Source organism: Oenanthe melanoleuca, chromosome 1, assembly GCF_029582105.1.
Source record: "Oenanthe melanoleuca isolate GR-GAL-2019-014 chromosome 1, OMel1.0, whole genome shotgun sequence".
Lineage (NCBI taxonomy): Eukaryota > Metazoa > Chordata > Aves > Passeriformes > Muscicapidae > Oenanthe > Oenanthe melanoleuca.
In genome coordinates, this window is record NC_079333.1 from 79,083,073 (window position 1) to 79,155,161 (window position 72,089).

The window sequence follows — 72,089 nt, forward strand, 5'->3', positions numbered from 1 at the left end:
TAATTCTAATCTTTATTACTTTGTGTAGAATCTCATCCTAAGTAGTCAATATGAAACTCAAGGTCCTAGCTCACCTCAGAACACAAATTTTATTTGCAAAATATACTAATGTTGAACTTCAAATAATTGGAAGAGTGAGTCTGCATCTCCAAATCTCTTCCAGGTTCAGGTTCAATTTACAAATCATCCATTTGTAGTTGAAAAAAATAAAAGTAAGCTGTGAATTCTCTGGAGTGTTCACAAGGTCATTTTCAGTAACAGCAATAAGTGGTTTGCAGTCGATTTCAGCTAATAAAATAGTAATAGCTAAGGCCTCCCACAACTAAGACATGAAGTCTTTTACAACCATGCCAAAGCCTCCTTTTCTATCTGAGCTTATTAACTCTCATTTCCTGTTAGCATCTACTATTCATAAACCACTGGTCTCTAGCTGTGACCACTCTCCTACAAGAAGATTGCACTGAAATCCCAAAATACTTCTTTGAAACACCTGTGGACAACATAGTTTTGGGCATATCATCCTCCCAGATTAATTCCTTCTACTTCTTAGACTTTTTATTAAGGTCAGGCAATGTCATTGTGTAGGAGCATTCTCTATTTATTTATTCAGGCAGCAGTATAAGGCACAATTGTTCTAATGTAATCCATCATTCCCAGAAATCTACTATTTCTTTGTCAACTGCAGTGGTTCACTGTTACCTATATGTCTCACCAAATAACCTTCTTTCTCAGGTGTGTTATTTATGTTACAGAAAATTTACATTTTGCTGGCATCACACTAACCCAGCTGCTTTGGTTCTGTTCCAGGATGCTCAGATCTTCCAGTTATTCTCTTCCAACATTTCAGTTTCTTTTAGTGTTTTTTCCACATTAAAATATCTTCTGTGGTGCCCCAATTTCTTCTGTGCTATCAAAACTTTTTATTTTTGTTATACAAATGGAATGCTGAGCACAACACAAATGGAAGTCTGAAGAAACTGGGTTTTCTCAACAAGACATGGAAAACTCATAAAACATGTGCTGTGTTTTTCCAAAGATTTTCCCTGGAATCCTGCTGATACATCCTGCATATGAAAAAAAATCTGGTGTTGGACAACCAAAAAATTATCCCCTAACAACTACTGTGACTTTTTTCTTTTATTCATATTTATTCAATTCTTCTGATCTATCCAGACAGAAAACATTCTGTCCCTATTTTTCTCTCTAGAGAAAATCTTTATTAGAGAATAAAGAGTGTACCCACAGCTCACTCTCCTATGAATTTTAGGATTGTTGGGGTAATAAACTCACATGTATCTTTTTTTTTTTCCTCTTCCTTCAGAGGAATGGAATTTGAATAGGAAGAGGGGCTGGAGGAAGTCTGACTCTCTCCTCTGATGTGTGTTCTGCTCAAATCCAGCTTGTTCCCTGGCTGGTGTCCTCTGATGCTTCCTCAGGTATACTGTCCTCCTGTCCTCTCTCATCAGCACATTGTCCTCACGAGAACAAAGATTAGACACATTATTTTTTCTATAATGAATGCTCTTCTCCATAGAGTTAATACAGACTGTATCTGTCCACTTTATTTACCCTCATGTTAACTTTAGTTGCTATTATCTTACCCCTGTAAACCTCCCCTGACTCTCCATTATCTGCTTCTTGTCAGGAGGATAACATTATTTCAATCAACACACCATCATGCGCACCAGTATCCAATTTAAAATGAATAAATGTCTTACTTGCTTTCAGGGTGATAGTCCATTCATCTTCTGATGAATTGCTGCTATGAAGAATCCCCCAGAGCAAACGGTGCTGTCATTGATCTCCTGCGTGCTGCTTCTCGCAGGCTGTTTCACAGTGATGTAATCTAGTGCATTCCTTCTTCCACTTTATGGCTTGTGCTCTTTTCCATGCAATCTGCAGGAACAGATGCTGCTCTTGTAGGACTCCAATTAGAGCTTCATCAAGCATCTTTCTTTGCTCTGTTTTGGATTCTCAATTATGTCCTCTCTTTTATTCTGAACTGGGCACCTGGTTAGTTTGACAAACTCTAAGTACTTTGTCAAGAGTTATTTCATGATTTTCCAATGATTTGTTCCAGATCCACTCACAGTCCCCTTTGTAATCAGGCTCTTGCTTCATTAGATTGTGAAATTTTCTCTTCAGTCACAGACTTTCACCCGTGAGTTTTACCTTCTTTTTTAATACAGCCTTCTTTAAAATAAAATTTAAAAAAAAAAAAATTAAATAAAAGGTATTTCAGAGTAAAATAGCCCTGACCACTTTCACGGTTAATTCTGACTGCCTAAGTAAGTGGAAACCAAAGGAACCTCTCAGAACTTCTATACAACCTATTGTATGACAGCTATTATCCCTTAACTGCCTTCCCTTTTGTAAGCAGATAGAGTGTGGGGCCATTCACATCTTCTGCTATCCCCCACCCATCCAAAGTTTTCTCAGCAGTAAAATTCTTCATTGCCTTATTATTCCACTTGAGATGCTTTCTCCCTTCATTTTTATTTTCAGCATCATCAGTTACCTCCTGGTGATTAATTTGTGTACAAGAAACCGACCTGGTATCTTTCCCGTTTCCCATTGCTGTTGACAGCTGCATCACTTCCAAGGTTCTCTAGCAGCCTGATTGTGAGGGACACGGAGCCTTTACACCCTGTGCCTTGCCAGTGCAGTGGTTCACAAGTGCCACACTGACAAGGCTGACACCTTGAAGGAGTTTCTAAGGCACAGAGGTTGCTTTCCTGCCTCGGGGGATTGCAGCGCCTGGAGCCATATTAACTGCTGAACAGATTTCTGCCTCAGATTACTAAGGTTTCTCACAGCCCCTGGATTTGTCTTCCGTCCAAACCTCACAGAATAAGTTTTCCAAACGGGGAAACATTCCTCCTTCTTGAAGGTCAGCTTTCCTGCAGTGAAAATTTCCCTTCTTCTTTCTAAACCCTCAGAAGAACTAGATCTAGGCAATTGCTCTCGTCATTTCCTAGGTGTGCAAGCCACATTGCACAAGTTTGGTAAATCTAACAGCTCATGGAAGGAGTGGATCTGTTACATGTGCAGGGTGCAGGTGGTCTGCACACATCCAGTAAACCTGCTGCTCTCAACATGCACAGGACTTACATCTGGTCCTAGATCAGTGGTGCAGTAATAAATAAGAAAGACAAATAAACTCACACCTTTGGTATAAAGAGAAGCAGGCAAACACCATAACAGATACCTCAAAGTGGGAAAATATCACTTCCCTCTGCTTGTCTTTGACTACATCTTTATCATACACTCCATGGAAATCCCAGGCTTGCTGCTTCTAAGACTTTCTCACCCTTGTTCAGGATGACAGATCTCTGAACACGATGAGCAAGGCTGAAACTGCATCTAGGTCCAAGCAGGTTGTCAAACATCTGAAAATCCATTATATATAAAAGCAGTCTTCAAATTCCATGTGGTTAGAATTGCCAAAAGACAGAAGGGCATCATCTGGAAAACTTAACACAATGTAGTTTTAAGCAGAGCCAGGAGAAAGGGGAAAAAAAAAAAGGAAAATCACTCAAAGTTACCTCTTATCTCACTTTTTATTTCTGAAAGAGTTTGAATATGTTGTACACCTCAGTGATATGCAGGTAAAAATGAAAGATCCATATAAACATCATACATAGGCTTATCTGCAGATTTATATAAGGTGTGAGGCTGCTACGAGAGCTGGCACAGTGAATAGAGCTACAAATTTTTGTCTTTTTGTCTCCCAATCACATAAATAAAGCTGTGTCAATATAATTACTGAGAAAGATGCATCTTCAGCCCATGAGCTCCTGCCAAGAGAGTTGTACTCAGATTTTGTTAAGGCACTTAACCAGCCAAAGCTGAATTTGAAGCTAGACAACAATAGCATCTCTATGAAAAGACCCAATGAATTCATGCCATCATAATCACTTTCTCCAGGTTCTCATGACACCTGATTATGACTAAAATTTTTATTATCAGCTAGAAACACACTCCAGGACAGTGCAATAATTTATACAAAAAATTTAATCATTCACAACTCAAATGCTTGATTAGTAGCTGCTACTACAGCTTTGTTCTCCCCACTGTAAATTCAGTAGGATTTATACATAAGGGCTAGTCTCTCATCTGCTAATGGAATATTCACTTCTTTCAGGGGAATAAACTATCTGACTTAGCCAAATTTTCTTTCTCCAAATTCCATGTTCTCATAATCCCTGCAGAGCTACAGATTCCAAGAGAAGTGCTGTTATTATGGACCAAAGTGACGCCATCCTTCACTCAGATTCAGGGCTCTGGAAGCACTTTTCTTAATCCAAAACAAGAAGTCAGATTAAATTTTTCCTCCCAACCCTGAGCAAATCTATCACTTTAAACCCTCACAGCTTAAAAGTATTAAAATTTTGAATTTGGCAATGCTCTCCTGAGCAAGTGAGAAAGCTGATTATTTCAAGTTGGAACTGCATACACTATTGTGTCCTTAAGAAAACCAAAATAGAATGTTTTTGCTGACATCATTCAAGGTACACTGTGGTTATGCTGGCTGAAGATATAGCCATATATTTAGACCATTTCCAGTCATAAAAACTTGCTCAATTTTTTTTTTTTTTTTTTTTTTTTTTTACTATGCTTGTAAAGTTTACTGGCTGGTCACACGTGCACAATTGCAAAATGACTGAATGAATCTTCCAAATGTCAGTATTGTTTCCAAAACATATTTGTCATTAAACTGAGATGGCATGTGATCATTTTTACTGCCAATGGACCATTTTAGAGACTGAGTAAAAATAGGATTACTATAGAGATTTTCTCATCTACTATGAGCAGTTTAAATACCAGGATAATTTGTATTCCTTCTTAATTATCAAAAAAACTCTACATAGTCTTCAGCCAAAGGTTAGAGACACCTAAAAGGAAGTTTAGAGCTTTATCAATTGCTTTCACTATGAAGTATTTCTCAGAGTTTGGCTTTAGAAGAAGTTTTTAAACTTTTAGACATCCTGTTACATGGTACAGAAACCCTGTATATACTCATGGGGAAAGGGAAGCACAGTCCTACCAATCCTACTATTACCATTCTAACTCCTAGCTCCAGAAGAGAATGACATTTTGGGAATTATCAAGGGAAAAAAAAAAATACTGATACGATCCTTCCTTTTCCATAATGCAATATCCTTAACAAAACAGTTTTGGGGTCCAATCTCAAAATGCATAGAAGTTGCAAATTATTCTGACTGTCAAAGCTGGTAATTGTAATATATAGGCAAGACTGATTAATTAAAAGCCCTGTGACCAACCTCATGCACAGAGATAACTGCCTGTGCAGCACAGGCCTTGGCTCATTCAACAATCCCCTCTGAGATGAACCTGGATTCATGGGGCTGCTTTTGATCAATTCCAAACTTTTTCTCTACCCTTCCTGGTGTTCTTACAGAAATCAAAATACCATGTCTCCCTATAGGTTTTATTCAAGAAAGGATTTAAAGGATTGAGAGCTCCTAAGAAATTTCTAATTAAATTCAATAGATTTAGAGGTCTATGACATTGAAACTTCGTTTGGCCATCCATCAACATTTCATAACCCTAAGCACTCTATCATGACCAGCAATGTGAAATGTGAATGAACTAGAACATGGGCAAGGCTGAGCCCCAAGAGATAGAGAAAAAACAAGAGCTTGCTGAAAGGAGATCTAAAAGAAGAAATAGAATTACACTTTCTAATGTTGGCAAATAAGATTAATGGACATCAGCATTGCAAGTTTTATTGTCTTTGATGTTTGAAAAGCAGAATTTCTACCAGGAGGGAAGAACTGTCTCTCTTGTTTTTAAATAATCATATGTTAAAATCCAAAATACATGACATAATAAGGGAAGTTAAATGGCCTTCCAGTAGTGAAACTATGCCTGAAAAATTACTTACATCTCTGTTCTACCCTTAAGGTAATTTTTCTGAACATCATGATCATAAGTGATGGCTCCAGGAAGTGAAGTTAGTTCTAATGAGTCTGAGGCCATAGGCCATGCCGTGTGTGCCAGAGATAGAGAATCATATGGCAAACCTGAGGAAAACAGGTGGATTTTTGCTACCATTGACTAAATTATCTCCTCTTAAGTCATGTCATATTCATACTCCAGTCAGTAGATAACTAAAATCCAGCTCTAAGGCAGGGTGCAAGGCAATGGGTTTTGTTATTAAATATGTGTGATGGTCTGCAGCTGGCAATCTGACCTGGAAAAAGAGACTTCAGTAGCTGATAGTCAAAAATTCTTCTTCAATCCATAAGTGCTTCAGAAATTTCCAGCTGAGCCTTGGTTTATTAAAAGTATACCCAGCTCAGTAGTCTTGCTAGATAATTCATGCAGTTTGCTCGCTCCCATTCCTTTATAAGTGAACAGGGAATGGTCTTCAGACAACAAGGTGGTTAAATAGAATTTTATTTTCTTTTTTTTTTTTTTCTATCATGGCAGTCTGCTCTCACTCACCTGCTTTCCTGGACTGCTCTGAAGCACATAAGGTTTTTCCTGAGTCATATATGAGTTTAGCAAAGTCTTAGCCAGCCCAACATTTCTGGGAAGCATCAGCTTAGGACCCCTATGTAGTAAATCCAATATTACAGCAGTGACAATTCCAGTGCTCCTATTGAGTGGATCCCATTATGATGGGAGACAGGATGCAGCCTGCAGTCTCCTCTGCCACTAGGAGAAGCTACTTGGCTCATCTGATCAGTGAAGTAAAGCAGTATTGGTTTAGGACATATGGAAAAAACTAAAGGCAGGAAAAGTATGATTTAATAAAAAGTGATTTCTGGAGTGCCCGCTACAGATGCACTCAGCTGTGCTGCATAAAATGTAAGGAAAGATTCCAGATTTTTATACTTTGTTTGGTTTTAGGTGTTTTCTCAGCCTGCTGGATTTCTCAGTTCAGGTTTCTGTTGCTTTAGAGATTCAAAATTGTGCTTCCATTTTTTTCCTTTCTTATATGAATTTCTACAAGTGCAAAAAAAATTTTTGTGTAACAGTTTTCCTTCTACAGCAAATATTTTGTTGTGTTCATCAGGAGTACAACAAACACTTCATTACTAGCCTCATCACCTTGAGGAGGTGGGATTTCCTCCATCAGAGGTTTACATCTACTAATATGTAAGATTTAAGACCTGTGTTCTACAGAAGCAAGCCTGGCATTTGTGTTATTTCCAGGAATCAAATAGCATTTCAACATATATGTTGATCTGTTGATCTTGAGGCTTTATTTACAAAACTCATCAGTTTGTTTATGACTGTCAGGCATATCCTTTTCCTCAGAGGAGGCTGATGTGAAGAGTATGATGATCAGCCAATGTTTTATACTGATAAAACCATCATGCCCATCTGCCAGTGCAACACAGGTTTCTGTAGCTGTGTCACCAACCACTCCCACAGTGAGCATACTGTGTTATCTCTGGTAAACACATCTTTTCATAACCCTAGCAATTGCCCTATAGTTCTTATACATTTCCATATTGCCTGGCAGCACATGCTTAGTGGCCTGAAGCAGGTTGAGCATTTCATGTGCTGTCTCAGAATGCACAGATTTTGTCTCAGTTACCCCACCTGCAATAGGTGTTATGTTTCCTACTGAGAAATATGGTTGCAATTATTTTTAAATGTTTGTGAAGTATTTTGAAGTTAGAAGGTTTGAAATAACAGGCTTTTGCTCAAGATTACCTTAAGCAAAATTGAAAGTGGGGAGAAGGTGTGTTTTAGCTCCAAGCAGCAAATAAGAATCACTATAGCAATTGTGAAGAGAGGCAAGTCATATAATGAAAAAACAGGTCCCTGAACACAGATTCAAGTAATAGCTGGAATTATATTTTCATTATATTTGGAACCACTTTAATGCGTTGAATGCAAATATTCATACTTTAAATAAGAGGGTTTTTTCAAAAACACTGACTAATATAAAAATCCAATTATAATCCATATTCACAAGATAAGCTTTCTGCACTGTTTATTAAAGTTTCTACATCTTTGATAAACATCAATTACAAAATTAGAAGGAATACCACTTAATGTCCTTGACTAATCCTCTATCATAAGTCATAGTCAATATGATCAAATTACAGGAATTAGTCATGGCACAGTGATTTTGGAGTGGAGACTTTGATGAAGATTCAGATGCCTAAACTTAGTGGTTACCAACATGGATGGCTACAAAATAATGAGGTGTCAATCTAGTCACTGGGGAGATCCATGGCAAAATAGCTGCCATTTCTGATGCTCTGGGGCATCCTGCAAGGTGCCAGATATCCTGCCAGAAGTTCCCTTGTATGTCTTACACCAAAACTCACTTGGAGGTCTCTACACCCTAAAACATCTCCCTCTGTGAGTCAGTCCCCAAGTGTTTGCTCTAGACTCTGTTGAGTGAATGAACAAGAGTGAGTGTAAGCCTAACACAGGAATACACACTGTCAGCACCTCCATGGACACCAGGCTGTATCCCACTCCAAGCTGTAACCAGTCTCTGGGGTTCAACTGTGTTATTGTTTACATAAACCAGCTTTCCCAAACTATGATTATTTGGCCTTTGTTGAAGAATTAATGGAATATTCATATTAGCACAGTTCCTGGGAAATTCAAACCATCCCATTTATTTAAAAAATTGGATGTTTTAAGCAATTCCTCTGAAGAATACTTTTGATATTGCTAGAGGAACTGTGTGAGGCTGGGAGAATACAGGGGACCCAGTAGGCAGTGCTGGGAACTGCTCTTCAGGATCTTCCTCTGGAAGAAATGGCTCTCCTCCAGAGTAAAAGGAGGTTCTGTTATTCCTGCCAATTTCAATGAGAAAGGGTCCTTTCTGTAATCACAGGAGAGGGAAAAAAAGAGCTTCCAGCTGTATAGCAAGAAAAGGAACCTCCTTCCTTTGAAACTTCCAACAGGGAGGCAGATCATAGCGTAGGTGGAGTTAAAAACCAGAATGAAAGCTTCTTGTGAGATGAGAGTCTCCTGACTGCTGTCACAGATACTGCTGGCACAAGGCAGAGAGAGTTAATTTTGTATCCTTTTGGAAAATCTTTATAAATTTCTCCTATAATAAAGTTTTAGGCAAGGGGAGGCCAGCTTTAGAGCTCTGAGTGACATGCACCTAACAAGTTCTTTAAGAGGTGTTGCTATCTTAGTGCTGTGTCACTGGCTCCAGGACAGCAGGACAAAGTTTTTAGAAAGAAAGCACAATAAACCTGCTCCTTGAGCACCCAGTCCCACCCAGCAGTGAACCATGACACCCATCTCCTGCATCAAGATACCTTATTTAGGACTAAGAATGTGCTTGTTAGATGCCTAGTGATACCTGAAAGTGACTGTAACTGATGAGCAGAACTTCCCCACCAGCAGAAAAGAGGAAGTGTCAGATCAGGAGTGAGAGAAATCAATGGAAAGTACTGATTTCTACCCAAACTTGTGCTCTCTGGACCCCAGTGGTCATACTATTCAGGCCAACAGGAAAACCTGGGGAAAAACTATCAGAAAGAAAGATCACAGACTCTCTGTGCAAGGAGTGTCCCTCAGATAACTTTTTCTAGATACACAAACACCCCAGAGCAAGTCACCAATGCACTCTTCTACCCACAATGAACCCCAAGTTGTATGTCCAGTGTGACACACTCCTCCCTCTAAAAGTCACAAATGCCATATTTTGCAGATGGGTCTCAGAGAATATCAAAAGATGTGAAAATACTTGTGCAGAGAGACAGTTCCTGAGTACCTGTCTGAAGAGACTCTAGAACGAGACCTGATCAAGGAAGTGTTATAAAAAAAAATTGTTAAATTTGCCTGATATGTCATAATATGATTAATTACAATAGCAAAGTAAGATCACCCTTGATTTCTACCTCATCTGTTTTGAGGGAGATGTTATGGCAAGCATCAGACCTAGGATAACTCTCAGCCTATCACACATTGTAGTAGGATGTCAGAAATCTCCAAGAGCAACAGCATTGCACAGGAGCTGCTGATAGCTCCTCAAATGCATAGATTATTCTATTTTTGATGATATGCGTGTGTCAATCTCAGAGCAAAATTGAGCCCTTAGGGCAAAATTCTTCTCTCAGATCTACACATCAATGGGAGTTCCCCTCATTCAGGAAGAACAGACTACAGGAGGTGAGAGCTGCTGTGTCGGTCAGGATAGAAAATTTTGTCTGTAGTGTTTATTTTTGAAATAGTAAATTTAAAATAGAAGTGTCATTTTCTGTAATAGGAAAACATTTGGAAAAAATCTGGATCTGACTTGCCAGCACCACAGAAAAACATACCACATCCACAAACAAACAAATATCTAGCTCAGGGGTTTGGAGTGAAAGAAAAGGTAAAATTATGTCTTTAGAAAAACTGAATATATCGAATTCTTCCTCTAAATGGTGAATTTCTTCAGAATGAAAACACTCTTTATTATAACAGACTCACTGGGGACAAGGTGCTTGAAGATCTCTGTAATCCTTCACAAGGTAAGAAATCACATTCCTGGTGCCTTCAGGCCTTTACAGGCTGTCTGGGCACACGTGTAAAGAGGAGCCTCATTCCACCACGCTCACCATGAAGCATGCCCAGCATATAAAATGGAATTCCTTTGTCTGGCAGTTGATGAAGAAGGAGGATCACTAATCTAGAATAGCCACTCAGGAGCTCTGTGCCACCTTCCCAGTCCTCCACAGGCCAACCATGTATGTAAATTTTAGGTTAAACATGCTAAAATATACATGTACAAAGAAAGCAGCCTGTCAAGGGTTTAGTTTTGGAATTGCTGCCAAAGTGTGTATCTGAGCCAGGTCTATGTTCACTTTGCACATGCCTATCTTTGCATGTTTCTTTAATGATAAAATTAATCCCTTCACAGTGAAATGGCACAGAATCTAAGCACCCTTTTAACTCCTAATTCTCTCTGATTTCTAATTGGAAAACTAACAGCTACTAAAATAATGTTTAAAAGAGTGAGTTGGGGCGTATATCCTATAGTGACTCCCTGAACTGGTGTGCATTTCACCTGAAAATTCCAGGCTGCTGGTGTCAGGTTTTAATGCTGGTGGTCTGATTTAGTCTTTCTCTCTCACTTCTGCTATTTCATCTCTTTCAACATTTTCCTGCTTGAAAACTTCACTACTCATTAGTCACTATTGAGATCATTAGCATGCAGCCTTGGCTCTCCACAACTACTATAAACAAAGATATAAAGTGCTTTCTCATGTTTCTTGCTGTGGTTTTGGGAGCAGTGTATATTGCAAGGGGGTAAAGGGACTTCAGCCAGATACAGTACAAGCAAAACAACAGCCAGGGACAACACCTAAGGCTTTGGAAAGATGTCACTATTTTGAATTATTAACAAGAAACTATAAATTAGAAACTCCACTAATGTGCCTGTAGGAACCACATACCCCTAACACAAATGTTTAATAAATACTAAATGTTAAATAAATGTTAAATAAATACTCAGCTGTAACCCGTTTCTGCCTGTGGACATGCAGCTAGAAATCTTTGTTATAGTGCTAGAGACACCATGGATATAAAATGGTAACAAGGACACCTATAAAAAGTTTGTATTCTATTTCCAGTTGAGAAATGTCAAACTTTATTTTTGTTAGTGTCTCTCTAGAAAATATTTTTCAGGCAGTTTTTTAACCATAACCTGAGAAGAATATTTAATTGCAGGAATAATCACTATTGAGTATCAAAATTAACTTAATACTCATTAGTTTAACTGTGGCAGTACTTCGTAACTTGACTTGTAAAATTTGTTCAATGAATTATTGAAAAGCCTTTATTGAAATAACCTCTTCTTTTCTAACATGGCTCCTTGTATTTCCCCATTGAAACACAGTATGCATCTGTTGCCATAGATACCATTATTTTCTGAAATAAACATTACTTTTTTCCTCATTCCTACATCCAAATACAAAAAGCTCAACCATGACACCTTTTCCAATCATATGTATTGTGGGGACAACAGTCCATGTAAATAATAATCTTATTAAGAATAAAAACCTATCTTACCTCAACATGCAGATGCTTAAGTGACATGAAAGATGATAATTCTCAAAGTTTATTAAACATGACACACCATGCACATGTACAATCTTTAAAGGAGTGACCTTTTGGGATTTTTGTCATTGTGTAAAATATGAGAAGAAGGAGTTTCACTAAAAAGATTTGGGGAGAAAGATTTACATGTAAAGCAAGTTTCCCACAGTGTGCTTCTTGTATCTCTTGTTCTCTAATCCTGTGGTCTCTGAACACTTGGAAAGGAACCTTCTATTCCATGGCTGGTTTGAATGTGGGGTAATTTCATTTGTTTAATTGGGCAGTCCTCTCTAGCCTTGCTCTCCTGCAGCACAGGGGGTTTGGGTAATTTTCAAAAGTCTCATGTACAACTTCCAAAAATAACACCCAGTTGAAGAAATTTAGAAAACTGTCCATAGGGACACGTCTTGTCATGTCTATGCTACTGTAGCCTCATGCACTAGTTCTGAAGAAAACATGCTGTTGCAAAGAAAATAGCTTGTACTTCTAGCAGTAGGGAGAAAACTAAATTTCTAGAGGTTGCTTCTCTGTCAACTATTATACATGCAAAGCAGGTGAAAAAACGACAAAATAAAACAACACCACAAAAAATAAAACACAAGTGTCCATACAAGAGTGTAGAAAAAGCATCATACAAGTTTCATCCTGGTCCACTCCTGACTATGGTCAGGTAGGTATGCAAAGATAACAAATGCCTATAACTAAGACCCAAAAAAATGACCTGGAATATAAAGGATATAAGTCAGCAGTTTTCCTGCATCTTTAGCAGAACCACACTGGAGTATGCAAGCAGCACTCAGTCTTTGTAGTGTTGTAAAAGACATGTGTTTATTCTAAACATTTGTTTTGCTTTTTAGGAGCCCTTCCTCAAAGGACAAGCAGCAAAGAGCAAAGCATACCATATCAATCCCTAAGCACAAAGCAGAGATGTGCCTTGAGGATCACTTCAAGGGACAAGGGACTGGAACTATCTTGAACCACTTTAGGAAGTAGGTCCCCGAGGGAATACCTTGACAGCAGCCACCTTTATACCCTGGAAGGTTTTCAGGGTAATCATTCTTTACTGACCAGTGGAAACATCAAGAGTGGCTTGGACTTTTATACAGGTGAGTCTAGAGACATTCAAGGCTTTAAATACTGAAACCAGCTCGTTCAGTATCAACAGAAAACCAACAAGCAGTCACTGTTGAGAACAGGATGGCTACCAGAAAGAGACTGTGACATCTGAGACAACACAAGAGGTAACCCTATTTGCAATACATTATGGTGTTCTATAGTAGTTTACAGATCCTAGCTAGCATTACTCTCCCTTCATGTAAGACTGAAGACATCTCAGTTAAGGAGGTTTATCTTTCTGGGCCCTATAAACTTCACAGATTACAGCCCAGGGGAAAGGCTGACACTAGACTAGCTTATGATCTGGCTGTGCTATGGTGCACGACAAAAGTGTGGCTGTTACTTTTTCAGAATTCTGTGTTGCTCTGGCAGTGAGGGACCTCCATCACCATTTTTAAGGAAACTGTGAAAATTTATGCAATCTGGCCTCATCTTATTCATAGAAAGACCAATACAGATTATAGTTACCAAATAAAATTAGATATAGAGCAAGTATCCATATAAAAGGAATAAAGCAACACCAAGTAACTCACTCTGTCACCCAGAGAGCCCTTGAAAGGCTGGAAAGGCTGGCCCATGCAAACCTGATGAAGAAGGGAAAGGACAAGGTGCTGCACCTGGGTTGGAGCTATCCCAAACACAAGTAACAGATGGTTGGAAAATGGATTGAGAGCAGCCCTGAGGAGAGGGCCTTGGGAGATGCTCATTGGTGAGAGCTCAACATGACATGATACTTCTGTGAACCAGGAATGCAGACAAATTAAAGCTATTAAAACAATCTGAGAGGAACTATCATTTGTCAAGGACAGTGAAACACACAGGCTCCAAGGTAAAGTGAATGAAGCCCAGAAAAAGACATTTACATTATCAGGCCTGAGAGCCTGCTTTTTCTCAGTTCTTGAGATGAATGTAATTTTGACAAAGAAGTAGTATTTAAACATTTAAAAGAGATAAGTGATTTCAACTCAACAACATCTTCTCCCTTATTTTCCATTATTTTTGTTCATCAAAATGTCTCTAGATCTCACATTATCTTCTAGACTATAATTTATTTGGGAAAATATTAATGGTAAAAAAAAAAAAAAAATATCTCTTCCCTCTTCTTCTCTGTGAATAAAATGCTGAATCCTTCTCTAAGAAAATATATTAGACAGCATTCAAGGCCCAGATATGTCTTGTTGTCAAATGCAACATTTCCAAATGCTCTATACCCAACCCTTTAGCAATAAAAATGAAGGGACAAACAATGGCAAGGCACTGATGCATGAATCATGTGCCTCTCTGAGAAGCAGAAGGGCTTTCATGAGCACAACATCCTAGCTCAAGCCCTGGCTCCCATAACTTCTCCAGGCTGGGCTTCCAAAGGCATGGACATCTATCCACAGCAGCAAACATCTGCCCATCACTAGCCAATGAAAGCTATGCACCCCTGTAAAAGTGCAAGTCTCAATGCAAAAGAAAAAGTACCAAAAGGGTCCCAGAAATAAACATTTTCTGAAAATCAGATTCTATCCTAATTTTACTATACTGAGAAATGGTTCAATACTTTATGAACACTACAACCTTCTTTTTATAGCAAACACAGAAACTAAAGGAGGAGCAATAGCAATCTCTCTATTAACAATGGCTGGCATCTCCTGTAAACTTTTTGTCATGAACAATAGTACTCTAGCTTAGATATACAGAAAAGTTCATCCACAAATATCTATACATGTTAATAATCCTTGGGAAACATGGTCTAAAATAAATTAAATTAGCCCTCAAAGATAGCCCTTATTTGTCAACCAGTGATAAAACATTTGTTTATTTCACACTCTAATGCCAGGTTAGAGCTTGCACATCTAATGAAACCACATCAGATTGGTTCAGCTTCTGCAGTTCCCAGATTTTCCCTTGCTTTGAGGCAGTGTAGTTTCTTCTTGCAGCCTAAAGTTTTCCACATCCTGAACATTTATATATACAGCAGTAGATCACTAGATCATCAAGTGATGATGCAGAACATTTCACGATTTGTGGGTCACACTGGGATACATCTGGATGTGCTGAAAACAAAAGGGGACTGGGATTAATTTTCCCAAGTGAAAATATAAAATTGTCTAACATGAACTCAGTTTGTTGGCCACAATTACCTGTGAGCCTTTCATATCTGTTAATATCACACACACAAGCAGGATGCACTGGGAGCTTATTTGAGCAGGGAACCTGCCTCTTAAATGATGTCTAACCAGAAGAGGCTGTAAAGCTCTTTTCCTCACCCTTCCCTCATCTCAGTGGGCTTGAATCCCCATAAAGTAGAATCTTGTGTACATTTGGTGTCAGTGAGTTCAACACCCCATCAGATGTCCCATTTGCCCAAGGCCAGTGCAAGCTTCAGACACTGTAACCATCTGTCTCTTCTTACGAGCATAGAATCTATTGTGAATCAAGTGACCTCCAGACTTCAGAAGAGAGTCCAGTGTCCCACTGTAATTGGTTCTACAGTGTATACTGTCCAGCTTTTTATTTTTTATTTGAAAAGAGAAAACTATAAATATTGTGTGTGTAAATGTTGAATCAAAAGGCTCTTAAAGATGAAAAAATAAGTGTTCATTAGTTCATTAAACAGCCAAAAGTCAGGAAGTACTGTGCACTACTGGAATTTACTGTGCAATCAGATTCTACTCCCATGTGTATACACGTGTATTCATTCTGCAAACATACAATTTTTTTTTCACAGGACCCCAGCTCTATTCAGTGCACAGTGTTCAGTGATTCCAGCAGTTGCCCAATATTTCTCTTTATCCTCATGCTTTATTTACTGCACATCCTCTGAACATTGCACTGAATATAGAGTTACTTGTTGCCTCATGGGTTTTGTGCTGATGCTCCCAAAACTAGTATATCAGTGTACTATAAGGATTAATGAATTTATGGTCATAATCCTCCTATGTAAACATTAGCAGAGTGTCATCCCTACGTACACATTAAGAGAGTGTCATTAAACCTATTTTACAGCAGAAAGACACAATGATCTGCCTGATGTAAGACAGTAAGTCAGTAGTAGATTGCATGAATTTACACTGCCACACAATGCTGGCTCCTCCCCTGATGTCCCAAACCTACATGGCTTGTGTTAATTAGAGTCAAAACAATCAACACTGAGAATTTTCTGTAGATCCCACTCTCCATCTAGTGACTTCAACACCCAGAAAGTCACACATTCAGTGATATCCTGGAGATGTCTGGCTGCCCTCAGTGTATCAGCTTGGAAGTCTCCAGCAGGCTAGATCCACTTCTCCTGCACGATAACTAATTGTGCCAAGGATAAAGCTAAACTTGTACTACACCAATTGCCATTTTCCTTCCCCATCTATATACAGACCCCTACTGGCATCTCAGGCAAGTGAAGAATACTCCTAGAAGATGTCTTTCCTATCCACACATACCAGTTCATTCCTTGAGCACAGTTTACCTCATGCAGCAACCAAAGCAGGGGTCCTGTGGCAAGAACACACATGGAAGGTGGAACTGTAAGAGATTGCTTCATTTAAGACTCTAAGGCTATGCATGTGGCAATTAAAATTCTGTTAAGTTTTGAGTGATTTGATTTTTATTTTATAACTGCATCCTAATCCCTCAACTGAAGAGGGTTTTTTTGTAACCAGAAAGAGAGGGAAAATGGAAACTTCATTAAATCTAGGAAGTCTACTGTGCAAAGCTGATATATTTAGGAAATATTCAAATACCATATTGCGCCCTACCAAAGGAAAAAGATAAGCTCCTTCTTTTCCAAAAAAAAAAAAAAAAATACTGTAGAAAAGAAATTTGCACATTAGTGTACTATAATATCATAAATCACAATAGGGAAGCCAGCTAGATGGAAAATCATAGCAGAAAGGTCAGTTGTCTGCTATGCCATCAAAGTGGCATCAGCTGCAGTCTTGGGCTACACTTATGCCCAAGTAATCCATGTCTGCCCTGTTCTGCAAAGCATTTCTCCAGGATCAAGAGCTCTAACTTTTCAGCTACTCCATCTGTTCAGATGAAGAAAGTCAGGAAAACCCAGACTGTAGAGTTCTGTGCTGTCATATTATTCACTGTGTCATTGTGTAAAAGGAAATCTTCCCCTCTGAAGAAAACAAAGTAGTGGAACCACTGTCCTTTGTGCAGAGGAGGACACACAAAGGAAGCATGTGGAAGAGACTTGTCTTGGAATTGGACATGTCTGCCCAAAGAGAGATGTCTGCAGAGATGGTGCACACACCTGAGCTAGTCTCCTAAGGCACACCTTAATATACTCACCAGAGGTCTATTTGCCTAAGGTATCTGCTTGCTTCCACTGACAAGTTCTGATGTGGCTGGCTGAATTGGAAACATCTGAAGATAAGCAAAATGAAGCAGATGCCTAATTTCTGTAATTCAGACAGGCTAGGAAGGGAGCAAGCCTCCCAGCCACAGAGATCTGTCAGGTGCCAGGCACACACACAAGCAGAACACAAGGCATGTGGAGAAATTTGATGTGGAACCAGAGGACCTGCAGCCCTCAGGCTTTGGTAGAGTTTGAGATGTATCCCGGAGTCCTGTGTTAAGGTTTTGGAACTAAGTGCTTAAATTCCTCTGAAGTCTAACTTTAGAGGGAGGCATTAAGCCCCTTTTTTGTATCCAATTTTCTGACCTTGTATTTTTATAGCCTCTTGGTAGCAATTATAAACCAGCAATTAAATGTAAGAGTAGGATCATTACCCTTAATCATTTTGGTAATGAAGTCTGAGTATTTGATTCAGGGAAATGAAATTACATACATTTCCTTTTGTTCTGCTATCCAATCTCTAGTAATTTACATGTGGTCCTTGAATGTAGCTCTCTGTGGTTGCTCCTGCAGACTTGAGTATACAGATTTCTCTTGAACTTGAACTGGACTTTTGGATATGCAGGCAATGTAGGACTGAACCACATATACTGGTAAAATTTCCACAGTTCAAAGGTGTCCATGCCAGCAGATACTCAGCCCTGTTTCCTGTGCAGCTCCTCATAATTTTCTTTTCAGATGTTTCAGTTCAAAATATAAGAGTCTGAGAGAAGCTACTCAAGAAAGAAAGGAAATTTTACTGACAATTTGTGAGGAATTCGTTACTGTGTTTATTTTTATCCAATTAAATTTAGAGAGAACTAGAGACTGTAGCCAAAAATGCTGGTGGCTATTGGGTCAAAGTATAAATTTTTTGAATTAAAAATAAATTTTCCTGCAAAGGAGAAGAAAAATATACCCAAAGACAAGAGAGAGGAAACTTCCCTCAGAACTGTCAATTATTTCAGAAAGCAATACAACAAGTAGCCACTGGAAAAAAACATGTTAATTAATGGAAACAGAAAGGAAAAAAATTATCTTTCTAACAGCCAAATTTCCAAAAGAACTTATAGCTCTTTTCAACATGTAAACTGAATATGAATAGACAAAAAATAGAAGAGTTAAAGCATATTTGTTCACAAATGTCTAGTGGACAATCTTTTGGTGAAGCTAATCTTTCAACACTTTGTATTTTTTTCTGATAACCCTTACAGTATGTACTACTGACAACCATATATCTTTGCCCATGTATTTTTGAGCTACAAAAAGGAAGGATTAATTTTCTTTTAATAGCCTGTCTCTTACATAGTTAGTGGCAGGAAAAACAGGATGTCAGTTTGTGGTGTTGGCTTAGAGAAAAACAGTAATCATGATGTGGGAATGTTGCACCAACTGCTTTCCAGTTATGTTCCATGTTAGAACTCCAATAAATGCAAATATTTGCAGAAAATGCAAGGTTGGAAAAGCTATGTACAGCTTCTGACTTCAGCTTACACAGCCAGCTGTAGACAAGAAAAAATAAAGAGGTTCTGGGAGGACCTGTGGGAAGGTTTGGGGAATGAAACCACCCTTTATCATAAGACTGATAAAGTTTAAATGCCACTTATATGTCAGATAGAGTGACTTTCAAACAAGACAAGTCTAACCTGACTCTTGTGACTTGTTTGAAATTTAGAACTTGATTCACAGACCTAACAAAGGGTTCAAACCAACACAGTTTTCTTTGCTGCTGTTGATGAAACAAATGGTGCTGGGGAACAAGAGGATTCCCTAAATATACTTTTCAAGACCAGAATGCTGGATTCCAGCTAAAAAGAATAAAACCATAGGAGAAAATTGCATCTAAGATACCAACAAGCAGAGACATGGAAAACACTCCTTAATTGCCTGAAAAACAAAATCCTGATGTAGTGCCTTTCCTATTGATTTGAACACACAACAGATCAGAGCCATCACATACAATCCCTAGGATGTTCCACTGTGAAGGCTCCTTTATTCCTCCTGACACCAGGGAAAATTATTACCCCTTCTAAAAAATAAGATAGCAAACAAAATAAAACAACAAAAAAAATCACATTATTATTAGAAGGGTACCAAAAAAACATCTAATTAACCATTACTAAGCTGCAACTTGATCTGTGCAATTTGCATAAAAGCCAATGGGAGACTTGTAAGTGAAATAAAATGACTACAGAATAAGATGCACAGCTTTGATTCCTTGCAAGGAGAAAGCGAAAAAGGTGCTTGAAAATGTATTAAACACAGAAGAAAAAGCTCTGTTTTAACAAGGGGACATACCTTGTTTTTCATATTCCCTTTAGCAGTAGTTATTCTGAGTATCTGTTAACACGTGACTACAAATATTTATAAGTTTATTCATATCTCACTTTTACAAGATGTACATTCATATCATGTGATTCAACATAATACACTCCAAAAATGGAACTCAACATGTCTGGTGAATTCATGTAGGAGCATGCTGGCATAATTGAGACCTAAAAAAAGGTTGTTTGCTTGTTTCTTTTTCTCTTCCACAATAGCAAAGGGGTACAACTTTTAAAGATGAGTTAGGTTTGAAGATTTTGTTTGTTTGTTTGTTTGTTTCATTTTAGCAATCCCTGAAATGTCTGTAAATCAGACACACTGTGAGTACATAACCAAAATAATGCTATGGTACTGCAAATCATACTGGCTGCTCATACTTTTGCAAAAGCAACAGGGTCTTAAAATATAAAAATAAATGCAAAGCATTGTCAAATTTACACTCAACATAATTAAAATAATACACATTTAGAATTTTCAAACAAAAAAATAAATAAAACATCCATATACATTAATACAAAGAAACAGAGATATTTGCCTGTCTTTGATGTAATTAATACATACCATAAGCCTAGATTCATGAAAGTATTGTCTTTCAATAAATATCTTCAGCTTCAAAATCTGATATTCTCTACATTCTTCAACCGATTTTAGTTATACATCAATTTTCAATATAAGGCATATGAACTACATTATGTTTCAATTATTTATGGGAAATCAGCAAATTTACTAAAATTAGGAACCAATTTTTAGCACCAAATCTGCCTAACAGAAAGAATTTGAGGGATATCTGGCATCATACACCTTCTGAAGAATGCCTCAAACATCAAAGCCTGTGGGCTTCCACTGACCTGGCCAGAAAAACCAGCCAGCAAAAATAACCAATTTAAAATTAGCCACAGCACAACACTGACAGGGCCCATGTTGTTCCTTCTAAAGAAGTGACTTAGAGATGCATTTTATAAGCACAAGGCAGAAAGCAGAAGGCTCTATGGGTCTCTGAAGGAAAAGAGATCACACTCTGTAGCACTTCTTTCTATTTCTGTTTTAGTTTCCAAGTAATGCCAGGCCTTCTCCAGCCCTGTCACATCTAACTGCAATCAGTAGAAATTTTCAAAGGACAGAATGAGAAGCTGATGCCATGTTACCCACATCTGTTTGAAAACTTTTTTGCCACGAAAATGCTGTCACATCAGGGGAAGAAAACAATGTAATGGGGTGAGAAGGCTGCTTGCAGATGAAAAGTGGGGCACTTCAACCATCCTTTTTAAAGAGGAACAAAAAATTTCCAACCATATTGGCTGTGTGCACTTTATAGAGTTGTGTAAAATTAGCAGTTACAAGGACATCACCTGGATCATTAGATATTAGATATTATAAAAATAAACACATTTATAAGAAAGACATGTAATCTATTTTTCCTATACTTTGAAAGACTTCCTCAAACTGAAGGGGGAAAAAAAGCCTGCCACTCCAAAGCAATAATGCCTCCAAAAACTAAAATTATCTGTTAAAATAATTATTTTGTCTAGCACATTTAAACAAGCAGAAAACATGCGTATTTTTGTCACAAAGAAATAAATAAATCCATAACCTGGGTTTGCCTTAGGGATCTGGATTTCTGTACTACTACATGTCTATTTGATTTGAGTCAACAGTCCCAATGTGTCAATGTTATGTCAATTCAAAATCATGTCTTATTATTATTTTATAGGCAAACATAGGACTAAAAGACATAGCAGATAAAGCATGCAAAGAATTGACATCTGTACACTTGGTCTGTGTGAAAAATTTATACTAGGGGAAGTTGGAAATCAGAGTTTCCTAGCAATTTGTGCATGCCATTGGGAACTTGGAAATTTGGTTTTAGTCTTAGCACTGACACAATTCGGCCCCATTGAGTCATAAACAAAATTCCCACTGACATACAGGGTCGGAGAATTGGACAATAACTTCATGTTCTGTGGAAATAACTCACAGGCACATTCTGACACTCCAAAAAACATTTAACCTGACCTTTAAAACTTTTGCTGAAGTCAGATACAGAGCTTAAATTTCAAGGAGCTCTGGCTGTGTAAAAGGTTGTCTACCAACACAAAGCTCATGTCAGATTATGATCTGGGGGATGCTGCTACATTACAAAAATGAAAGTAATCCTACTCAATGCTGACAATGGGTGATGGAACCTGGCCCTCCATTCATATGCCTTAATTTCTACAAAAATGGGCAGAATAATTCTTACCTAGTTCATAATGGGTGAGGATTAAATAATAGACATTTATACAGTGCTTTGCAAATGAACATTATATAAGTGCTAAGTGTTATGATATTAACCAAAATGTCACTACATCTATATGACCCTACAAAGCAAAAAAAAAACTTTCAGCGCAATTTTTTTTTCACACATTTCCAAGTCAATAAAAATGAGCCATGGAGTCAACTGGCTGTTTGGTACAAATTAATGAAGTATTTTTACTTATTTGACAGTTAAAAAAAACCCAAAAAACAGAATCTATTCTTTCCATTATAAAGGGACCCCATTTAAGACATGAAGCCTTTCTTATAGTCTTATTTATAAACTTCATCATTCATTTGGCATTCATTCAATTATTTTTCAAATACCAGACAAATCTTCTGAGAAAGATTCTTTAGCAATCTACATATGCTGAATGAGGGCCTCCTCCAAGGAAATTCTGCTTGGTGGCTGCTGTTTTGATGATCTTGGACATCTCACACTTCTCAAATCAGATTACACAAAGATCAGGCTGGATGATGGTGGACAGTAAATGAGGCTTGGCATGCCTGAGAATCTCAAACAATTATGATACTTTTAAACTTTAATTTGCACCTCAGGACCATGACTATGTTATCTTCAACTTCCAGCCTACTTAAGAAAACAATTAAAAACCAAAAACAAAACAAACAAACAAAAAGAGACCACACATTAACAGAGATGGAGTAGATGCTTTGGTCCAAACCTCAACTTGTATGGATCACTGGAGCTCCACATGATGAATGGAACCACAGTGACTGACACTTAGAGAAAAGTACAGTCCAATACATGGTAGGCCAGGTAGGATGCCTCATTTCTTCCCAAGGATGTAAAGATGACAAGAAGAGGAGGTCACCTGCGTGCATCATCCAAAACAAGGCAAAGCTTTTACACTCCCACTAATGCAATTGGCCCTTACAAGAAAGCAAAGCAGAGCCAGTTTTGGCAATAACCCCTACACAGTGCACCTTTTCATTTCCTTTCATGCTAAATGAAAAGCAAGAGCAGCATGAATCACCTTGGTAGATTCCCAGCAACACCCTGCCCCTCTCCCCAGGCTGACCTGTGGCACCTCCTTCAAAGCATGCTAAATTGATAAATCTTGCCAACTTCGTCACTTCTGTGGTAGACAGCAAGACTGTCCTTGAGATATCCATTGAAAACACTCAGAAAAAAAATAAGAGTATTTCTGGAAAGATGTATGCTACACTATAGGCCTTGTTTCATCTTAGCAGGGAATTGTATTCATGTCATCACTGTGTTTTGAATACCATCAAGAAGTAAAATTTCTGAGAGAAATCTACAGGCATTTTTTGCTGTGTTTGTATCTAGTAGAACAACAAAGGCAGAAAGTTATTCCTTCCCATGCAAGGTGGATGTATACTGTATGTGTATCCTGTAACACTCATTTGGATGTCTGAGAAAATTCATATCCCAACTCTACAACTTCGACAAGTTCACTCTATGGAATTATTTGAGGGTTAAAATCACTCCTTTGTGTAAGTCCAGTGCAGGACTGCAAAATAATCATGTAAGCTTCTCTCAAATTCTCAAAAGAGGATTTGAAAGGCTAGCAGTTAGATTAGAGGTACAGATAACAAGCAGTCCCCATTCAATGGATAGCTCTATGCCTTTGGTCTTCAATACTGTGTATGTAATTCTCCTTCAACCTTCTTCCTGTGGGTGTCCAGTACAACAGGTTACTTACTTCAACCTAAACCATCTTTTTCAGATTATTTTTCCATTATTTTTCAGATCTGCATTTTAGAAGTGCTAGAACCACTCCAAATATTTCTCATTCTAGCCAGAATTTCATACATCATCACGAATAACATTTTATTTTTCAGACAATGTTCTGTTTCAATAAGAAATAGTTAATTGCCTGAAATTTGGTCTATATTTCTCAGCAACAAGTAATGGTACTTTAATATTTTGGTCTTGCTTTAAAACGGTACTAGACATTCACAGAGAGGTAAAAAAGGCAGGCAACTTTTATCCAAGACATTAACCACTTCTCACATAATAAATAGAAGGGAAATGGCACGATTTTAACATTCCAGAAATTTTGTTTGCTAGAAAATATCAAAATTTGAAGGAGAAAAAAAAACCCACAAAAAAGAAGAAAAGTCTCTAAAAGTTATCCTAAGCATGATTTTTTGTCCTACAGTAATATTTGGATTTAATAAATATCAGCAAAAGCCAAAACTAGTAGTGGATTGCTAAACAAGACATAAAAAGGCAGGCCTAATAATGGTGCTATTCAGAGGATAACCCTCCATCAACACAGACCTTGGTAGTGAAGGCAACAAACAACTATCTTGTTAGATGAAGACAAGACCACTATTTGTACCTTCCTCTCTCTGCCCCAGCAATTTTTTTTTAAAAAACCCCAAACCTAATTAAAAGTGAATAACAGAAAAATGTAAAACTGGGGAGGAGGGTCAGTAAACCCAGACACTTTGGTAATATAATTTAAAGGACTTCCTTGCTCTCCATCCTTGCTGGATTTGTAGTGTTACTTTGCTTAAGCATTAGCTTAATACTTGGTGTCCGAATCACAGGCAAAAATTAAAATGGCCAAATATTGAACTTGTCCTCTTCTACAGAACACTTCTATGGGTTGTTTTAATTTGTTTGGGTTTGTTATTGTTTTGGTTTTTACTTAAAATCATGTGAAAGTGTCATACAGACTTTTCAGCTTGCTTCCCAGAAATATGGCACATTAAGTTGACTAGAAATCATGGTATCTACCTTTTCCCACATGTGATACATATAACTTTATCCATTCCTAGAAGACTCTGACTGTCATTTTGGCAAGGAGCTGCAATGCACCAGTCTGAGCATAAAGGATTTAAGTTATGGATCTTGCAGAATTGGTTAATAACGGAATAAGTACGGCTATTTTTTTAATCTATAATATTTACAGTATTGCACTTTACTGCACTTAATTGCATTTCACTAAAATTAATGCTGCATCAGTATTACGCCTTAAAACTGTATGTCCATCTTTGTTGTATAATTCATTCTTTCTACATCCTGTGAAACAGTGAGATTCTGATTCAAAGATCTAGGCATTTGAGGGGGAAAGAAATGAAAAATTGACCTGTTTCTACGGCACAATACTTCTCTTTGAGTTCAGGTAATTCTGGCAAAACAGGTGCATTTCTTATTGTTCCCATTTTTCAAATTATGACTAACAATTAGTAAATTCTAGTCTCTTTTTTTTCTCCTTTCAAAGGACATAGCCATTTGAGACACCTTTTTGTTATTGCTGCTCCTTTTTTTTTTTTTTTTTTCTTTTAGGAAAGAAAAGAAGGAAAATAAAAACCTGCCTTGCCTCAGATCTGAAATTCCACATTTAAATTCAAACCAGTTCTGCAGCAGCAGCAGCTCCTCAGTGATGGAAGAGATTCATGGCAGTGAAATAATACTGTTGGCAACAAAGAAATGTCATCTTTAATGGAGACCAGCCCCAAGGATTTATTATTTATTATTATTACTATTTGTTTTGTTTAGTTTTGTTCTAATATATTTCTGATCTTCAAAACGTGTTTAGTTTGACACATGCACAAGGTAGCAAAACTGACAGCAGCAGATGACGTTATGCCGGAGCGATCACTTTTGCCAGGGTCAAAAATCCGAAGTGTCCCCAATGTTCACAGATTAACATAATTTAGAGATGGTTTCTTTTTTTTTTTTTTTTTTTTTTCCTTTCTCTCTTTTTGTGTGTGTTTTTTTTTAACTCTCTTTTCTCTCTCCTCCCACCTACTTTGTGCTCCGAGGAGTCTCTGGCTGGCGGGTGAGCGCTCGCTGCTCGCGTGTGTTGCGTCCCCACCCCTCGGCCGCCGAGTCCCTGGGGCCGGGCGAGCGGAGCGGCGCTCGCAGACCTCGGGGAAGGGGAAAGGAGTAAAAACAAAACAAAAAAAAAAATATATATATATATATAATAAAATAAAAAAGAGATAAGGCGGCAGGGCGGCCGGAGCGCTCGCTGCTCGCCCTGCAGCCGGGGAGGAGGAGGATGAGGAGGAGCGGGGGAGCAGAGCGGCGGTCCGTGCGGGTCACACGCCCGCCCGCCGCGGGCACCCGGGGCGGGGTGTGATGGGGGGCTCGGGGGAAGCGTGTCAGAGCCCCAGGGCCTCGGCGTGCTTGCGGGCCTTCAGCCGCAGGTCGGCGATGCTGGAGTTCTTGCTGTTGCTCTTGGCGGCGGCGGCCACCACGGCGGCGGCGGAGGCGGACTCGGCCAGGGAGGCGATGGGCAGCCCGAAGGGCGGCGGCGGGAACATCAGGTAGGGAGCGTGGGCCGCCAGGTGCGGGTGCAGGTGCGGGTGCGCGTGGGCCACGCCCTCCAGCTGCAGCTGCGCCTGGACCTGGGCGGCGGGGCAGAGACACGGCGTCAGCCCCGGGCCCGCACACGGCCCCCAACCCCGCACACGGCTCCCCGGGACACGCACCCCAGCCCCGACCCTTCCCGGGAGCCCGGCGAAAGGAGAGACCAACTTGCGAGCCGAGTTCCCCCTGCAGTCAGGGCGGCAAACCTGCGCTCCTGGCTCACCCGAGGGCACAGAGACTCGCCTAACCCTCCTCCTGGTGGTTTCAAATAAAATAAATAAATAAATAAATAAATAAATAAATAAATACCAATGCACGGGTGCCAACGAGCGCTAAATAGCTAAATTTTTCTCCTTTTTTTCTTTTTTCTTTTTTTTTTTTTTTTAATGGATGTTTATTTATACCTTGTTAAAATCTCTTTGGCCCCGGGTCCCTTCTATACCCGGCTTAGTGTTTGCTTTGGAGCTTTCTAGACCTACACAAACACATTGGGTTGACTGAGGGATTTCAGCTTCGGGTAGGTTCGGGGAGGAGTGGGGGAGAGTTTATTTATGTATTTAATTATTTTGGTCCAAATATGTCTTTTAAAAATCAATACAATTAATCTGTCAGCTCCACGTGTCTCCGAGACACAGAAGGTGGTGGAGGGTCCCTTTGGGCCGGAAAAAAAAAAAATCAATTCCCCGATTAATTGACAAAAAAAAAAAAAAGGCTAGGGAGGGAGAGTTACAACCAGCTAGAAGCGGGAAGGGAATTTCATCCTGGTTTTCCCCAGGGTGGCTGCGCTTCGCCGGGGCATGGACCCACCTGGGCCCCGCAGTGGCGTCGGTGCCTGAGCTCCGCCACTGCCCCTGTCCGGCTGACCATCAGGGGGGCACAGCATTTGGGAGCAGTCTCCCTCCTCCAGGGCATCCTTCGGAAAAGGTCTCCGCAGCCCGTCCGGGAATGAGGAGCGCAACTACAGCGCAAGGGTCCGGCAGTTTTTACCCCTCCTGGTTTCGCCCATGGGGTGTAAGAGGCTCCCCCCGCAGCGCTCTCCGGAGCCCCTGGGCTGCTCGGACCGAGCCGGTCCGTCCCCGGGCACGGCAGGCTGTCCTGGGGCCGTGTGCCAGCCCATCGCCCGCAGCCCCGCCGGCGCCTCCCGGGGCTGCGGGACCCCCCGCTCGGCCCCGAGGAGCGCTCAGCTCCCGAAAGCCGGGCGAGGGCTCCTTCACGAAGTTTTACAGCCTGTTTTTAATACGTGCCAACTTCTATATAAATGGCACTTGTAAACGTGTCCGGCTTCCTCCCGTGCAAACGAATGGGGGTCGCAGCTTACTGAGGGAATGTAAAATAAAACCGGAGCTAACTACCTGTTGGAAAGGCATCCTCAGGGCTCCCATATTCACGTAGGGGGCTACTCTGCAGGCGTCTAAATGGCTGGCGGTTCCCAGGATCACACCTGCGGAGAGACACAGGGCCGGGTGAGTGGCGAAGGCGCCCCGGGGCCACCATCCCCCCGGCCGGTGCGCACCCCTAGCCCACCTTTGTGCATCTGGTTTTCCTGCTTTCGGCACTTTGCTCTCCTGTTCTGGAACCAGACCTGTGAAAAGAAAAAGCAAACAAAAACAAAACAACAACAACAAAATTTGAGGTGGCCTAGGCAGCTGCTAAGGGAGCGCTATCTCAGGAGCTAGGGGTGGAGGGGTGAGGTGAGTGGCTGCAGAGCTTTGCTGAGGTCTCCCCTCGGGAGCCGCCGAGGGGACGAGCTCGACCCCAGGAGGAGTGAGCCCCTCTCTGTGCTGCTGTAGGGCGGTTCGGGGGGAGGTTCTGCTCCTTGTTGTGGTCCCTCAGTTGAACCTAGGAGATGGAGGAGCCCTTGCAGCACAGGGACAGGGAGCCCGCCGCTTAGCACCGAGTCTCGGAGGGCCCCGTGTCCCCTGGGCAGGCAGCGGCGGGCTTTCTGCCGTCTGGAGCGGCACTTACAGTAAGACCAGCCCAGGACGGGTGGGACCCTCGCACCCTTCCTAGTCATCTTAAGCAGCCCGGGAAGAGCTAGAGTAGCCCAGATCAGACTCCGGGATCTGGCCCCCAAGAGACTGGACCTTCTGCCCTCTCCCGAGCTCGGCTTGAAATCGATGATCTCCTACAAGATGCGAGACACTGAACTTTCGCGAAAGAGTCTGAATCATTTCCCATTCCCTAAATTTTACAGAAAACAAAATTCTCTTCTGCAGACTTCTGGCCAGACAAGAGCAGCATCTTTTGCGGGCTGGTGTGTAAAGAAGTGCTTATGCCCCTACCCGAGAAACGCCTGTAATTCAATCATGCTTCCCCAATTCCAGTTCTCACTCAAACAATCGCAGAACTTTGCAGTTGCCACTGCGATTCCCGTAGCCTCTTTTCCAGGGGCATTTCAGACCTTCATTACTTTTCCCCTTCTGCCGTTCTCTATTAATAGCTCTCCCCAAAACATCATCAGAAACGACTGGCCAAAATATTTTGCGGATCCTTATCTTTACACCAAAACCTACCGAATATGGACAAACATTGACTTTCACCGCTGATAAAATCTTATGGCTAAGTAAACACCTACAACCTTTGATGTTCTTGCACTTGCCAAGAGATCATACGGTTAATTAATACTAACTGCACTTCCTACATCAAATTTTCCCTTCAAGCTTTCTTCAATTGCCTTAATGATGGTCATTTACAACGGAGTAATTAGTGCAAAGAAAGGCTTCCGAAGGCATTAATTACCTCGGGTACCTCAGTGATTTTCTTAAGTAGGAATTGGCCTTCTCTGATTTAGCGCACCATTTTTCCTGCCTAGAGTGTCTGCGGGGGAAGCGCGCAGCGGGCGACTGCGGAGCGCCGCGGGTGCGGACAGATCGACCGACCGACGGACAGACAGACAGAAAGACCACCACCAGCCCTTGTTCCTGTCCCTGACGGCAGTCACCAGCGCAACCCTCCCGGTGCTAAGCGGGCACCGCTGCCGCCCGCTGCCCTGCACAGCACAGCGCGGCACAAGCCTATCTTTCCCTACTAGCATTAAAGCAAATATTAACAACATGCATCGCTTCTCCTTTTAACTGGACCGTCAGGGATTTATATACATGTACATACGCATTTAAATATGAGCATGCAAAATATGATCGAGTTGTAGCGACAATAATACATTTTTCTACTGTGGTAAATCCTTGCAGGAAATCTCCTTGTGTGTGTTCCCCACGTCCCCCCCTCTATCCCCCCGCTTCGCCAAAGCAGTGTAAATTGTCAGAAGAAATTTAAGCAGCGTTTAAACAACTTCTCTTGCAAATCAGAACATCTTTCAAACCGAAATTATATTTAAATCTGGAAAACGAAGTGCCCTTTCCCTTTAGCTACGAAAAAATAAGGTTATGAGGAATAAAAGTGATGAATTAGCCACTGCATTAAGCGATAATAAATCAGGCTTGGTGTGATTCGCGATCAATTCCAATTAGTCATGAATATGCTAAGTAAAGCACAGTACACTGTTTTAGACAGTTATTTCTTCATTAAGGATCACTCAGTGATTTCTTTCACAAATGCTCTAATCTGATTTCCTTTTGATTTCCATTAGAGACAGTGAATAATGACATTTAATTTAGCCCTGCACCATAAACCCAAAGATATTTGTTGTAATTGAATTACTGCCTGCTCCTCACTATGGTCTCATAACTTTCAATTATAACCCTGACAGCTGGGTGATATGAGTTTCCAGTACAACACTAAAAATAAAAGGTTAATAAGGACTAGCTACCATAGGAGCTTCAATTTATTTACAGCAAATTTCCACGCTAAATTGAAACTATATCCTTTAACAACAAGGGACAAGAGGTTCAGATAGGAATTAGAGAACAATTCTGAAAGTATTAGGGGAAAAAAAAAAGCACCAACCTTTCCTTTTTCTGCCTTTTACTTTTTCTTTTTTTTTTTTTCTGCTTCCACTTATTGATGGATATTATCTCTCTGCTTATTTATTATCAATTTTTTCCTCTTTTTTTTCTCTTTTTTTTTTTCTTTTTCCTCCTTATACTTATTTTAGAGATTTTTTAATACACACAGACCTAATTTTTTTAATTAATAAATACATTTTTTTTAATCTTGGTCATAATCTCCTCCTGATTCTTTTTGGGGTTTTGTTTTGGTGTTGTGGGGTTTTTTTTATTTTGTATGTGTGTGCTTTTTTAAGATCTGTAAGCACTTGAAGCACCAATTTTCTGTAACTATGAACATCTTGTTAAGGTGCTCCTCAGTAATAAAGTACTTGAAAGAAAGAGTGCAGAATTCAATTACAAGTAATTTATTTTTATAGAAACAGTACATCAAGGCCTTGGAAAGATATTACAGAGCCCAAGTAAGAAGATCTGGGAAGATGACATAAGAGTTGATGTCCCCTTCAGCAAAAGTTTAATCTTTTCATTAATTTATATGGTGTGGTTAGATCAATCTTCCAGGAGAAAGTAGGCCAGCAGCACTCTGAACCCCTGCAATATTCCCTGCAAGCTGCCATTCCTAAGGCATATACCCAGCACCATCCCTTGCCCTGCTCATTTTGTACTGAGAGTCACAGGAGCTGAAGGGAGAATAAAACCTTGAAAGAAGACCCAAAAAAATACAGGGAAAAAAAAAATAACAAAAGCAACTTAGGTACTCCATTTATTTCAGGATTTGCCTCCAGGAGACAGTTGTTTAAAGCGAGGTAGTAGTGGCTTGCTCAGGCAGATGCTGGCTGAGCAGTGTGCTGCCTGCTTGCTTTGCACTGCTAAGGAGGGGCTCAAACAGACCCCTCTCCCCACTCCATCTCGGGGCCGTGTTTCTCCACTTCCCGCTGTGCCCTGGGAGTGAGGTCAAGGCTCCATCCATGCCCCAGAGCCATGCCCATGCCTATGTGCGACCACTCACCCTCCCTACAGGCAGAAATACATATACATGGGCATCTCTTATCTGCAGGGCGTGAACGCGTTTTGTTCAGTGGAGGGATTGCCTTGGTGACTCTTTCTTGACTTTTAGTTTGGTTTATGTCTGTTAGGCCAAACATAGAATTTTAATCCAAGAAGAGTTTTCCTGCAGGTTTCTCCTGCTCTGGGCCTGCTCAGAGAGCTACAGGTTGATCTTATTTTTTCTCGGAAGATTTTTGTTAATTATTTCTATGTTGGGTTTTTTTTTGTTTGGTTGAGGGGTTTTGTTTCTTTTAATATGACATCTGTTTTGTGGAAGCATTCCCTAGTTGGCTTGGGGGGAAGAGGGAGTATTTTTCCTCTGCATCAAACTGAAAATCAAATTTAAAAATAATCGATGTGGAGCCACCCAAACAGACAGCTCTGGTGGCCCCAGGACTACAGCAACCCGGACCTATTTTCGAGATTTCGAAGACTAATTGGCATTTAGCTGTCTCTGAAGCGGGATGGGAGGGACGGGGGGAACCTCCACCAGATGGGGTGGCATGCATTCATACGCTTGCTGTGCGAATCAGAGCCAGCACCTTTCCCTCGGCTCTGGCTAATCCTGTCCCTCAGCACCCAAACTGTCTAGCCTTATTCAGGCGATTGTTTTCTCGGCTTTTTCTTTTTTTTTCCCCATAATGGCCCCATAGTGGAAAAAGCGGGAAGAAAGTAAGGATTAAGGGAGAGTAAATGGCACGTTTGCAAGGCAAAAAAGGAATTTTTTTAAAAAAAATTCAGTTGTTCAGTTATTAGAGACTTGTCAACACTATCACCACCCAACCACCTTACCCTAACACATACAAAAAAAAAAAAAAAAAAAATAAAATAAAATAAAATAAACCGCCTTCCTAGGAAACGCTAGACACACGGACAGATATTCCCAGAGCAGAATAACTGTTTGGCAGGACAGGTACAGCAGACTGGCAAACAGCTTTCCCATCACACGTGTCACATCTGCCTTCACCTCCCCGCTCTGCATGAAACGGGGCACTGTGCTAGGATCCGCTGGCAGTTAGGAAGTGAGGTGAGCACGTTTCCAGGAACAGAGCCTTTCTCTTACCTGAACCCTAGCTTCAGATAGTCCCAGCCTCTGGCTTAGTTCCTCCCTCATGAAGGCATCCGGATAGTGAGTCTCATCAAAAAGTCTTTCCAGCTCGTTCAGCTGCTCTAGTGTGAAATTGGTTCTGCTTCTCCTTTGTTTAAGCTTGGTCTGTCCGTCTTCATCTTCTGACTTCACATCTTCCCTCTTCTCTTTGCATTCGTAGATCCCTGCCGGGAGGGGGAAGAAGAAAACGACGCTCAGTCTCCTCTCCCACCTCTTCGAAATTCTCTCACACAGGGGTGTCCCTCCTCCCCTCTTGGTCCCCAAACTCAGCAGAACTTGCGGGTGCAGCCGGCGGGGGGCAGGGGTCCCCGGGCCGGCCCGGAGGGGGAGAGGGGCTGAGCTCCGCTACAGGCTCCGCGCCGGGCAGGGGCAGCCCGGGGCCCGAGGGAGGAGGGGAGCCGCGCTGCCCTGCCTGGCTGATGCCCTGTCAGGAAAACTGTATAAATGTAATTTTATTTTCCTCCCAGGCTTAGGAGGAAGCCGTGCAGCCAGTTGGTACGGGCAGTTCGGGGAAGGGGTTGGTAGGAAAATCGCCTGCCCCCCGATACCTCCAGGCAGTGGGAAGAGGTGGGGGAAGGGGGTTTCTCCGGCGACGTTTTCTCCCAAAGAGGGTTATGCAAGAAGCTCCCTATCGCTGACATGGTGAAGCCATGATGATAGTATTTGTCTCGTAAGAGAAACTTTTCCTGGGCATGAGACAGAGACCTCCCGTCTCCCTCTCCCTTGACAACCCTCTTTCCCCCGAAATACCTTCCAGGGGGTCGAAACCCCAGGGACAGGGGTCCCGCTCGGCCCCGAGCCCCTCCGGAACAGCAGGAACCCCCTCAACCTTCAGGGACTCCAACAGGGCCCGTGGAGAGCTTGCATGCTTGTCCCGGGCAGAGGGGAGGCTGTGGGGGCAGCGGGTAAAACAGTTCCCTTTTTCTGTCTTGGGTAGGGAGATTTCTTTTGCTTTGGCATATTATTTCCTACGTTTTTGTTATTGTGTTTTTTTTCCCCTTCTCATTAATGTCGGGAGGCCTAAGACACCGTCCTTCCTTTAAATCCAGCTAACTAAAAGAGGAAGAGGTGCTGGAGGGAGGGACACCACTTTAGTGTGAACCGGTTCCCCGGGATCCCCTGCCTGCCTGGGGCGCCCCGCCGGGTGCGCATCCAGCGCGGGCACCGGCGCAGTCCCGGGACGAGCCTGCTCTGACTGCCTCCTTTGTCGTGCCTCACCTTCTGGGTGGTGTGGATCTGGGGGGAGTTGCATCTGCGATGATCCCGAAAAGATCCCCTTTTTCCTCACCAAGTACGCAGTATTATATACATACATACGTATGTATAGGCAGAGAAATGTGCACATGAACATGTATTAACCTATATACTATTTTAACCTATATACTTAGGGGCATCCCAAAATGAAAATTATAAACTCCAAATCGCAAGTTCATTTAACATAATAAAGCATCCTGAACTGCATCTGGGCTTAAGTAAGGCCAGACCCAAGTCGAAGCATTCGTTTTCACTTCCAAAATGAAAACTGTCCCTGGCCATGATCGTTTCCCCGGGCTCTGGGCTGATACTGGCTGCATAAAACTTTGGGAAGGGTCTGGGCTCCGGGTGGGGATACTCGCTGGTTGGTTTTAGTGGCGTTTTGTTCTCATTTCTCCTGTAAAGGGAATCCCTAAGAAAAGACGAGGGTGCTAACCCAGCAAATGCCTGGGGAAAATCAGGCGCGTTCAAAAGCTGTCTCTTTTCTGAGTCTACAGCATGTCCGTGATAGGTATAAAATATTAACTAGCATATCGGTGGGACTGAAATCACACGCCGGAATCAGTTGAAATTAGACTGAAACCTGGCATGAATTTAAACTGTCACAAGCATCTCAGCTCCTTCCAACTCCTCCCTTCCATCCCCACCCCCAGCCCCTCTCCGTAGATTAGATTAGCTAAACATACAAGCCAGAATTTCGATTCACGGGGAAAATGGGAGAGTAGTAGAGGGTTTTTTTCGTTCCTTCTCATTCTATTTTTAATTTCCGAAGCATACCCTGCTTTCATTTTTAAAAATCATCTCCTGCGCGAATTATTCCCTTGAACTGAACCTTCTTGTTTTTCAGTCTCTCTACCAGAGGAGGAAAATAAGCAGAGCTGAGTGGTACTGGCTTGTGCAGAAATATGGGTACCCGAATATGTGATTATACCCCGTTCTCCTGTTTGGGGAGCAGATAGAAAAGAGAAGGATATTAAATAAAAGTTTGGGCTGTAAATTAAATCTCCCAGTGTTATATTAAACAAGATCAAACAGTAGGAAACAGCTGAAAGGCTGGTTGTTGTTCCCCAACCTATTAACCGGTTTTTATTACCCCAAGCTAGCCAGTAGCTCCCCAGGCAGGTCCACCTGTCTAACTTGCCTAGAGACACTTTCTCAACTTTCTAATCCCTCCGTCGTTTTAATTCTCTCTTTCCCCTGTGAGCCTGTGCGGGATTTTTAGTTGTCTTGCTTTTAAAAATATGGTTTTTGCAATTGTTATTGTTATTTAGAGAAGGGATGGGGTTTTGCCCCTCGGTCGGCGGGGTGCCGTGCTGCCCTGGCCCAGGTGACAGGACTGGCAGGGGACCGAGGGACCAGCCTGCCGGGCCGGCCGGTGCCTCTCGCCGCAGAGATGTTCTGTCTCACCGGCTCCGGGCAGCTGCCCCACGGCCAGGCTCCTCTCCTGCTTCCCGTTCCCGCCGGTCGGAGCCTCCGAGTAGGACAGGCTGACCGACCCAAGACAAATTGCCCAGAGAGAGCCCTCTCCACATCCCGCTTTCTCCCAAAACAAGCAGCAGCATCCTGACGGCCCGGAAGCAGGAAGAACAGGTCTCCTAAGGCATTAAAACTCCCCGGACAAGGTTTCCTCGTACAAAAATACACAGATAGACAAAAACGTCTGACGTGCTGCGCTGCCCCCTTCCCCCAGGCGAGAGAACGCCTAACGCACCGGATCGATTTCGGATGTGAACGGGGGCTAGCGGTGGGGGCAGGACCCAAGTTGTGACTTATTTTTCACGGCTACGCTCACGTTATGCATGCAGGAGAACGTGTTCCTAAGCCTGTGCTCCCGCCGCGGCGGGAGGGAGGTGACCGCAGGAGGGGAGCGGGATGCGGGATGCGGGATGCGGGATGAGGGTTGCGGGATGCGGGATGCGGGAGGCGATCCCGCTCGCCCCGCTCCGCTGGGGCCGGAGCCGGGGCCGCGCTGACCGGGTCCCCCCGCTGCGGAGAGCCAGGGGTGGCCGCGGAGGGGACGGGGACTGCCGGCGAGAAGCGCGGGGCGGAGGGCTGCCAGCCCTGCTCTTACCTTCCGCTGTCCTGCCCGTGTTGAACTCCTTCAGTTTGTCCTTGTCGCTCTCTACGTGGTCTTTGAAAAGATGCACCGGGCAATGGTTGCTGCTCTCGGTCATGTCCTGCAGGTTAGAATCAGAGTTTCCAAGCTCCCTAGAGCGAGCCAACCCACTCTCCAAAACTTCCCTGTACGTGATCGTCTCCTTCTTGTTGCCGCTGCCACTGCCGCTGCTGCTCTCTTTGCTTTTCTGGTCAAAAGATTTGGATACAAAAGCCGTAAGTTCTTCCATGGCTGCCCGGTGATCTTATCCACAGAGATCCACTTGTTTTCAATCGGAGATGTGGCCGTCCTCCGCACGCTGTTTTTGCACGTAGAAGATGGGCTGTATAGGGTTAGATCACTCCTGCTGTTATTTATGCCTTTCAATTTGAGATCACACTATTTATACATGGCTACCTCAGCCCAACCCCCAGCTCTCCCTGTCTCCAGCAATTACTGACTGCTCCATAGTCGCAGGCGGACTCCGAGCAGCTATCTCCCCCACCTCAGTCCAGCAATTGGCTTTCTTTTCATTTCATCACTCTTTGGCATCTTTGCACCTTGATTTAGGGAGGCAAAGAGGCAACAGCGAAAAAGAGGGGGGGAGAGGGAGAGAGGGAGAGAGAGAGAGAGGGAGAGGGAGAGAGAGAGAGGAATAAAAGGGAGGGAGGGGGGAAGAGGAAAACATGAAAATAGGTATCTACATTCTGTAAATGGGTTGCAGAAATGAGAGTCGAGGAAGACTTAATTGATTTTAAGGATATCCTGTGCGTGGCAACACTGTAAGAACGGACCCACAGCTAACCAAATAACTGAGCTCCTGCAATTAAATGTATCGCTGTCAAGAGGAATGGAAAATGAGTGTTCAATAAAAAAGGTAATGAATAAAAAGCCGGAGATGTGCGTTTGTTGTAATCATTGGAAATTCTACCTGATTTGCTATTTAGCTAATTTCTCTTAATTAAACGGTCAAAATAACAGGCGAAACAAAAATACTGTTTTAAAAGTGTTGCCTGTTCTGGCTGGCGGTGGGTGGGTGCACGGAGGGGGACGTGTGCTGCAGCTAAACAAGTTGCGAGGTGCCTCGGAGATCCGTGTCGGTGCGTTCGGAGGATGTGGAGTGGGTTGTTTGGCTGGGGGGTATCCGTAGGTATGGAGTCTCTCCAGATGCTTGTGAACATTGCAGGATCTGACTCCTTGTTTACTGTTATTATGTTGTCTGAAGGTACTGTAGGGGAAAATTAAAATCTAAAATATTTCTCTGGATATCGAGCTATCCTGCTGCACGCAGCAGAGGGGTAAATTGTTAACACGGGAGTGTGTATACGACAAAGAGAACATTAAGCCTTTTTTTTTTTTTTTTTTTTTTTTTTTTTTTTTTTTTTTTTTTTTTTCCCAACGAAACATATCCTGCTGGATTTAACATAGAACTGGCAATTATTTCCCCACCTTGTTCTTGGTAGGCTGCAGTTATTTTTGTTGTACTCATGGAATAATTATTATTCTGTGAGCTTGAATAGCTGCCTGAAATTCGTCTCCAGATAACAGCGCCGGCATTTCCAGCTCCTCTCCGCACCGTTTGATCCCCACGCGGAGTCGACTTCCCAGCTATTTATTCCTGTCTCTTCTCCTCGGGCTTTAACGCGAAGGGTTATTCGGTATTTGGAGGAATTTTGTCTTCTGGTCGTTTGGCTTTTTACGTCCTTCTCGTTCCCTCGCCTCGAGTTTGAGATAATCAGAGCCCATCATCACGCCACCCTCCGCTCTGAATCTCAACCAAAGCAGGCTCCTTGTTGGAGCAAGGGGCCATTGTTTCTTTTCCGGGGGAGTGTGGGACTGTTCTGAAAATTAGCAGAACATTAAAACACTAAAAATACGTTTAATTAATCCAAAGGTGCCCCCAGCACCAGAGTTAACACTTCCACAGGAGGAGGGGGAAAATAATAATCGAGGAAGCAATTAATAAAGGGCTTTAAAAAAAAAAATCAATCTCCCCCTGTGCGAATTTAAAATGATTATCTAGGGGACAAGGATTGATCATTTGATCTCGGCACTGCGGATATCCCTGACATTTATTATATTGTCGTGTCTCGGTGGCATCCTTCCTCCAGAGTTCGTTTAACAAGTGAGGGAGCGGAGGAAGCCTTACAACTTAACAAACAGGTCTTGTCATCGCAAACGCCAATCAAATCCGAGGCTCTAATGTATATCACACGGCACCACATAAATAATAAAGGCAAACGATAGACGGGGAAGTAACGTATGGCTGAGGAAAGATCCCGGCACGACACGCTGCCTGTGCCTCTCTCATGCAGTCTGCGAGTGTAGGGGCTCGTAGAGGATGGCCTGTACAGGCTGGTGCGTGGTGCGAGGGTGTCACGGACACGCGGGGACACCGGCACTCATTCCCCCGCGGGAGAGGCTCGGTACCGGGGCTGGGCACCCGCCGCGGAAACTTTCCCCATCCCTCGGCTCCAATGTCACCGATCCCCACCGTGCCCAGTCTCCCTCTGCCTCCCTCGCAGCAATCAAGGATAAATATTTACTGGCTCCGCGTCCCCAGCGCCGGAGAGGCACGGTGCGCGTCGGCTTCCCCGAGCTGCCGGAGCTTGCACCAAGTCTGCCGGATCCCCTCTTTGGTCCCTCTCGGCCCCGTCCCGCTCTCCTCCCCGCAGCTCCCCCCTGCGCCCAGCCCCACGCCTGCAGCCCCCGCCAGCCCGGAGCCCCCCGGGCGCCTCCTGCCCCCGAGGACAGGCGCAAACCCAAGCCTGCTCAGATACAGGGGGGAAACAAGCTCCTTCCCTGTGCCACATCCCTCTCTCCCAGCTCCCGGTGGGAAGGTTGGCTGCCCCCGCTTCCCGCGACGCGCGGGGCGCAGCTCGGCGCGGGGCAGCCACCGGGCGCGCAAGTGGCGCGGCAGCCCGAGGGCCACCGCCGCCGCCACCGGGAGCCCTCGACGGCAGCGGGAGACCCCCGGGGGAGAGCCTTGCAGCCGGGGGGAACTTGCCTCAGACTCGCTCCGAAAGAGAAAAGCGAGACAAAGCACCGGAAAGGGAAAGGGAGAAAACCGGGGAAATCATAAAAACAAACAAACTAACAAACAAAAAATGACCAGTGCAAAGCCCAGCTCTCGCGGGGATCCGGCCTCCACCCCTGCCCGCGGACCCAGCAGGAGCGCGGGCAGCCCCGCTGGAGCGCACGGCCCCAGGGAGCCCCGCGGATCGCTGCGGGATCTCGGCCCGGCCCGGCCCGGCCCGGCCCGGCCCGGCGGAGCGGCGGGAGGCGAGGAGCGCCCCCGGGCCCCGCTCTTTGCTCAGCCCGCGGCTTTGCTGGGACCTAGGGAAAGGTGGTGCAGGTGGGAACAAAACTGGGGGGCAATTTTGACCCCACTACAAACTTTGACGGTCGGTTCAGAGGGGAATTACCTTAATTGCTGCTCCTGATAATGGGCTGGGGAGAAGGGATGCAGGGAGAGATAAAGGGAAGGAGAGAGAGAAGGAACTGCCGCCCAAATGCCATTCCCTTGCAGGAACGGAACTCTTGGGACACTGTCGCAAAGCTAAAAAGTGCCCAGCGCTCCTCGGAACTTCCGTCTGCCCCTGGCTCAGCTCGGCGCCCTGGGTACCCTGCCGTGCCACAAGCCGCCCTCTCTCCAGACCCCCCTTGCAGGACCGGCCATCAGCGGCGCATGGAGGGCTGTCCCCACTGCCCGGCCTGCCGGCTCACCTGGGGGCACCATGCCCCCAAATCCTCCTCCCTCCTACTGCCCCGGGGCAGCGGACAGCAGCCCTCTGCCCGTCTGGGATGGGTGCTAACTGGGCGAAAGGGGTGGCTCGTTTATTCTACCCCTGTCCTTTCCCCATCGCCGCCCCCACGGGGCTGATTCCTCCCCACAGACCCGAGCCCGCCCCTCGGCCGCCCCCTCCCCAGAGCGAGGGGGGCATCTGCGAGCAGGGCACCCGGACCTGGGGCTGCAGGGGAGCCCTTATTGAGCGTGGTATCAATCCATGTGCTATTTTCTAATTCCTCTTTCAAGGAAAGCTCTTGACCGTTGTGGGTTTTCTCCGAGTTAAACGAGAGGAATAATCATGAATGAATTTAAACGTTGCATTAGCTTTAAGCATATCCAAGGCACAGTATTGAATTTCATATTTGTAGGAGGAATTTACATTTGTACATTTATTCATGGTATGACGTAGGGCGAAACTGATTTCCTCCCACCCTCCCCCCTTCAGCTTATTTTGGTCGAAATGGGGCAAATAAGCAAACAGAAAAATCATCGGTTTAATCCACGTTTTAATAAGCGCTGACCCGAAGAGCAAGATTTTGTTGAGTAGATAACTGAGTCCTCTCTCTCTCTATCTCCCTCCCTCCTTCCCTCTCTCTCTCGTGATTAATTCAGGGACTGTAATCATGAACATTGTACATCAAACCTTTCTGCTCACGCTACAGACTCCTGCAGATCTTTATTGGTTTACATGAAAGCGAGTAAACATATTTCAGAGGATGCCCTTTCAATCTGGCTCCATTTCCACAGCACATAATTCCAAGGACAATTTGTTTTAATAATAAGAATGGATGCAGTGTTAATGGTTTTCAATTTGTGTTTAAAAAAAAAAATTAAATATTTATAAGTATCGATCGAGGGTTTCAGGATTTTACAGACGTCTTAACACATTTCATAGATGGGATTTTTTTTTAATTTAGAAACCTGCGTCGTATTCTCTTTTATGCTGTTTATTGATTTAAGCAGCATCCGTGTCTCAAGCGAGAGACTAATAGATTTTCATTAAAATAGGCTCTCTTAATCCTGATTGTGAATGGATATGATTGATCCATCCAGCACACTACACATCTATAATATTAATAAAGGACATTATCATGGCAGGATTTGCTTTTCCGTCATCAGGGTACTTTTGTTTTTTCCCCTTCCTTGCAACCTTAAAGATTTATTTGGGAGCTGTAAAATAGCCCACAGGAGGGAGACGCTTTGGGAAGAATACATTTTTGTATTAGATTTTTTTTGGTGGTTTTAGTGGAAAGAATTTTTTTTTAATTTACAAACTGCTGTGGCAACATGTGGTGAAAATTAAACTGTTTGCCCCTCTAATCTAATCTTAAAACGTTTATGTTGAGTTTTATTTTTAGAAAAACATTTTTAAAGGAGAGGAAAACAATCTTATATGAAAAGTAAAATAAAGAACATTTGAAAGGCTGTAGTTTAAACTAACAATAGCCTACTTCACGGCTGATGCTGCTGGACTGGTACCGTACCTGATGAATATGTTACGAAGTGGTCGGGACAGAAGCAGCTACAGTAATTAATGGAGTGTGACAGAAATGCTAAGGGCTTAATTGTCTTTATTCCGACTTGTAGCAACGTAACCAAAGGGGTACATTAATTCAGTACAAAAACACATAAATGCTCTCCTCTCTCCTACACCAAGGTACAAGCAAACCCATGCACTCGCACATCATCTCTTCCATATCACATTATTATTTTTTTAATAGATATAAAGCTGTATCTTTCCAGCAACATTAATTACTCATATATTCATTACAGGGAGCCTAGACGTGTTCAAATCCTCATCTACTTTTACTTCTGCAAAATTAAACATTCACGAGGTGAATTACAATAAGCAATTGCCTTTGTGTAATTAATTACGATGCAGTGGGCCAGCTTAATGGGCGAGTAGTCCCCTTGCCTTCAGTTGCCCTGGATAACTCGAGCAGAATAGGAAGAGCCTGTGAGGGGAAAAAAAAAAAAAAAAAAAAAAAAAAAAGTTGAGAGCTGTAAAGTTTGTACTGAATTTAGCAACACGAAATACACACAGAGAGAATTGTTTGCCTTCTCCCGTAATGTGCGAGGGACGCTGCAATTTTGAACTCTGTAATAATGATTAATAAGTCAAAAGGGCATATTTTTCTTTTATGGTATGCAGCGCTCTAGGGAATATTCCGTGTATGTCTTTAAAACGAAGTAGGAATATTTACACACATGCACAGAGTTAGCAACAGCACCAAAGAAAGAAAAAACCCCACGAATATTTCAGTGAACTATTACATTTTTTCAATTATTTCCCAATGAGTATTTCAATGAACTGTTACATTTTCCCAATTCACAAGGAAGATTTATGGGATTATTAAGATTTCTAGTGGAAATATTATACAGTGGAAGTTTATCGTCTCTCAGGGATTGTACACCATTTGATATCAATTTCCAGATGTTATGATCTTTTTTCAGAAAATAATTGAGTATATTAACTTCTTCCCTACAGAAGACTATTTAGGACTTTATTTATTTATTTATTTACTTGTTCTGTAAAAGGCACAACTATTTCCCTCGCACCCCTCCCTCGCACAACTAAATTGTTGAAACATCGGATTGGACTTCAATCAGATAACGGTTTAATACTCGAGGGAAGGAATAATTTATTTGCCGCTTTATTGCAAGCAGAAGCCCTTGAGTTTAGCTATGTTTTTAAATAAAAACAAGGTACATCCGAGGGCGCCCGGCCGCCGTGGGCAGGGCGGGAGGCCCTGCGCTCTCTCTCGGTGGGCGCCGGAGCTCCCCGGGGGCTGCGCTGGAGGGAGGAGCGGGGGCCGGCAGAGCGGCCTGAGCTCCGCCGGCACCGCACGGTCCGGGCAGCCAGGGAGGCCACGCGTGTTTCGGAGCGCCACGGGTCCGGTCAGCGAGTGCCCGAGTCCCGGCGGGGCCGGCAGCGCGCCCGCACCGCACCCGGGCGGGTCCGGCCGCACCGGAGCTGTGTGTCCGCGCAGGCATGGACAGACAGACAGACAGACAGACACCCGCATGCCCTGCCGTCCCCGCTCCGCCACCCGGCGGGGCTCGGCGATACCAGGGGGCCGTCCGCCCCATTCCCTCGCCCGCCGCTCCGGCCGAGGCTCCGCAGCTCCCCTCTCCCCCCGTGTGCCCCCCTCCCCCTGTGAGCCCCTCTCCCCTGTGAGCCCCTCTCCCCTGTGAGCCCCTCTCCCCCGTGTGCCCCTCTCCCCCCGTGTGCCCCTCTCCCCCCGTGTGCCCCTCTCCCCCTGTGAGCCCCTCTCCCCCGTGAGCCCCTCCAGTGTGCCCCTCTCCCCCCTGTGTGCCCCTCTCCCCCGTGTGCCCCTCTCCCCCGCGTGTGCCCCTCTCCCCCGTGTGCCCCGCTCCCCCCGTGTGCCCCTCTCCCCCCGTGTGCCCCTCTCCCCCCGTATGCCCCTCTCCCCCCGTATGCCCCTCTCCCCCCGTGTGCCCCTCTCCCCCTGTGTGCCCCTCTCCCCCGTGTGCCCCGCTCCCCCCGTGTGCCCCTCTCCCCCCGTGTGCCCCTCTCCCGTGTGCCCCTCTCCCCCCGCGTGCCCCTCTCCCCTGTGAGCCCCTCTCCCCCCGTGTGCCCCTCTCCCCCGTGTGCCCCTCCCGTGTGCCCCTCTCCCCCGTGTGCCCCGCTCCCCCCGTGCCAGGCGAGGCGGGATCCTGCCCGGTCCGGTCCGTCGGGGGAGCGGAGCAGGAGGCAGAGGCTTTGTAGCTGTGCCCTGCAGACGCTGCCCTCGTGCCCCGTCCCCAGTTTTACAGCCCGCGGGTGGCCGTGATGTCCCTTCCCCTGAGCTGTCCCTCCACCCCCGAGAGAAAATCGGTGGATGCTGCCGTGGCATCTCCCTCCAGGAAGGGTCGAGCTGGGTCCCTTGGTCCCCGCCGAGCTGGTCCCGGGCCCTGCAGCAGCTGCCCTGGGTGGACAGAGAACACCCCTGCCCCGCCGCTGTTGGAAGAAATGGGGCGGCAGAGCGAGGATTTACCCCAAAAAAGGAACTAAGGGCTGGTCGGGCTTCAATGCCCCTACAAGGGAAAGCACAGAGCGAGGGGGTAGCGTTTCACAGGTTACCTCACCTCGCGTTTATCGGGGTAGTTAAAGGGAATAAAAGAAGTGAGGGAGAAGGAGAGAGAAAGAAAATCAACTTTAAGAGACTCTGGGTTTAAATAGCAGCCTTTGATATTTTGACAGTAAAATGGAAAACACTTAACAGGAGTCAAGTTTTGATGTCTGAGGCTGGCAGCGCCCTCTAAAATTATATTGTCTTGCCTGCTGCTTCAAATTGGACCCAGGACCTTATAACGTCTCTCCAGGTCTTTATCTGCAGCCTTTCTGATTGCAAAACCATAACTGTATCGTTTTACACCAGTCAACTAAGCAAGTGCCAGTGGAATAAAATCCACAAAGTGCACACACATACCAGCTCTACAGCTAAAGCAGTCTGTTCTTTGCAAGTTGTAAAGGCCTGCAAATTAAATACCAATTACTGGAAGCAATAAAATGGTTTTTATTGCACAAAATCTACTTAAAACAGAAAAGAATAGTGGTTTTATTTTGAGGAGGGGGACAGAGGGGCAGCTTTCAAAGACATATATTGGCAGAGAAAGATTATATACAGCGCCTGCACGAGGCCACAATGGAGACATTCTATGGCAGGCAGCAGGCAGGGCTTCTCCCTTCCTGCATTGTGCAGAGGGGGGTTCTGCAGAGGTGCTTATGATAGGGATTATTGTAGGTGAGACTTGGGGAGGCGGGAAGCCGGGGAACAGTAGCTCTAGGTAGGAGCAAGTGGTGCAAAGAAGTTATATGACAGCAGTCCGATGTGTTTTTGAGGTACTTTCCAAATGAGGTACTAAGGGGTTGGTGATGAAAACTACCTGGTGTCTCCTCATTCCCCTGCCCACTTTTTCTTCCCCTCTTTGGGGAAGGATGGGTTACTGGCTTTCTGTCTTATGAGCATCCCAGGAAAAGGCTCCCAATATCCTACCATGCTCTCTGGCCCCCACATTGGGGGAGCCCTCTGAGAGGCAGCAAGGCAGGGTGCAGCTCCCTGGAGTTACCAGCTCCACAGCCAGACTGCCATTTCCCCACAAATATCCTCAACTTTCTACAGAGCAAAATAATGTCAGCAAACCTGCCAGCGGGAGGAACGTTTACACAGATGAGACACTTTCAGCTTTGCCTGAGTTCAGGTGTTACTCACCACAAAAAGCCAAAAAAGCCATACTCTGGCAGAGGAAAAACAGTGTGATAAGTGGTATTACAAACATTATTTAATATGCTCATCCCTTGAATTGCATGTCAAAACCTCTCTCCAATACATGCATCCCACTCCTCATTCCCTACTGTTTCACTGCTCCCAGAATATCCCATGCTTGTGGTTTACCCTTATGCTATGCCTGTGCTTCACCTTTGGCTTCTCTTAACGCCAGGAACTGCCTGTGAATGGGACAGGACAGCCCTTGGGATCACCTACCATGCATGGTGGGTCATGACATTTATGCTGATGGGGATTTGTGTGGTACTACTTTAAAGAGGTTTTGAATGAGCGGGGTTTATTTCTTTTCCAATGACAAAAGCAATTTGAGGACTGCAAACTTGTTTCTTAACATGACCTCATTCTGAGTGAACTAGATTCTCCCACTCACCAGAGTGTATTATACAGAGCCAGGCTATGGCAACAAAGATCTTCCCAGCTAATTACCCACAAGTGTGCAGGCTTTCTGTGGATGAATTGGATTTAGAAATGCTTGAAGACTAGATTTTACTAGACTTAGAAACACAGGGAAAACTGAAACTTTGCCATGTGGTTTATGGCCACATCAAAGCTTCCCTATGCTTACCATGTGAAATCTACAAGTTTTGAAATGAAGGATTTAAGTGCTGCACTGCTGCTTGTGCTGTGAGGAGAGAAAAGGTGCAGGTGGGCACTCAGGCTTTTGCTTGGCTTGGAGGAGCCATCACCACAAGAACTTGGGTGATGGAAAGGGCCCTGGAATGGTGCTCACTTCCAAGGAGCCCCCAGAGATGCTGGTCCTGAGGTAACTGGGAAGTGGTGGGGTCTACCTCCACACTAGTAGAAACAGTGATTCTGATGGGCCTGCTGGCACAAGTAGAGCAAAAGTGAAATATTTTCCTTCCTCTGTTCAAAATTGGGAGCCCTCGGGTCTTATTTTCCCAGATGATAGTGTTATTTCTCAGTCGAACTTTCCCTTCACCCCTGAAGTAAGAATGCCCTGCCAGTGGTTGCCCAGGGTTTGCTCACAAAAGCCCAGTGCTCAAAAGCAGAGATGTGGTTTTCAGAACCAGTTGGGTCTCCTGACATCAGCCCCAAGGAAATGGAGGCCCAGGGCTGACATCTGCAGATCCCTCTGCTGCACTGGGTCCTCATTTAATGCTGAGTGAGGAAAAACTGTGGGGAGCAAAAGGTTTAACAGCACAGTAATGCTGCTTTGTTCAGGGCAGGGGCAAGAGTATTTATTCTTTTTTTTCTCCATAAAAGAGGGGAATTCTGTCCTCAACATTTCTGAATAAGTAGGACTTAGGCTACTGCACACCGAAATTGCAGCATGCGCTCCCGTTTACACCCCTTGCTACATGTCCACACACACAAATATTCACCCATTGACAAGGCTGTGGAGGTTTCTGGTTTTGTTTAAAAATTGGCTGCCTGCAGCCTCCCCCTAGCTCCTCTGGGTATGCATGAGCAGCTGTGGAGAGCTGCAAGGCTAGCCAACAGACCTTGTAGCCCCCACAGATGTCAATTAGCTTCTCTCGGGCTTCCTTTGGATACACTCGGGTCTTGAGACCTCCATGTGCTGACTTATTTGTAAAGCATGAGTTATTCACTAACTCCGTGTTACTAATTAGAAGATTATCAGCTCTTGGTGGTTCTCTGGCCTGCTGCAGGGAGGTTCCAAGGAAACCCTCGCACAGGCCAGGCTGAAGGGAAGCATCGATTGATTTCGAAACATTGCTGTGGTGGAACACTCCTGCTTTACGCATTAAGGAGAACTGGAGGGACATGAAAGGTTTTGGAGACCCTGAGTGACTTTCCAGGCTTGGGGAACACAAAAAGCAGCTTGATGCAGCTGCACCACCCTGGATTGGCGAGAGCTGGCTGGCTGCTGGTGGAGTCAAGCCCACGTATGGGGACCAAAGATTTTGGGAAAACATGCAAAAAGCCCGTGTTGGGCTGTAGGAGGGGGGGGAAACCTGCATAAGCCCTTCTGGCAGCTAGGAAAAGACAAGGAGTTGGGTCCTAAAAGTGCAAGGAGGAAGGGAACAGTTAAATACATTGCCTCTAGACACTGAAGCTTTTTAAACTAGTTAAACTGACTGCACTCCTCTGGGAATCCGTTTTAGAGAAGGCAAAATTAAGTGCATCTTTAATTTGCCTAATTTCCTTCATCCTATGTATTTTTGGATCCTCCCTGTGCTAATGAATCCTTGCTGTGTTCACGGGGAGTGAAACTTGTTAATATTAGCAGAGGTCATCACGGCCTTTCTCCGAGCCATGGCTGTCCTCCCCCTGACTCACCGAGCACCCACCAGGGCCATGCTGGGGAAGGATGAGGGTCAGCTCAACCAGCCTGAACTTTAACCACTTGCCTTTGATAGAAGGCACACTTTGATCTAAGGTGGTGCATGAAGTGCAATATACAGTTAATATTTATAAGCTTATGTACAGAAAAAAAAGAAGTAAGGAGGCAGCGACATGAAAGTCTTGGTGCAGATAAAAACCACCAGTGTAAGCTAGGAGACATGTCTGGGAACAAAAGAGGGTTTGGTGATGCTGCTGCTGATGTTCTGGAATATCTGGGGTTTGTGATCTGTGACCGTGCCAGGGATTTGTTTTGTGCAGTTAAATCACTTCTTCATCTTTGTCTGCCTCAGTTTCCCACCAGCAAAGTGGGAAGTAAACAGAACATTTTGTCTTCTCTTTGTTTTTCTGCATTATCCTCACAATCTAAAAAGTTTAGGGTATTGCTTCTATTTTTGTTGTGTCTACTGCTCAGCAGTTTCATGTTCCTTTGGTTCCTTAGGCATTTTCCATAACACAGATAATAAGTTTAACAGGTTGTCTCTTTCTCTTTTTTTTTTTTCATGCCTTTGGCCACAGAGCTCATCATATCTTGTTCTCATAAGCCAAATGCAGGAAAGTATCTTCAGAGCATCTCTGTGGGATCTCTGCTCCTCACTGAACAAGGTCTTGCCAGATTACAAGGAAATGATGATTAGTAATTGCAGCTGTCCCATAGACAGATCCATCACATCTGTTCCGCTTGCCAGATGAGTCCAGACCACCAGTGACCCAAAAATAGCTGCTCTTCTTAAGACTGCTCTGAAAAGCAGAGGGGTTCCTCTGATTTTTAAAAAAATTAATCACAAAATGTAGACCCACGTGGGATGTAAACTCCATGCTTGCACAATGAAGATGCACAAGTAATTCAGTGGGGTGGCTGGGAAGAGCAAGGCCCCTTTAAAAGGGGCTTAGTCATTTATATGTCTCCTTCCCTCTCTAATTTGAGACGTGTTCAGATTTCAAACTGTGGCTTGTGTAGTCAATTCTTGTTGTCTTCACACTAATAAGTTAAATACTGTGCTCTTCAAAAAGTTGTGTCCCTCATATCTCATAAATCACCAAAAGGTGAGTCACCTCAAATTAGAGAGTGCATTCAACAGGGTAGCTTTAAATAATTAGTTGGGGTTTTTTTTTTCCCCCGTTACAGGATATGATCAGATTAAATCTGGCAGACCTAGCTGGAACTGTTTTAAAAGTTACCATCACCAGCTGCTTATTGCTGTTCCTCTGCCAGAGGTTACCTCCATCCCCCACATGCAGAAAGAGCAGTGTGAGCATAGACCTCAGCCCCTGAAGTACAGGACTGAGCACCTTAAAAGTCTTGCTTTCTCTTCTTGTGCCTGCTTAGAAGGGTATGGGAATAAGAATTGAGGACTATTATATTCATCATTTGGACCATCAAATACACGTGGAAATGTTTGGGACTACTAATTCCTACTTTTTATGAATATGTGAATTAAATTCATTAGAGCATTCTGAATAATTTTCCCTATTTAAATTTTGATATAATAGCTCATGTGATTGTTTTTCCAGAAACCCAAGATGTAATTAATTTTAAACACAACTTACTTGTAATAACAGCAAACATAGTTATGGTTTTTGTCCCTTACTTTCTAAAATATTTTAAAGTATTTTTTTTATCTTTGTTGTTTTGTTTTCCCATGGCAAATATTCAGGCTCTGTGGACACAGATTTCATGCTGCTTGAGGGAGGAGATATAAAAATGATACTTTCCTTTAGAGAATTATAATATGAATGAGAGGGAAGAAAAATCCCTTTGTGGTCTGTTTGTGCTTTACCAGGCAACCTTTTCTATGTTTTAAGATCTTTCATGTTCAAATGCATCATTCTTTTATAAAAGATAGATTGCATGAAATGCCAAATAGAATTGTGAACAATTCCTGTTACTTTTAAAGTGATTATAAAATAAAATAGGCCCGATGGGAGAAAAATTGTGTGAGTATGTTTACTAATCCTATATTATAGTTAGAGAAAAATTTTGGCAGGGGTGATTGAAAAGTACTTTCTAACATTGCTTTATTGTTGAGGAGGTTTTTTTAGGCCATTGATCAGTAAAAAGGCTCACCAGTAGCAGTTTTTTTCTCCAAAGTAAATGTGTGATTTCAACCTGGTGACTTCGTGTGATTTGCCTGCTTGCCAAGGTGAAGAAATCAAAGTCTTCTACTGAAAGTCTGCTGTTTTCATCATGAAGAATTACAGATGTAATGACTTTTCAAAATTATTATCAAAAATCCTGAAATTTATTTTCCAAGGAAAACTATTTAGGGGATGATAGCAAGGTTTTCTCAGTTTATTAAGATTACATTTTTACAAATAATAAATGATATAGCCTCCCTAAGCTACACCTACCCTTTTATTAATCAAAGTATATAGTATGGGGGGAAAATCAACACTGATAGAAATTACATGACAGTACAGTTCTTAATGCAAGAGGATTAGTTGCAGAGCTGACCACATTTTAGACAGGACTGGATGGCATTCTGAGGTCCTTTTCTACCTGAATTATCCTATGATTCTGGAAATCACAGCTTGAAATCATGCTTCTGATGCACATGCAGACCATAAATTTCCAATGTAAAATCTGAAAGCCTGGTGCTACCAGTGCCCTCACACTAGAGCAGCAGAGTACACCCCATCCTGGATGAGACACTCCTGGTGTCAGTGGGAAATGCATTTAGATGCATCACCACATTTGAAATACTTAGTAATTGCCTGCCTTCTTCACTAGGTGTTTTCAAAGGTCTGACCTTGGGAGTTAATTTCCTGGGTCCACATACCAATCTCCCTGTTGGCATTTAGCATTCCAAGCTCACATCTGGATGGGCATCTACACTGCTGTGTGTACAACCACACTTAAATTGGTCATTTTTGAGGCTGGTATCACTGCCTCACTCCCATGCCCAGGGGTAGGAGAAGGGCCCTCAAAGGGTCAGTTCAAAGCATCTAATTAAGGGTCTTTTCTCAATCTCTCCCCAACAGACAGTATCTTCATGCAGAAAGGCTGCAGCTAGCAGCCTGCTAATGTCAGTACCTAAATTGGGTATCTACTATAGCCCATACAAACAGCTCTACCCCCTCCAGTCATAATCCCTCTCCCCTGCTCCTCTCTGCTCCCAAAGAAGAGGATGCTGTATCCAGGGACTGCCAGACCTTTGCTGCAGCCCAGTGCTAATCACAGAAATCTGATGGCTGTGGGGCACCACTGGAATCTTTGCACCAGGAGCTGACTTGGTGCACAATGTGACTATACATAGACCAAAGTCCCCAGAATGCAGATGATATAGCTCCCAACACTATTTTGTTCCCAACACTATTTCAGATCCCAACATCTCCTGCTGGGATGGGCTCCTTGCCAGTGTGGACATCACCAGGATACATTTCCCTGTTGTGCTAATACACCTCCCTCTGTCATTTCCCTGGAAGCAAAGATGAAGTGCTTCCCCAGAGCTTCTGCATGAAGTACTGAAGACTGGACCTGTTACTCCTCATAAAACTGAAGAAATATAATTGTTTATTCAGACACTGTGCTCCCTGTACAGCCTGTACTTGCCCTGGCTTTCAACTAATCCAACAAGCAATGTTATCTTGTGCTAAAGGCAATTGACAACAACCAACAGTGGTACTTAGTATAAAAATGAACTAGTTCTCCACTATGTGAAGTAGGCAGAGAATGCCAGACAGGAGCAAAGCTTTCTTACCCCAAAGCAAGGTGCAGTATCACTTTGAACTCCTTAAAAACTTGTGGAGAGATATCACATGCAGAAACAGCTAACAAACAAGAATTTAGATAATGATAAATTAACTACATTTACTCTTTGCCAATACAGCATCCACAAAAAAGTGGCAATTGCACTAATAATTGCTTTCTTTGGTAGTATCAAGGTGGTGACTTCATGGACAAGAGTACATAAAAAATATCACGAGCAGGTCGTCTAGGCCAAACACACTCAGAGCTCTTCCACTGATGACAAATACTTGTTATATGTAAGATTCCTTTCTGTGGAAAGAAGAACAGACCATCAAGGACATGCAGTCTGTCTCTAAAGATGTGAAAAGAAGCCAGCCTTGTTATTGATAGGGCTGCAAACTCTCATTCAAAAGCCCTTCAGTAGTCAAGGCAAGAGCAAAGGATGTAGCAGACGGACTGGAGGAGATTCACTGATTGTCAGATAACTGCTCCCAGCACAATCAACAGAGATGTGAGAGTTAAAAACTTGAAAGAAGGAATGGATCTCCTCTAGAAATAATTCCTGCAGACCACCATAGTCTCCTGCAGAATTTGTAAAAATCTATAATAGAAACGCTAAAATCAGCCTGAATGGAGATAATTTAATGTGGGAACACTAGATAAAAGAAAAGGTGGAAGGGATAGGTGGCTTTGGCACCTAGACTAGCAAGTGCCATTAAAGTTGTGCCAGATCTACATGCCAAAAAACAAGGGATAGCAAAAACAAAAAAAGGGAAACAGAATAGGACTGGAGCCTCAAAGCAGTCAGAAGAAGGGTTAAATGACAGAATAAATTTCATTTATGCCAGAGGTGGGATACAAAGGCAGAAGAGAGGAAAGAGAGTAATCATTGAAAAACCCTAAAAGTGGGTACATGAAAAACCAGAACATTACCACAACTCTAAAACACCAAGCGATATAAAGAGGAAGGTACTCCAGGCTGTACCTCTTGTCTTGTGTGTTATGGAATCAGTAATCTGGAAACAATGGCTGGGCTGTGTGGACAGGCTCAGGGCAGGAGTGTGTGTGGGTGTGAGAGCACAGGGCAGACAGACTAGTTCTACTATAAAATAAGATTAGCTTTCCTTCCTGTGAGATCTCACCCTGAGCTCTGCTGCATTGCTGCTGCAAGGCTGCAATAGTGTACCACCTTAATAAACAGAAAAGGGAACAAATAGACCCAAATTTGGCGCAGGGATTTTAAAGGGAATTTTTTTTTCAGGTCCCTACCTCCACAGAAAGTAGCAACTAAAAGACAGAAGCAAACAGCTGTGGTGAAAGCCAAAGACAAATCAGGCATCTCTTCACTCCCAGCAGCAAAATACTGCAAAATTAAAAGGCTGATTAATGAAGATGACATTACAATAGGCAGCCCTTACAACTCCTACATAATTCAATGAGTAAATTGGGGTACAGGTGTTGATAGCTTAAACACACATTGACATGGAGAGTGCTGAAGCAATAGTGGAAAGAGGCATTTATAAATGATGGAAACAAACCATTTCAACAGATCAGCTCTTCGCTGGAGCAGAAAATGCAGACCCACAGCCAGCCAGTGATACACTGGTGCTGAAGGGGATGGGAACCAGAAGAGACTTAGCTCAGTATTTGAGGAGGGTTTAGACCTCCAGCATGGGCTCAGGCAGCCAGGGCCTCCAGGGCCAGGGCGAGCACTCCGTGCTCAGGGACCTGCAGGTGCTGGCATTCAGATTTTGAAGCTTCTCCTGCACAATTGGCCTCTGTCAGGGACAAAGAAGGCTGTGGACCAGAGGTGTTTCTGGCTCCCACTGCTGTGCTCAGCTCCAGAATGCCTTGTTTTTAATGCAGTTATCCTTGTATTTTTTTTTTTTTTTTTTTTTTTTTTTTTTTTTTTTTTTTTTTTTTTTTTTTTTGCATTTAACCTTAATAGAGATTTGTTTTGACTACTGGGAGAAGGGGAGTAAGCTCAAGCAGATGCGTGGGGATTAACTGAAGCTTCAATATGCTTGGTTATATATGGATATGTTAAAAAAAGGGAAAAATAAATAAACTGAAAGAAATGCAATATAGTGAATGTTTTAGTCTTAGGCCATATGTCCTTAACAACTTTCCAAGTTATTGGAACCAGTCTGGACATAAGAGTTATAAAATATTGAACCTGATAGTGAAACAAATGACACCTAGAAACAGAATAAGTACATACAGTTTTAACATTTGTCTGTAATATTTTTGTACTTGTAATTACCCAGTAAGTAATTAGCTTTTTTTTTAAAAAAAAGTATTTAAATTTTCAACAAAGACCATGTCTAATATGGTTCTGAGATGATTCATTGGTCTTAGGAATTCTTAGATGGCTGATACAAACTATGTGGTTGAAAAGTGTTTGATAATGATTCAAAAGCATAAACAAGGCAAGAGAGTTTGGTTTTGACATTCTGTGTGTGTTTATTTAGGTCTCTTCTTACAAAACTCAGCTTTTCAGTACCCTCTTTTTCTACAGGTTTCCCCTTTTTTGAGTCAATGTCATCCACAGCCCCTTATTCATTTCACAACATTTCCCCCTGTGAATGTGTTTTCACAAAGCTTCCAGGGTTCCACACCTTTCCAACTGCTCATTTGGGGGAAATAAAAGCCCTAGCTATTTGAACAATAGCAAAAGCCACAGACTTGAATTTATGTGAGAGAGGTGTGACAAATAAACAAGCAAAACTCCTCTTTTGAGTGCCCAGGAGAAGGTGTAATGAAATTCCACAGAAATAAATGGAATTACTCCACATACAGACTCCTCCAGGAGGCCACAACCTGATCCCCAAATGGTTAGACCAACCCCTGGTTATTCTGGGAACGTGCCACCCTGGAATAAAGTCATAATAAGGGTGAGTTCAGGAAATCTGTAGCCATTTTTATAGCATGGACTTTTCCTGCCAACACATGGCTGATTGATAACACGCAGGGGCAGCAGCAGGGCGTGTGGACCTCACACAGCTCCCACTCAGTATTAAACCAGGACATGGTCCTCAATCCCCAGTTGTGCCCTGAACATGGCAGAGCTGAGTTTCAGCTCACAGCCCTTCTTTACTACTGTCTGTCCCCTGAATTCAGCTCACCCGCTCAGCCAGGCTGACCCAAGCACTGACACAGGATGTCCACTTCTCAGCTAATGCTGTAGGTAAAACATAAATATCAAAGTGTCCCATGGGGAAAAACCCAAGGAGCCCTGTGCCACATAATGGAACCAGGAAGAGGAAATTATTGCATAAAGTGTTCGACAGTTTATTTTGCCAGAATTGGGTGAAACATGAAGAGTAAATTGAGAATGTAGCTGATGAAAAGTGAAGCTGATTTTAAATTAAATGTATAAATTAATCACATTTTAAAGCATAATGGTGAAGCTATTGAGTAATGAGATGTGGAACTGCATTCACATCACTTAAGTTTACTTATGTAAAAGTTAGGTGGCCAGTTAAAGCTGGTGGTGTGGGGTTCCCCTCCTATACTGCATCAAGGGGGTACTGCCTCAAGGGAAAAATTTGTTCTGTTTCACTTGTATCTCCTGTCTCAGCCCATGCTGCATGTCCCAGAGAGACAGCTCCTTTCCACTTTCTAAAGGGCTTTCTCTGTCAAGTCCAGAAGAATCCCAAGCAGATGTCTGACAGTCATGCTTAACTCTAAACAAGTTGAGTCTCACCCTCCTGTGCACTACTATGGACTCAAAAGTCATCGCCTGTCATCTTCATAATTTTTTAAAAGTAGCTATAAGGCAGGTTTTTTTCTGGTAAGGGTGCTCTACTGACAGTAACATCCCACAGCTTGAAAACAAACCCTTTCAGTTCTTATAATGGGTGTGTAAATACCCATTGCCTTGGACTGAATAAGACTACTCATGCACGTATCAGTCTCTATACTTCTAACTGCTTCTGCATTATTCATACACAGCTTACTATCTGTACATGGACATATTAAAGAAATGATTGCATTTGCATACCTTTGCATTTAAGTGTCTCTGAATGTGAAAAATATAAAGACAGCTTGCACAGTATGGACTAGTAGCTTATAATTTGAGGATATCAAAAAAGCAGGGTAATTTTTCTTGTGTTTTCAAATAACAGCTGTTTCACTGTCTGTGTGGCTTTATCTACCAGCTAGATTGTACTGTCAGATATCACTGAAAGGATATCAGCTTTACTCATGCCATCTTTTGCTACAGCTATGGTTTAGTATAAGGAAAATATTAAGGTGTGTGGCTCATTTAATCAGCAATTTTGCAAGTGTTTTACTTATGTCAACAAAGAACAAATTGTTTTTAGCGTCTGGTATCTAGAATGCAGTAAGCAGCATAAATTATTCAAATCAAAGCAACATAAATCTTTGTACAGCAAAGGCAAAGCCTCAGAATTCATTGCTGTGTGTTACAGCTTAGGATAGGACAATGACCTCTAATCAAAACTCCTCAGTACAGTCCCTACACTTAAGATGCCAAGTTGCCACTAAGGACCTGATTATCTATAAATTTATGGGAAGCTGCAATAACTGGTGTTTGCCTCCTGATAATGTTTTCTGACACACATCAGGAGATTCAGCTGATCTGTGTTAGAGATTATTGTACAGAATCTGCAGTTTATACAGGCAATGAGTAGACAGAAGGTCCATTTGAGACCTTTAGCTATAGACAAGCACATAAGGAAAACCGTTTCCATAGAAACATGCCCCACAGCTGTAGTTAGTATAGGAAAAATAGTTTTATGATTATTTCAATGAAGTTCTACCTTTTGTTTTCAGTGCAAGATGTATACAATGGGCTGTTTCATAGTGTGATCTCACTGTAGCTAAGGTCTTACATGAGAAATTCACCCTGAAGAGAAGGACACTGCCTTTCCCTTATGTGTTCCTGAGAGTTTTATTAGATTGTGTGGACAGTGTCCACAGAAGAATGATTTTTATATAAAAGAGTATTACTTTTCAGAATTTATTCTCTGTACAATAAATGCTTACTTTTACATGAACTAAAAAAAATCTTAAATAAAATTCTCAGATTAAAAAAAGGACCAGATAAGGGTCCAACAAATCTAGAGGGGGGATGTCCAGAAATTCCAGGAAGGAATGAGTCAGCCTGAAAGAGAGCTATAGGAAAACAGAGGACAGGCATGAGTAATTTGCTAACAGGTTTGGCAGCATCTTCTTTCCATTCGAGTAATTTCTGATTTAGATGGAAAATTTCCAAACAGTCCCCTGGAAATGACAAGGTTGGTGCATCTCCAAACTAGTTAATCCAAGACACTTTTAAGAGCGCTCTTGCTTCTGCTTCTTTGCTTGTTTGTAAAAGCACAAGGCAGAATCCATCTTGTGGTGGTAAGCAGACAGACCTGCACACCTAGTTGAGATTTTTCTCCCTTTCACTTCAGAAGTGCCAGCAAGGCTGCAAATATCCCCTTCCTACCTGGCAGAAGCATGGATTTTATTAGCTGCTTTTGTGTACATATGCAAAGGGCAGAGTAATTTGACACTTGAATGTTTTCTTAAAAAGGTTGAAATCAGGAGTGTTGTACCAAGCCACACGACGGGCTGGGAAGTGCAGGACTAGGAGCTGGATTTTGTGCATAAGTGAATGAGCCCAGTAAAGAAGAATTCAGCACTGAATGTGTTGAAATCAGTTGCCCTGTCAGCTGTGGCACAGATTTGGTGTGCTTATTGTAATTAGTGGTTATTTTGTTTATTCTGTCAGTTCCAAGCAGGTTTGAAATCACATCCTCCTGGACAAATTTTGTTTGTGGACTTCATATCCAAGGAAAACCAGGGCAAGTTGAACAGATCTGTTTTAATGTCTTTGAAAGGCATATTTTCCAGAAACCATGTTCTGTACAGTGAAGGAAGGCAGAGCCAGATGAAAGATATTTAGATGATAGGACATAATAACTTACAGAGCAGGAGGAGAGGCTCTTAAGTTAGATATTATCCCACATACTGCATAAAGGAGCTGCATTTCAGGGGCTCCATTTGCCCACCAGTGGTCTCTGTATGATTCCCAAGTATTAAAGTTACAGGCATAAGTTGGTGCTTAAAAGTAGGTGTTGTCCATACACGTAAATGACTCAGTCCTGCTGTAGAGGTGATGTCCAACAATCCACCAGCTCAATAAACTTATGTTTATAAGGGCAACTGATGCAAAAGCTGCTTTGATGGAACCTGTAACCTTTCTGGCATTTTAGGCAAGTAACTTCAAAACCTATGTCAATTAGTGGCAAGAAGAGGCAAGAGGTGGCTTTATATTTGCTGATTGTAAAAGATCCCACAATGGCACTACAGAAAAAGGCAAAAAGAAATAGTTGTGTGACATTTTGTGCACTGTTTTAGCAATAACGTAGTAAGATCACCCAAGTATGAGTTGGTTTGGCTACAGAGGATTTGAAAAAGTACTTTAATAAAAAATAACTTAATAATCCACAATTCACATATACCAGACCAAAAAAAAAAAAAAAGAAAAGATCTACTCCCACATGCCTCCAAAGCACTTCCAAAGAAAAAAATTCTTTCCAAAACAGGAATAACTAGCTTAGTCATTTTCTTTTTAAGTTTGCAATATGAACCATTTTGGCTTCCCAACAACTGCAGCAAGGCTTCAAGAAGATTTTCCTCATAGCATTTAATTTGTTAATAGGATTTGCATGCACCCTTCCAAAGAAGTATCAAGATATATCATTGTTCATGATATCCAGACAAGAGGAAGAATATTTGTGTCATAGAAAATCTATCCATGTTCTCCCCACTGAGAAATAATTACATGTTCAAAACTTAGAGAGGTGGAAGAGTCAGCTCAGATTCCACCTAAGTCTGTAGGATTAATCTCCATGTCAATTCTAATGGTACAAAAGATCTGAGTGTAATTTCCTCTTCTGCCTTGTGGTATACCAGATTGCAGAAGATTGCATGTATTATTTTAAGGTTCTCCAGAGAAAATTTCCCTGGGCTTCCCTACAAGGACTTTCAACCACAGTACAGCTTTTAAGGGGAAAAGCATTGGATGAAACAGAAACCAAGAATTTAAGGAGTATAGGAAGCAAGTTTCAGAGCAGGCAGAGGTGATAAAAGAGAGAGCAAATTCATGATGGTATCTGAAAATGACAGAGGAAATCTTGGACTGATTAAAGGAAAAAGCAAAATTACCACTGACTATTCCAGGAGAAAAAATTGTGCTGCAAGGGAGAACTGTCAATAAAATCAGGAGTTTGAGTTACATCAGCAAGCTGACTTGCCACATTTTCATATGAACTTGAGTGCCACGAGCTGATACTGGTAGATGGGCAGAAGAAGGGAGCTGCAGTGAAAAAGGTCAATGTAAACAACTATTGCTGGTGGCAGAATCACCAAACACAAAAATTTTGATAAAAGGAGAAAACAGAAATAGTTTTAACTTGGAGATTCTGAGTGCAGCCAAGGCACAATCTTGTCCTCACTGTAAGCTGACAGAATTGCAGGAGTTGTAGGGTAATGTTTTGAAGAGACCCACCCTGCTTAGGAGCCTGAGCCATTGGTCTGGGCATGGCTGAAGCTTTTGTTCAATACAGAGGAGCCAGACCCACAGCTCCAGCCTCTCCAGCCCAAATAACTGCTCTGTCACAACAGAAATATCTTTGGCTGCTTGTTTTGCAGGAGGTTCATGGGGGTACGTTTTGCCTTCTTTGTTTTCAGGGAAAACATGAAGGGTTTTTCCCCCTCCCTATATTTTACAACAGAAAAAGGAAAGAAGAAGTTCTGTAAAGTGAATCAAAAAGCAATGAGTATTTCTTGAGCTTCTGGAATCAGTTGAAGCGTTTGGGCAAAGCTAAGACAGCTAGAGGCTTCTTTACACCCATCAAGCACGTATCTCAGTCCCCCACCATGGGAAGAGATGGGAAACAGCCAGCAAGTTCCATGGTTCTTTCACCAAGCCTTCCCCTGGCTTTCTATTTAGACTGTATTGCAGGGGTCCAGTTTAACATGCTGGTTTTACTGTTTTGTTTTGGTTTTTTATTTGGACTGCTCTCCAGTGCCTGACTGCTGCAGAGAGACTTAAGAAAGGCAAATCCATTTTGCATCAGTAACAAAACATCACATTTCTAAAAGAAGAAAAACAACTGCCTTTTAAAAACAAGGCTGTACTTGTTTATCCGTTGGTTCATAAGGAACAGTTATCAAGCCAAAGGAGTCCTGGTGATTGTGTTTTGCCAGCACAGAGAGAACAAAGGATTATTAAAAATAATATAAACTGATGACATATGTTACCAGTATTAAAATTGATGCAAATTCCTGTGTAGCTTAGGGGGAGCCAGGAGCTGGATTTTATCTTTAACAAAGTCAGAAAATAAAAGCAAACCTTTTCTGTCTTATAGCAGGGAGGTATTTCTTTCTGTCTACTTGGAGAGGAGAGGTTGGGGGTTTGGTTTGGTTTGGTTTGGTTTGGATAAAACTCAGACAATCCACCTCGCCCTGCCAAGTAGATCCAGTTTGACACAGATACTTCTGTGAATGTTTTCCCCACTAAAAGGTTATGAACTAAAGCCAGGAGCAACCAGATGTCTGTCAAAAAGTAGCAGGATCACACCTACCATTTTCAGATACAAAACCACATTCCATAAAACATTTTAATATCAAGTATTAAAATCTTTCAATAATGGTGGCATTTAGATGCTGCAGTGAGAAATTTGGATCTTTTTGTCCCAGTCATAAGAAAAGAAATTACACAAAAAGCCACCCCTGCTTCAGAAAGCTCTCCCACCTAGCCTTTGACTTCTGTACCATCCCAAGCAGCTCAAAACTGTTCAGCGAGGTCTTTTCTCACATTGCCCCTTAACCCATGCTCACCTGGTCTTTTGCTTGGTCTGGGAATCTTCAAATGAGCCCAGGTTTGCAGTTTTGCTCTGCTCCTGACCTGACAGTTCCCACAAAGCAAAGGAACTTGTTTGTAATGCTCACACATTATGCTGGGATGGTGCCCTGTCAACACATGCAGCGTTATGGACTGGAAAATCCAAATACAGTTTGCAAAGCCATTGGAGGTTTTCCACAGAGTACTTGCTAGGGCCTCTCCTAATTGAATTTGCCAAAATTCACATGAACTCAGATTTAATCCAATCAGTTCTACATCACATGTCTTTCAACATTGACAAAATATTTTTTTCTAATTGCGAGTCTCTTATGGAACCAAATGAATCAGAAAGGGATTTAAATGAAAACCAGTCCAGATTGTTCTACACTTTAACCTTACATCTGTGCTTAATTAGGATGCTCAATTTCCCTAAACTCAAGTCATAAAATGGAAGTAATCTGTGGCCTGTTTGTCAGTCATTATAGGGCAGCAGACCTGCAAATCAGGGCAGGCTGAAATGCACAGGATCCTGTTCAACATGGCCATTGAAGGAAACATGGGAGATGTTATTGTGCAGCAGGCTGGAAGGAAGTCAGGGGAAAAGTTTGCTGAGAAAGACACATGTGAATTACCTGTGTGCTGAGAATGCAGCTGAATCTTAAAAGATGGGAGCAAATCAATGTGCAAAACATGTGTGATTGTTGAAGCTCCCCCATTCTGGCCACATGAGGCTGTTATGGAAGGTCTGATAATAGCTGGGGCTGGACAGTATCTTCAGCCACAAAAAAGGCAGCAGCCTCTTTTTCACATCTAAACTCTTCTTATGGTAGTGCCAGCACCTTTGGCTGGTATAACCTTTGGGAGTGCAATTTTGAGACATCACAAAGTCCTCAGCAGCTGCATCAATACCCGAGCCCTGCTCTCTGGCCCTGGTCCTGCACACAACCCATATTTCCTCCCTATGTGAGGGCTGTCCCATGGGGCTGAGCAAGTAAAACTCCCCATAACCCTTTCCAAAGGATTTTCTAAGGACCAGGATTATTTTCCTGGCTCAGTCTTGCAGTCCAGTCCCACATACTGAGACACCAGCTGAGACTGCAGCAAAAGGCTGGCATCTCCTGGAAAGGCTTTGTCTCCAGTGGTCTTGCTGCATAAGCAATGTCCTTGAACACCCTGGCTCCTTGCAGGCAGCAAAAGTAGCTGCAATTAACCCTCATCCTTAAAAGTGGGAGAAAGGCTTGCCATCTAGAGTTGTTAAAGATGCACTATGCAGGGCTGTGGCAAATCACTGGAGGAACAATAAAACCCTACCCCACACACCAAGGTCTGTCATCATTCATTTCAAACATGCACTTCAGAGTGTTGCTGTTATGTTGTTTTTTGACATCTTGAGATCTGCATGAGAAATCCCTGTGGACGTGCTGTAAATCCATATCTACAGCAGTAAGTTTTCATTGCATCAGTGTTATTAAATATATATATGCACTTATATATATATTATTTGGCGATGCTGAATGAACAATTGGCCTTTAACTCCTCCTAGACTATTAGGTCGTACTATAGGTCAGTGAAAAAGTAATTTTCCCTAGATTTGTAATAAGGTCTGGGATTTGACCTATGACCCCAATGTCACAAGGTATTCATTATCTCCACACAGATGATATACAGGCAAAGAAACATATATTTTTTATAGAACTGGGAGAACTATATTTGATGGATACATTTTATTAGATGGATTTTATTACCTGGATAAACTCAATTAGCAGACCTCATTAATTTTGAAAATGTAACTTATTTACATTGAGTTATTCTTCTTGTGGCCATTAGCATTCAAAACGTATAAACTTGAGCTCAGGGCACAGCTAAGTTTTTTGGTTCAGTGGCCAAATGAGAAAAAATATGAGGGGAGAAAAAAAAACCTCCTGACAAGAACAGAAAGATTATTTGTATAAATGCAGAATGCTTAATTTAACATGGTATTATGTTAATGTTTTTTTCTTGGTTCTTAAGCTAATATTTTCTCTTCCATTAAAAAAAAAATTAACTAACATTAAAAATGTAATTTCCTAATGAGAAGCTGAAATGTTTTGCTTCCAAAGCAAGAGAAACTAGCACTTTTGGAGTGTGGAGGTTGTTTGCTTTATCTTTATTTAGTAAATAGTTTCAATCTCCTGCCTGTGGACTCAAGAAACAATTTCACTAGTTCATGAAAAACTTCCACCCACACCAAACACCCCTATTTGCAGAAAAATAATGATGACCTGTAGTAAGCACAATGCAAAAGGTTAAAGACATAATCGAAAGACATCTGCATAAAATATACCCACACCAAAACAAACTGGCTGCAGGAGGTTTGGAGAGGTAAAGCCTGAGCCTGTGGACCACTTGTCCATATAGTATTGTCCCTGATTCCCAGGTGCAATTTTGCCACAGCCACAAAAATCCACCCCCTGTATGGCAGATGCCTCTGCCTCTCTCCTTACCATGAAAGGGGAGGGAGAGACCATCAGCAGATTGCAAGATTGTCTAATCTTAGGCTTCTTAGTGGGTATCTGTATAGGAGAGAGATAAAGCTCCACCTGAGACCAAGCCACCACACATGGCAGTGCCAGAGCTGGAGGGGGCTGAGAGGGTAGGATCCCTCCAGGCAATGTGCCCAGGCCAGGTACCTGTATGTGCTTAGAGTCAGCTGAGGTGAATCCCACCCACCTGCATCCTGGAAAGTACCAGTGATAGCATTGGCACAGAGGTCAATATCCAGGATGAAGCTCCCCTGAACTCCCCTCTCCAGCTCCTGTACCCTGTTGGCAGCAAAGGTGGGAGACCCTCAGCAGAGGGAAAGCTCCCAGGTGTGTACAGGGTCTGATTATGGCTGTTTTAGGAAAAAAGGGACACAGGACAATGGTAATCTTGCTGTCTTCTGCTGCAGAGCACCTCCTCTGAGAGCTTCTCTCGACAGCTGTAGTTAAGAACAGGCACTAGTGGCCACTGGCTTGGCTGAGAACTGGCAGTGGGATGGCAACACAACATGAATAACCAACCTTCTGATGCTGAGGATCCAGCCCCTAGAGCAAGGTCCACTTCTCTATTGTCAGCATCATACAGCAGCTTTTAATTTGAGACTGAACTACTTGTGTGTCCATCCCCTGAATTTCTGTTAAAAGACTGAACCTGCTTGGGGATAAAAATCCATTACAAGTGAGAAGCAATTTACAGTAGAGAATTGACCTATAAAACCAACACATTTCCATTGCACTAATCCAAAACATATTTCAGGTCTGCAGTCTTAAAAAAGTCTTGTTAAAATGACCAGGCTGTTAAAATTACGGTTTTAGTGCAGCAAGCCTGTATATTTTAACTGAATTTTCCTGTTTTGGGCTGTAGTCCTAGGAAATTTTCTAATACAGTGACCTCACTCCTCAAAAAACAGTGGGAGGTTTAAAAGTAAGGAACACCCCTGGGACTTCAGAGTAAGAAGCTTACAAGTCTCACTGCCTTTCAGAGATTCCTGCTCATTTCTGCATCATCTCTCATACTGTCCTTTACACCTGGAACATTTTGGCCTCTTTTTATCTGCCAAGTATTTTCCCTTCTCCATTTCAAATTCCTCCCTAACTCACTAACTCACTTCCTTCTTGGATCCGGGGCCCCATTTTCCCACACTGAAGCTCACTCACTCAGGGGGAGTAAGCCAGACATCCAGTGCATGTGGCCTGCAGTTGCCTCTCAAAGTTCAGGATATGTGCACACATGCACAGTGACTTGGAAGATGACTCCCAGCAGTCAGGACAGGAGCATTTCATGTTATTCCAGATTATTTAACTTTTTTTTTTTTTTTTTTCCAGGAGGGGTCCACAACACTTTACTAGGATCCTCCAGTACCTGTGTAGAAGTCAGAGGTTCAGAGAAGGGAACAGCAGGATCCAACTTTTCAGGAAAGCCAACTTCAGCTCCTGAAGGCTCCAGGTCCTGTTCCAGAGCCCACTGAACTCTGTGGGATGAATTCATTGAGCTTTTGGGCACTATGGTGGAAGGGTTACATCTCAGCACAGAATTGCCCAGAAACAATAAACTCCTGTCATGTAAAATATATACTGATATATTCACAGATAAACTATTTCAGGGGAAAACATCTCCATGAGTTGGAGAGGTTCTCAGTGACCACTGGAAAGCCCTTGTGTGCTTGTGCCTTTTTTTTTCTACCAGTATAGAAATGCAACTTCAACTTAAATCCACTCCTCTTATTAAGTATGTTGACAGAATGGGAAATGGAGTAAAAATAAAGCTAACAAAACTTTAATTTTTTCCTCTTCTTATCCTCTTGCTTCCAGATGTTGCAGTCATCAGTACTTCAGATATTATAAAAGTTGGTAAACAAAAAAGGTTTTATAATAAAACAAATAGTGTGACAGAATACTACACAACAATATTTCATTAGCATACAGATTGTAGCACATGGGTGAGATTCATGAAAGAGGCAAAGTCACCTATGTCAGCCTTGTCTGTGTCCACTCTCACTGATTCACTCTTCTACCACTGAAGTGGTAGTGGTTAATTCACACTAGCCACTCTGCAATAGGTAAACATTTTCCTTGTTCAACATTTTTTGCTCCCAGTGTGCCTGGCAAGACCCTCCTTATTTTCCCTGATGCCACTTGGTTTTCCTGACACCATCTCTACCTATATCTATATTCCTCTTCCCTAGTGCATCCCTGCTTCCACCTCCTGGATGGTGCCTTTTTGCATTGGAGGTCCACCACAGCACCCTGCTTACTCAGAGCAGTCTTCTGATGTCTGCCTGTCTTAATAAGCACCAGAATAAACTGTTCTTTTGCTTGGAGAATGCTTGACAGCACGTGTCCTTGAAAGCATGTCAGCTTTTGTGAACTCCTCTGCCTTTCAGACTTGTATCCATGGGGATCCCACTTACCTATTTTCCAAATAAGCTGAAATCTGCTCTCTCCTATAGTCCAGCATCTGCTCTCTGTTACTCTCATTCCCCACTCCCTGAAGGACTTCCCACCCCACCTGTTGCTGGTTCACACATCCCAAATCCCTTTTTCCGTGTCACTGAGTAGCACAGGTAGTTATCCCCCATTGGTCCTCCTTGTGCTTATTTCAAGAAGTTATCCCTGATGCCCTCCAGAACCCTCCTGTGCTGCTGGTGTTCCACTCTTCCAGTAGATGTCAGAAGGTTAAACTCCTCTGAGAGAAGCAGGGTATGTTCTTCAGGCCTCTCCCCCAACCCACAGGCTCTCCACTATCCATCATAAGTGCTCCTTTTACCCAGGCTGATCCTTCACAGTGACAGCAAGCCCCTTACATCCTCATCCTCTGCCAGGCTCTCCTGGAGAGCCAGCACCAGCCCATGGCAGGCACCTCCGGTGTGCAGGCTGACACACCACTTCTCAGTTATTCTAATAACATTGCATTATGTGGTTTTCAATCCTGTTGCAGCACCCTTGGCTCATTTTTAGGTCTGTACCCACAGACAGGGGGTAACAGAAGTTCCTGCGTGCTTTGGCTACAACAGGAGGTCCTAGCCCCAATCACAGCTCTTGTGGCCAGCAATTCCCCTCTCTTTTGAAGAAAGCACAGACCACCAGCACTGGCAGCAGCAGGGTCAGTTCATGGACAGCAGCACTCTGCAGGGCACTGTACCTGCTCCCTCTGCATCCTTCCCACAGTTCCTTCATGGCTTTGCTCCTCTCAAGGGGACACGTTTGGCACCAGGATGTGTAATGCTAGAGAGGTCCAGGAATGCTCAGAAGCAATTGGAGAGGTTGTTTGCTGTAGGAAGAGAGTCTGGGACTGACTAATTCCAAGCTGACCATTCTGCTGGAGTCAGCAGAGACCCTATGGAGAAGCACAATCAAACCACTGCACTATCAAACCACTGTTTCCTCCACACTCTGAAGCATGCAGTATGCCTTTCTATCAAAGAGCTCTGAATGTCTCACCCTCTCAAATGGCTAACAAATGTGTTTGATTATGTGGCAAAGCAGATTTTCAGATGTTGAAAAAGCCTTGTTAATCAGGAGAGCAGAGCTCTATCTACAGAGATACATGATGTACAAGGAGAAATTTCAGCACCTCATTAGAAACATAAATTAGTGTCTTCTCTGAGCTTGTGGCATGGGCAAAACATATCCTCATATGGTATAAACACTTGGTGAGATGTGTCATAGCTTTACCATGATTTCACCACACGAGAGGAAAATGGCCATTCTACGCTGACACAAATCAAAATTTTATGCCACTCTAGGGCATGTTCTGCCTCCTCTTCCTCTTGTGATGATCTCCATCAACCATCAGATCATATAATTTAACATAACATAAAATATGGACCTCTTGACACAGATCATCTCCTGTACCCTAGGAGGGACAGTTCTAATTTATACCAGATTGGTTCAGACTACAAGAAAGATCATGTCAGCAGAGGGCTAGCCAAGCACAGGTGTGCCTCACACTGTCCAAAAATGCCTTTTCCTATTTTCTTTCTTTTGACTCAAATGGCAGAAGATGTGGGAGGCACCTGGCAGCACCTCTGCATCGACTGAGAATGGTGCCAATCCCCAGTTAATGCACTCAAGGGTCACATCCAAGATGTTCTGTATAGAGGTGGAAGGAAAAAGAACCTGTTATTTTACTTTAAGAAAGAGTCACACATCAGCAGGGGAAAAAAAAAAGAGAAAACTTCAGAATTAATGCATGAGAATGTTTAATATATTGCCAGAATGTCAAGGAAAATTAAGCAAATTCCAAGGAATCTAGAGAAAATGATCCCTTTGAGTAAAACATTAATAAAAGTCTGCAGTGATATAGGAATGATCTCATGCTCATGGTTATTTCCCATTTGCAACTTTTTTCTTGGTATAGTTTTGTGGGGATTTTTTAACTCCCAGATGTTGTAAAGTTAATTACACAATCGCCTGTGTATTACAAAAAAAAAAAATCATAAATAATACTGGATACATGAGTCATTACAGTGAAGCACAGAATGAAAGAAAATGATTGTCAGCAAAAGGAAATTTATACATAGTTTCAGTGCTGAAATTCTTCAGTATTCTTCAGGCAGATCCTTCTTTTTGCTAGAGAGAATTTTTCAGCTCAGTTTGAAAATTGCTGGGAGCCTCCACTGTGCACAATCTGGAAGAGAAGCAGAACTCCAGCTGGTAAGAAATGCTTGCCAGTGAAGGGCAGTATAAATGCAAACACAACTAGAGGATATTCTTTTGCAGATCAGTGCATCATAAACCCTCTGCTCATTGTGCAAGGCAAGATGTTAGAAGCTGTGTCTTTTAAGGGCCAATTGTTTTGGGAAGCACATGCACTCGGGTACCACTGGCATTCATGAAATGCATAACTGTGCCACCAGCTGGGTGCTGGGGATGTAAGAAGTGACTCAGCATGACTTCAAATTTCCAGGAGTTGAGTATATAAAAATGCATGCACACTTTCACAGCAATGTTTGGAAAGTGTAGATGTTCCTGCCCTTTTTTAAAAAGTGATGCATTAAAAGTTACTTTAAAAATACATACAGCTGGCTTCAAAACAGCATTCAGGCTCGTCAGCCTCCTTCCTCCATCAAAAATGTCCATGCTCACTTCCTCAGAGGGAAGAGTATACCTGTGAAAAAAGACCAAAGAGATCAGCCACTAGCTTATTCACTTTAAAGAAAACACTCTGCTTGTTGAAAACAGCACAGCCCTGTGGGTTTGGGCTGTGCTGTACATCAGGCTTTGGGCCACAGCACACAACTGAGCCTCTTCCATAAGGGTCCCAACCTGGCAAATCACTAAATACCTGTTACAGCAGACAGGGAATGATCCTCGTGCTGGAATGTGGTGTCACAGCCATCAATGGAAAGGTGTTTGTGTGTAAATAGCAAAAGAGAGGACAGATTTGAGGTAAGTCAAATTCCAGACATAGGTAACAGGGATCCAGTGGTAGCATCTGGGCTTTGGTGATAGCATTAAAATTAGGAGATAGTTTGTCTAATAAGTACTGGTGAAAGCAAAGAGATCTCTAGGAAATAATAATTCATTGATTCAGAGAACTGGAGGTAGAGTTGTCATTTCATTTCTTAACAACCATTTTCTCAGCTTTTTCTGTCTTTCTTCTGAAGGCTAATGGGTCACATTTTGGCACAGTGGATGACAGTTCACTACCTCTGACTATTTGTAGTTAACTCTTTGACTCTGCCACAAGGTCTTGGGGGATTACTTTGTAAAACAGATTTTTAAAAATATTTCCTACCACATTTGTCTGGTGAAGAGACATTTTATTAACTTTCTTGCTATGAATTTTTATCAAGCCAATGAAGAATATTCATTCCTGAGGGGTTTAAACTAATAAAATTGTAAAATGAAAAGCTGTAACAAGTGCTTCATCTCTTGATCGCTATGTTTTTAAAACTGAATCTCATCTTGTAACTAATCCCAACAATTTCTGCTTTTGAAAATACATAGGTTTGCCTTTGTTGCAGTGTGTATTTTAAAGCCCTGACACCTGGAATCCTGTGAATATGTAGGAAACAAAGTTTCATCTCAAAACCAAAATGAAATTCTCCAAGTGTTATATAAAGAAACATATAAACCTGTGATCGATGTAGGTTCCTAACCTGACCGGTTTTAGAGCCAGGAGGAATTGTTGTGATTTTTTCACTACTTTCCATATAATTGAGCCCCTAGAACTTTCCTGTATTAATTTGTACTTCAAGATTAAAAGCTGTACTTGCAGCAGAGTGGATCTTTAAAAAAATGTTTCATTTTGATTTTAAAATCTCCATTAATGAAGAATCCAGCACAATTCTTTGTAAATCATTCCAAATGATTAATTATCCCTGCTGTTAAGAATATGCACCTTCTTTTCTTGGCCTGAATTTGTCTCACTTCTGTTTCCAGCCACTGTTCTTATTAGCCACTGCACCTTTGTCTGCCAGACTGAAAAGCCCTGTATCACCTACAGCTTTTCCTTGTGGAGGTACTTACAGGCTATGATGAAGCCACTGCTAACCTTCTGTCTTGGAAGCTGCTTTCTCTATTAGCTACCCTTTAATTATTCTCAGAGTTTGTCTCTGAACTCACACCATTTTTTCCATAACCTTCCTGAATTTTGAGCACTGGATCTGGATATAGAACCCCAACAAGCACAGCCCCAATATCAAGAACAGCAGCAATAACCCACTCCATATTACTTTTTTTTTTTTTTTTTTTTTTTTTTTTTGGTACCAGCAGAAACAGATTTAGCACTTCTGGCCTTAGTGCCATGCTGGGAGTTCATGCCCAGGTGACTTTTATCCTGGCCACAAATACAAATACCATTTCCAGAATTTTCTACTTTAAGCAGAGTTCTCCTGGAAGTGCAAATTGCATGTTCTGCTCCCAGACTGGCCATTCCACATTCAGTTATCCCAAAACATTTCTGCTTTGACCAGGCCCAATGTTTTCTCTCTCTGTCAGTGGCTCTCTCTTCAAATCATTGTTTCAGCTCCATCCTTGATCCTCAAATTATTGCTAAAAATGGGAAACAGAGAGAAAGCAAAAAAAAAAAAACCAAAAAAAACCAAAAAACAAACAAACAAACAAAAAAAAAAAAAACAAAATAAAGAAAACCCAAAAAACAGGGATTGTACTTTCTTGATGGAAGCTCCCTGTTTACAATCAGATTTGGACACACCATTGAATTCACTTTCAGTCTATTTATTGTGTGACATAGAATTTATAACATTCTGATTTGTTATTCAAGATATGTGGTCCTATATGCAATAGTGCTGGAATTTTATTACACTGCAAATGCTACTGCTTCTATAAACCAAAGTTGTAATCACATTAAAATTTATCCTGAGCTAGTCTGACAAGATTCTTCCATAAATAATTATTAATGTCATTTTCTACCTTTAAATGATTATTAATCTGGTCCTATATATGCTCTTCTACTACTTTGTCAAGGAATGCTATCCAGCAGTTTTGATTACTTGAGGTATCTCTTCAGCTTTTTCTAAATATGAGTGCATCTGCTTTTTTTTCTGAAATCTATTTCCCAGAATTTGCTGAAACTCAGCATTAATGATCCATCACATTTCTCAGCTCACAGCCTGAAATTCTTGGACATGATAATATGAAAAGTACTATTTTGGTAACTGTAATTTAACACCATCTTTAGACACCGTGAAAGAAGGACTTATTTTATTATTATTGCAGGACTTATGTACACTATCTGTTTTCTTCTCTCTTCCTCCAGTCAGGATATAGAAAGGTTTATTGAATATTTCAGTCTCTTACTGACAGTTCTGCCATATCTAAGTCATTAGTGAAACAACACTTTTATTGAGTTTCCTTTTGCTCTTTAGATACTCAAAAACTCCTTCCACTGCCCTACATACTGCTGGCTATTGCTTTCCCTTTGTATCCTTTTTCTTTCCTCATCAGTTTTCCTAATTTCATAATTTATCCTTACTGCTATTCACTTTTCTTTTTTCCATATGCTGTTTTTAAATTCCTATGAATGCTTTCCCTTCCCTTATGCACTTGGCTGCTTTTAAACCTTTTTTATTGACTTTATGTTTTTAGTTTTATGTTTTGAATAATTTATAAAAAATTATAAAATAATTCAGTCTTTCATATTTTACCTTTTTAGATTTTCTAAGATGACTCATAGCTTTTTTTTTTTTTTTTTTTTTTTTTTTTTTTTTTTTTTTTTGGTAGAATGGGACACTTAGAAACTCTATGTAAATGTATTGCTAATGTGAACTTTATGTTGTTTGCATAAATGAACGTAGTAAAACCAAGCCTGAACAGCAGCTGACTTCTATGTCTCAGCTCAGCTTCTGTCTGTTAAGATGGGGCCAGATCCCATTGGCCTCAACAAATGATTGACAACAAATTGTCCTGTGTTGCTTGTCACCCTTGCTGAGCTGGAATCTTGTCACCTATAATTTTGTAGAATTTCAAGGGTATTTTAGTACTTGGCAGCATGAGGCTTCCAACACGTGCCATTCAGACTGAAAGCCTCCACCATAGCACAGCTTTTCTTTTGCTACACCTGACAGAAGGGTGTTAGGGCAGCCAGTCATCCTGCTCTCCAGAGAGATTTGGCAGCCAGCAACAGGCACCAGCAGCTCCCCTTCTTCTGCTTTCTGTTTTGGAACAACAGCCCATAAGCATTTAAGAGTACTTGGCAGTGATTCAGAGGCAGCTGTTGCTATTTTCAATGTAGACTGCCTTTCCCAGTTCTTTTATGCAAATTCCATCAGTACTTGAATAAAAGTTTCGTAGCGCTGATTTTAACATTCCAGTCATGTCAATTTTCCTTCCGGTGGCTTACAATACCAAGTGGAGTGTGTGTGCACTAATCAGTGAGCAAGTCCCTTTCCTTTTGCTTATTGCTGGGATCCTTGCAATCCTGGAAGCAATTAGAGACTTTTCTTCAGGTCTCTGGCACCTTGATTAATTTGTTCTGGGTATCTTGATTTTCTGCTTTCTCTTTCCTCCACCAGCTTGTCCTTTTGTTGTTGTTTAGTTCAATACCTTTCAGACCAGCCTAAGCAGCCCATATCTCAAAAAACTGGTTTCCATCTGCTATGATTATTTCTGAGACTAGTTAACCAGACTTTCCACAAGAGAGGCAAAAATCCCCTTAAACAAAAACAGACTGCCCAGTGCCATTTACCTCACCAGCAGCTCAATTCTGGACAGCATTTGGGTGCATATTCCCTCTGTCTGTGGTCTCTGGAGCCATGCACCCCTGGGTCACAAATGCTAGGCACAGCAGAAGCAATTGGGCAAGGGGATGAGAGCCTTCTCTGGCACTACATTCTCCTCTGCTGACATCAAATCCACCCAGACCCATTCTAGTATGGCTTTTTTTAAAGGAGCATGAAACTTTGCACCTTCTGATTTCATAAAAACTACAAGACTTTGTGCCTTGGTCATCAAGAACTTCTGCCATTTTGGGTTTCCTCTTACATCACTGACTGGGCTGAATCAGGAGGATGTGGGGGGCAACCAGAGCCCAGCTGAACTGGTGGGCATCAGACTTCTCAGAGCCCTCAGAGAGCTGTTTAGGGACCACGAGTTCATTCCTTGCCATTCACCCTCCCTATCTGGCTGTTTCCCAGCAGGATCTCCAGTTCCTCAGTGGGAACATTTCATGCTGAGGTGATGGCTTGCCCTCTGGGATTTATGCTGCTCAAGTCCTCCCTAAACAAATGGTTTAATTTCAGACAAACATAGCTAGGAAATAGGCTCAATTCCCTACCCTCCTCACAGGTTGTAGAAGAGATCGATTCAGCAGAAAGATGAAGCTCCATGGGTA

At 42.5% G+C, this 72,089-nt stretch overlaps 1 protein-coding gene across 1 annotated transcript; it reads right to left on the reverse strand.

The window, feature by feature from the left end:
* Window positions 1-24,504: 24,504 nt before the first annotated feature.
* SHOX (short stature homeobox) lies at window positions 24,505-36,159 on the reverse strand. The gene is made up of 5 exons (XM_056489651.1): window positions 35,791-36,159; window positions 32,421-32,629; window positions 27,933-27,990; window positions 27,761-27,849; window positions 24,505-26,446 (listed from the first exon to the last, which is right to left on the reverse strand). Exons 1-5 carry the CDS (start codon window positions 36,062-36,064, stop codon window positions 26,201-26,203), a joined length of 876 nt encoding a protein of 291 aa, XP_056345626.1. The 5' UTR covers window positions 36,065-36,159; the 3' UTR covers window positions 24,505-26,200.
* Between the last annotated feature and the right edge of the window lie 35,930 nt (window positions 36,160-72,089).

What these genes read in the sequence shown, in the direction of transcription:
- SHOX (XM_056489651.1), bottom strand. Translation starts at nt 36,064, where the DNA reads ATGGAAGAACTTACGGCTTTTGTATCCAAATCTTTTGACCAGAAAAGC. An exon ending in CACGGGCAGGACAGCGGAAG is followed by an intron (nt 32,630 to 35,790) that starts GTAAGAGCAGGG and finishes CCCTCCCGGCAG; the next exon opens with GGATCTACGAATGCAAAGAG. An exon ending in GGAAAACCAGATGCACAAAG is followed by an intron (nt 27,850 to 27,932) that starts GTGGGCTAGGGG and finishes GTCTCTCCGCAG; the next exon opens with GTGTGATCCTGGGAACCGCC.